Genomic DNA, 72,089 nt, shown 5'->3' with positions numbered 1-72,089 from the left:
CTCTCTTTTCCATTTTCCGACCACTGCCACCCCTACCCCCCTGTCGACGACCACACCCCAATTCCACGCAGCTGCTACCCCTCGAAACCACCCCAATTCCCTAAAACCCAAATCCCTAAAACACCGAAAACCTATACATCGATAAAGGAATCTGTTATTCGAGGGGGGTTAGTTGAGATTTCGGTGTCGAGAGAGGGTAGGCGACAGTCGAAAATTGAGAACGAAGAGAGAGAAATTGGCGGTGCGTGATCTTTCGTAGGTGGCTGGGTGGAGGGGATCGAAATTAATGGAGAATGAAGGGAAAGAGAAAGGAAGGAGGGAGGAAGGAAGGAAAGAGAAAGGAACGAAGGAGCTGCCGGGAATCATGGAGGAGAAGGAAGGAGGGACCGACTGTGGGTGGTCGGATTTTTGAGGGGAGGTGTGGTGGTGTCGTGCGTGGTTGTGGTCGGTTATTGGAGGGGAAAGAGTGGTGGTGACTGGTGATCAGATTTTGGAGGGGAGGGAGTGGTGGTGGTCGATTTTTGGAGGGGAAGCGATAGTGGTGGTGCTGTCATGGAGGTTTGAAGGGAAGAAGAAGAAGGAGGGGAAAAAAGGTTTTTTTTTATTTAAAATTTAATTTTTAAAAAAAAAATTAAAAATATTTATTGGACAAATGACAATCTGACACGTGGAAGGTGACTTGCACTTTTAGGTTAAGTGACCTGCTAGGCCCAATAATCTAAGACATCCCCCAAAGCTTGGATTATTATACAATAATCAAAAGGCTGGATTATTAAAAACAAATACGTCAAAGGTTGGATTATTTAAATCAAATTTTCCTAGAACATATGACTAAAAAATTTAGAACATACGAAGTATAAAGTTAAAATTTAGAACAAATAATTTAAGATTTAGAACATGTGAGTAATGATTTAAAACATTTGATTTAACTCATTTAAGATTTAGAACACTTATATTAAAATTTAGAACATCTGGTTTAAAATTTAGAACATACGAGTAAAAATTTAGAACATGAGAGTGTTCTCACATATGAAAGATTTCTCACATAAAGAGGAATTCTCATATGAGTCTTCCCCTATATAAATATATATATATATATATATATATATATATATATACAGAGGAAGGCTCATGTAAGAACCCTCCTCTATATAAGAACCAAATCTTATATAAGAACCAATCTCAGCCTTTTATTAGTTTGATCTAACCATCTAAAATGATCCTTTAGTAATGGCATTTCTGTAATTTTGACAATTTCGTATTTAGAACATTGAAAAAAAATTAGAACATAGAAAAAAATTTAGAACATAAGTTGAAAAAATTTAGAACATAAGCAGAAAATTTTAGAACATAAGAAAAATAATTTAAAAGATAGCAAAAGTTTAGAACATAAACAACTAAAATGTTAGAACATAAGAAAAGTAATTTAGAACATAAGTTGAAAAAATAATTTAGAACATAAATTGAAAAATAATTTAGAACATAAGTTGAAAAAATAATTAATAACATAATCTGAAAAAAAAAATTTAGAACATAGGAAATATTTAGAACATAAGCTGAAAAAATAATTTAGAACATAGGAACAAATTTAGAACATAATTTAAAAAACAATTCAGAACATTATTAAAAATAATTTGGAACATAAGTAGAAAAAACTTAGAAAATAGGAAAAACTTTAGAACATAAGCTGAAAAAATAATTTACATAGAAAAAAAAAATTTAGAACATAAACTGAAAAAAATAATTTGGAACATAATCTTAAAAAAAAAAATTTAGAAAATTATTGAAAAAAATTTGGAACATAAGTAAGAAAATTTTTAGAATATAGGAAAAACTTTAGAATATAAGTTGAAAAAAATTTAGAACATAGGAAAAAGTTTAGAACATAATTAGTGTTCTTACATAAGAAAGGGTTCTTATATAAGGTGGGGTTCTTACCGGATCCCTCCCCTATATATACATATATACATATATATACATAAATACATATATACATATATATATATATACATATATACATATATATATACATATATATATGTATATAGATGTTCTTTACAAAACAGCTATATGTACTTTACAAAACAGTTATATGTTTTTTAAAAAATAGTTACATGTTCTTTACTCCTTTTATGTAAACATTTATAAGAGGAAAGTAAAAAGGAGATAATGAGAATGGAGGAAAATGTGGCTTCCTTTATTTTGTGAAGGAAAATGTTTCCAATATTATGAATGTTATTTTCAACCATTGGGAAAACTATCTTCCACCCTTTCACAAATCAAACAAAGGATAATGGGCTATTACAGGAAAATCATTTTACATGAAAACATTTTACATCAAACCAAATAGTTTAGTGTAACCTTCCCGCCATATTTCCTTTTAAATTGTGTATAAAAAGCTCTTTCATAGTTCTATAATATCTATATCAATAACACAATATTGGGAGGAAGTATTGCCCGCTACCAGGTAGGGACAACATATGTCCATACCTACGTTGAAAAAAAAATTTCACTAAGTGTTGGAAAATCAAAATCCGCTATTTTTATACTGTTATTTTAAGTCTATGCGTGTTATAATAAAGTTAAATACTGTTATATGTTCCTTCAATATTGTTATCAAAGTGTCGGTTTGCTCTTTTCAGTAGTACTTTTATTTGCATACAGTTGCAAACAGTTATTGCCCAAGGAAAATCTGTTATTAAGGAAGACAATACTATTATTATAGGATTAGAAACTGTTTTACTAGTGCAACTGGGAAAATTTGGTATCAGAGCCATACGGTTAAATCTAAGTAAAATAGTTAATTAATTTAAATAAATAAGTAAAGCTGGAGAATACTAGACCATCTACTGAGTGCAAGAAGCCTGATTTTAAACACTACTATCATATTCTTGAAAATACTAATAATTTTGGCCCAATCCTTAATTATATTATAGATCAAATTGGTGAGCTTAAAGTATAAGTTGGTAGCATACATTGTCGTTGCATGAGTAGTGAACATAAACTATCAACAACGATATCAGAGATTAGTAAAAACATAAGTGAGCTAAAAGAACAAGTTAAATAAGTACAACTTGCTTTAACAAACGAAGTAAGACATCAGTTTAATAAAGAAGTATCACCCAATAAGGATAAGGTTATTCCTTATAAATATAAGTATCCTTTTCAAAATTTAGATAAAAATAAGAAATTTACTGTATCACTCCCTAAAAGACCTACTAGTAATCAAGAAAGGAACAAAGAAACTAAAAATGAGCCATCATCTTCAGGAGAAAACGATTGAAGAATTGCAAATCTTGTTTAATAAAGAAGAAAATCCTAATAAACTAAATGATATCATGAAAATAATATCTGAAAAAATGATTGTTGCTGGCGTAGTTAATGAGAATAACTATGCTACTTTAGAAGAAGACTTGTATCAACAAATGGGATTAATGAAACTAGATGAGTTGGACTTTCTATCTATAGAAGTGGTTAAGCAAAAAATTGAAAATAAATTAGGTAAAAGGGTAATGGATAGTAGTGATGTTGGAGAAGAAATTATTAATGAAAATAATAATGTAAACAATGTTATTCAAAGACCTAGGTATCAAGGAGAAGGAAGTTGCACATGACCAAGATACATACCAGGGAAGACTACCCAATTTAGTGTCAAGGTTATGCCAAATCAAATTCCTAAACATGAAGAGGTGACCCTTGAACCTATAAGTCAAACTGGCTATAAGCTTAAGTTAGATGGTGTAAGAGATAGACAAGATGTTTTAGATCAATGGAAAAAGAGCATGAGTAGTGTACTCAATTTAAACACTGAATGGACTTCTGAAAATTTCCTAAATTACATCGAACATAGTTTCTATGGCTGTGTAGAAGATTGGTACGATGGAATAGATGAAGAAGTCAAAGCTACACTAAGAGCTAGTGAATCTCTTACTAGAATGTTCAGACAGTTATGTCAATACATCGAGTTAGAATTCATTGGTCTTAGAGCTGATCCTAATGAAAAACGAATGGAATATCAAAGAAAATTAAGTAATTTGTCCATCTGTAATATGAAATATGTTGATGATTACATTATGGAATTTGAAACATATTATTATAAAATTAGTGAAAGTGAAACAAATCTTGGAATGTTCTACGATAAACTACCAAGTCCACTCAATGAAAAAATTAGTGAAAAATATCAAGAATGGAGAGATAAATTCTTAGCTAGGGATGCCCTAGGTAATAGAATTGCTTTTCTCAGAAAATGGATTGAAAAGAAATGTAGAGAGGTTGCTGGAACTCAACAAATGAAGAGACAATTCCTCACTTGTTGGGATTTCCCAAATAACTATGGATGTGAAAGGAAAAACTATAATAAGAGAAGATATTATAAAAGAAATAGGTTTGATAGATCAAGAGGAGAAACCTATAAGAAGAAGTATTATAAACATAAATATAGAAAACCAAGTAGGTTTTTCATAAAGGCAACATATTGTCCAGAGAAAAAGAAAACATGCAAATGTTGGTCTTGCGGAGAATTAGGGCATTATGCTAATGAATGTAAGAAAGCTAATCATAAATTAATGGAAGCCTTAGGAAGTTGGGATTACATAGAAATACCAGAAGATGAGGCTTTAGAATTAGCTTTAAGTAATAATAAAGGAATAGTAGAAATAATATAGGAGGAAAATGAGTATAATGAAGAACCTGAAAATAGTGATGAGTGTGAAGTTGAAAATTATGAAGAAATAAATAATATGATGGAATGAGAGGTATTAGAAAACTCTTAATCAGATGACGATGAGGATAAAAGTAAAATGACTATAGGTCAACTAAAAAGAGCTGAGTATTCTATTGATGATAAAGACCTAGACCAAATGAACAAAGAAAGTTAGAAAATTTCCCCAAATTACTAAAGATAAAATATTTAAAACTTCTTTCTTCAAAACTAGAACTAAATATGTATGTGAAGAAATGGAAGGAAGTATAGTAATTGAGGATTGTGAAAAGAAAGCAGCAGAAATTAATATCATAAACTGGAAAAGCATTAAAAACCATAAAGAAAAAGGAAATTATAGTTATATTTGTATTGGTGCAGTGCAAGTATACATAACTCCTTTACAAGATTTTGGTAAAAATGTTAAATGTTTAAGCTTTGTGTGTGATGTTAGACATAAAGAGTTTTATGATCAGATTATTAGTGGCATCACTTGTAGCTTAAGTCAAGGAACGGTAAGCTATATATGTGAACCAAGATATTATGTGAGCTTAGAAGATTCATATGCTCCAAAGTTTCTAGCGATCAAGTTATTAACTCTTGGAGTAAACATGCATAAAGGGACTCGGCCTATACAATTAAGATGGAAGGTAGTCTATAAGTTAATAAACACTATAGATTCATCTTTCAAAAAGCAAATAGTAGACGCTCAAAAATATGAGCAAGGAGGAGGTCCTAAAAAGAAAATAAGCCCTATAAAGGTAAATCCTAATGAGATAGAAATTGAAAAAACATGGGAAGAGTTCTTTATGAATCCTACGGTAAAAAATAGGTCAAGTAAGATGTTAATAGATGAATCAGGATTACTCCATATTGGAATAACTACGAATCCTAAAATGCAGAGAAGTATGAGTCTTAGAACACCAAGTCTAAGTAGACAAAATTCAACTATAATAAGAATGAAAAAACAAGTCAATGAGAAACCCGAAGAAGATGAAGAAGAAATATTAGCCTTAATTAAAAAGTTAAATGAAGAATATGAAGCTAAAAAGGCCCTAAAACAACCAGCAAGACATAGTATAGATATTGGTTCATGTTCTAATCTAGAAGTGCATGAAGATCCAAATAATTCTATTATTGATAAAAGAAAGGTTATTGGATATAAAACCAAAACCGTGAGTGAACCAGTATATGAAGATGAAGTCAATATGCAAATAGAAGCCTGTAATGAAATATCTAGTACTAATCCTAATAGCATTTATATTCCAATTGATATATGCATTAAAGATTATAATAAATATAAATTATGTGCATATATTGATAGTGGTTGTTCTACGTGTTTTGGAAAAAGGTCATTATTCCCAGAATTCTTATGGAAAAAGGCTAAAAATCCTATGCAAGTTAGACTTGCTAATTATAGTGTCATGATGCATACGGAAATAATTGAAGAATTACCAATAGAAATTGGAGGAGTTCAATGTGTTATTCCTATTTTATGGGCTACTGATCAACCTAGTCATGATATGATAATAGGAAATAACTTTCAAAGGTTATACTCTCCATGCACTCAAACCATTGATCAAATAATATTTACTATTAATGGTCATTCTGTTCCTATACAAAAAATAACAAAGGCCTATACTCATCAAACTATGGAATTTGCGCGCAGCCAACGTGGTGATAGGGTTACACCTACACAACGAGAGGTTGCACTTAGAATTTCTCAGTGTGATTTATCATTAATAGATCAGATTAATAAGCAACAAGAAAAATTATGTGAAAAACTATATTCAACAAATCCATTAGAACATTGGGAAAAGGATAAGGCATTTGCTAAGATAACTCTAACAAATCCTAATAAGATTATTAGAGTAAGACAAATGGTTTATACCTACCAAGATATATTAGAATTTGATGAACAAATAAAAGAATTGTTGAATAAGAAGTTAATTAGGAATAGCAAAAGTCCTCATAATAGTCCAGCGTTCATGGTTAGAAACAATGCAGAAGAAAAAAGAGGTAAAGCTAGAATGGTCATTAATTATAAACAACTAAATGACAATACTGTTTTTGATGGCTATTACATTCCTAATAAAACTGTGTTATTTAATAGAATTCAAGGAGCCACATGGTTTTCTAAGATGGATTGTAAGAGTGGCTATTGGCAAATTAAAATGGAAGAAGAAAGTATTCCATTAACTGCATTTAGTGCCCCTCAAGGGCATTATGAATGGTTAGTAATGCCTTTTGGATTAAAAAATGCTCCACAAATATTTCAGAGAAGAATGGATAATATTTTTAGAGAACTTAATCATTGTTGTTTGGTTTACATAGATGATATTTTAATCTTCTCAAAAGATTTAGAGCAGCATAAGAATGATCTTAAAGCAGTAACTCAAAAATGTGCTGAGCATGGTATAATCCCTGGAAAAGATAAATGTGTTTATGCTAAACAAGAAATTGAGTTTCTAGGATTAGAGATTAAAGCAGGACAAATAATATTGCAAAAACATATCCTAGAAAAGATTGAAAAATTCCCAGATAAGATTGAAGATAGAAAACAACTAGAAAGATTTCTAGGATGTTTAACTTATGCTTCTGATTTCATAGAAAATCTTGCTCTATTAAGAAAACCATTACAACACAAACTCAAGAAAGAAATCGCTTGGAACTGGAAAGAAGATGATTCCAAAATTGTTCAAAATTTAAAAGCTATGTGTAAACATCTTCCTATACTAACACTACCTACTAGTAAAGATGATTTGATTCTTGAAATAGATGCTAGTAATGAGCACTGGAGTGCTGAATTAAAAGTCAAAGAAGGAGAAAGACTTTGTAGATATAGCAGCGGAAGTTTTAATAAAGCTGAGTTAAATTATCCTACCATGCAAAAGGAAATCCTTGCAGTTATTAGAGAGATCGAGAAGTTCTTAATCTTCTTAGCCCCTAAACAGTTTTTAATAAGAACAGATTGCAAAGGCATACTTGGTTTTGTTAAAAAGAATTTGTCAAATATGCAAGCGCAAGGGAGACTCCTGCGTTGGCAATTATGGCTTAACCAATTTTCTTTTACTGTTGAACATATACAGGGATCAAAGAATTCTTTGGCAGATAGCTTGACCAGAGAGTTAACCAATGGCGAAGAAGCACAAGACATCAGAAAAACCTCCTGCCCATCAACTAGAAAAGATGGAGGCAAATAGAAAAACTCTTATTAAAGAAACAAATAAAGCAATGGAGCGGGTTTCACCCTCCACTTGGGCCTTGATGGAAGCCATGATTGTTTCATCAAAAAAGAGATCTCGAGATGGTTTGATTAAGAGTTGTCATGTAGCAGTTCGAAGGTTCCTAATGTACGAAGTAATGGTCATTATCCTACAACTCATTCCAGATATAATACTAAATAAAATAAAAGATAACGATTTCAAATTCTGGTACAATTTAGTTGTATCAAGGTCATACAAGTTGTATGATGTTTATGATCTATGGGGAAGTAGAATAGTGTTCAACACTAATTCCAGAGTGGGTACTGTGTCAATTCATCCACATTTTCCGAAATGGAGGACACCATATGTGGCGGAGCACTACAAAGCTTGGGATTATGGAATGGTTCATAGTATTGTCCCATTTCCTGATCACAATACTACATTCATTGAGAAGCTCACAAAATTTCAGAAGTATGTATTTAGGAGAATTCATGATGCAACAAGATACAAAGGAAGAGTTGAACAAGTCCTTGTACAAAGTGCAAACATTGAAATGGTGGAAGGAAAAGTTAGCTCTCCACATTTCCTGATCATGTTTGAAGATGTTCATCGCAAAGTCAAAGATCCAATCTGTATCCAGCAAAGGCGAGTAAGGGATCCACGGAGGCTAGAGCATATGGATTTTTCTATATTGCTCAGTATCTTAACCAATTTATGGCAATAAAGGAAGAGCCACCAATCATGATACATGTGGGAAATACTACAATAGTAGCACCAGAATGGTTAAAGAATTATTTAGAAGGAGTGTTACATGGTGAATCAGTGTATGACTATCTTGAACAAGTTGAAGCTGGAAGATATTTATCCTTAGAGGGAAAAGAGCACTTATTTGAGATCTTTGTCACATGGGATGAATCCTATGCTGCCAAATGTGTGATGGATCTCGGAATAGAAGAAGACAACCAAATGTATGTCCATTATGAAGAAAGTAAGGACAATGAAGGTGGTCTACAAAATATGATGGAGTCCTGAGCCCACACCAGAAATTATGTATTCTACTTTTTACTGTTGTAGAACGTTTTATTTGTTTTAAAGAATCTTTAGGAAAGCAGTGAACGATATTCACTTGCTGAGTCATGGTTTCTGTAAGCCATAGAAAGTGTCGGCGACCTTTGTAAGCCTTCTCCTATATAAAGGGCATTAGGCAAAGAAGTGAAGGCAGGCTTGAAGTGAGTTTGCTAGAGCATTTATGAAAACAAAAGAATTCTCTAGAGAAAATCCTCACCTTAAGAGATAGATTGGTTTTCCATCTCTCTTAAAGTAGAGAAAAACTCTATTTCTTGTCATGTATGTTTAGACTTTTTGTTTTTATTTCTGTGAGAAATGAGTGTTGTAATCTTTTCAAATTAAATAAAATTTTCCTTTCAGAAGGAAACGTTTATCCTCTCAAAACTTATGTCACAAATGAGTTAGTTTTATTTTTAAAAAGTACCATCACAAATACAATAAAGATTGTTTTGAGTAGAGATTACGATCTAAGGTATGAAATGAATCAGATCTGTGTTATGCCTGATCTAAGGAAGACGGGGTTGGGGTTAGCTACCTTGGTAAAGCCGGAAGCTCAGAACGCCAGAAGTTCCATTGTCGACTAGGTTCAGGTATTGGTCAAAACTCTCTACGTAAAACATTTTATATTGCGAAGCATGGTGGACTATTAAATGTAAAAGCTAATTTGTTTAAGATATAAGTAGTAAAGTAGTGAAAACTAGTACCAATAAAAGTCATATAAATTATCAAATTGAATTATAGTAATAATCTGTGTAAATCGTTATTTTAAATCAATGTACTGTTATTAGTTTATCAAGTACTGTTATTTATTTATTAAGTACTGTTATTTACCTTAAGCTAATTATATTTATAAAAAAAAAAAAAAAAAAAAAAAAAAAAAAAAAAAAAACTGACGTCACTTGGTATTGGGCGACGCGACCTATACCGGGTAGTGGTCCATCATTCCTCCAATATTGGTGCTTAGTAGAAGATAACGGCATATACTATCTCTGTTACAGGTTATGTACAACGATTTGACATAAAGCAGAGAGGGAAAATGTCTAATCGTTGCACATAACCTGTAACGGAGGTAGTATAACGCCGATGCTCCATTAAGATCGTTGCACTTGGAATTGTGCACTATTCTACAACTCCACTGGAATAGCTCAGAATTGGAATCTCAAATTTTCTTAGACCGTGGACGTATCTTGATAAACTTTGTTGGAATTTAAAATTTATTTATACAAAATACATTGTAATAACTTGATTATTGGTCAATGAAAGTTACATCAATTTTTGAATGTAATCCGAGCCCCTTTATATCAATAATCAATTTGTTTACAGGATAATTATTTAACCTTATGATTTAATAATTGATTCGTATGTATCCTATAGTGGATCACATAACATGGGATCAGGAGTTACAAACAAAAATTTTGTTCTTTGTTCGATATTATTCTTAAAATGCGATGAAACTTTTTACAACTCCTTTTTTTCCTCATAAGAATAATTATTATATATGTGCAATTCAAATATTAAAAAGTTATGCGATATTTTTTCTTGTAATTATTTGACGAATTATTCAAAATCTAAAATTTGTCTCTTCGAATTAAAATTTCTAGCTCCATTAATGTCTCACTGATAAAAACTACTTCGTATAATACAATATTCAGAGTATCGACTCGAAACAAACACCTGCAGGCTGCAACCTACCTAATCCACAAAACCAACTTGACCCACTCGCGACCCACCTAACTCACAAACCCAACTTGACCCATCTGCAACCCACCTAATCCACAAACCCAACCCTATTTTCTTCGACCTAGGTCTAGGTCACAGCCTAGCCCACCCTACCCAAAATCCGGGCCAATCCCGTCTCAAGCTACCCTGACCCTGCCCTATGGCCACCTCTACCCAAGATCAAATGTTATTAATGTTTTTTGGTCTTGAAATCACCCTTGAACCGAAGCGACCCAACCCGAACCTAGCCAAAGCGATGCAAATATTTTAAAAAAAAAGTTAAGTACCGACTAGGCCCAAGGCCCACTACTTTCGATTCTATTCCATTTTAATCTCACTGGCCACCATACAATAAGGGGCCATTTGGTTCACACAAGGTAAACGGAATGGAATAAACAAAGGGAATCAAAGAGAATGGAATGAAACCCTTTCCATATACTATCTTGTTTGTTTTTAAAAATCAAAGGCAACCACTACCACCATTGCACAACCCCTCTTTCCCACCTCTCCAACCACTCAACCGCCCAGCCACCACCATCGCTGCCCGTTGTCGCACCCTCCCCCACCATCACCGCCGTCGTCGCACCCTCCCCACCTCTCTTTGCCTTTCCATTCCCCCCGGAAAACCTTCCCCCGCCCACGAAAAACCCTAAAAACCCAGCCTCATCCCCTTAAACCGCCGGCCGTCGCTTCCCTTACCCTCGAAACTCTAGCGGCTAGGGTTTCGAGTGTAGGGGAAGCGATAGCCGGTGGTTATAAGGGGACGATAATGGTTTTTCGTGGGCAAGATAAGTTTTTCCGACAAGGGGAGAATTCTTCATAGGGAGGTGCGACGGGTTCCGATTTGGATTTGGGAAAGTGCGGCACCTTTCGACGAGGACTGGGCTATCTCCGGCAAGATCTGACGAGGACTAAGCGAGCTCCGACGAGGTGGTTGTGCAATGGGGGTGAGTGGGTAAGCTAGTGGCTGGTGTGTGTAGTGGTGGCCTAGGGAAGGGAATGGAAAAGTCTAGGGGGGTGGGGAATCAAGATAGAATGATTTTGGGTAAACTCAAAAATAAAAATTAAAGGGGTAAAGGGAATGAAAAAAATGGCAAACAAACAACAACAAAGGGAATGAGGCATGTTCATTCCCTTTCCCTTTGATTATTAACCCCAACCAAACGGCCCCTAACTCATTAAAAAAGCAATGACTAGCAAAAAATAGAGCTTTTATTTATAGGCAAAGGAAGTTTTACAGTGTAGTCATAAATCATAATAGCTGATTATGGTATTGATTTAAGATAATATGGAAAATTGAGCTATGAAGAACTGCATATGGTATTAAACGCCAGCAGCGACAGTACTTTGTACAGCAGCCAAGATGTGGTGAATGCATAATTGCTTCAAGATATATACCCCAACACAAGTAAAAGCATAAACAAGCGAGACATTAATATTAACTACATAGCCTCACAGGTTTACACAGAGAATCGACAGAATAGTCGGAATACAGTAAATAATGACCAATGCACCTAGATATAGGATGGATTACTGCGTTATTCAATAAAGAAATTTTCCTGAAGACCTACTATTACATATAAGGAGACCGCCTGAGTGGATTCTCTCCCGCTGTATCCATCTTTCCGAAAGAAACCCCTCATTGCTTGTAAGCTTTAAATAATCATCTATATCCACCTGAGATTTTTTGGGCACTCGAGATAAAAGTTGGCTTTTGTAGCTCTCAACCTCTCCAGATTTGCTAGTTTTTCCTACATCCAAAGAGAAGCTATTGGCAACTCCAGGACTCCAACTCCCACGGCTACTTTTGGAACTTGAACTTTGTTCTTGCTCGTCCCCAACAGTCATCTGCCAATCCAATGTAGAGAGTTAAAAAAATGTTGTTAAAGGCAACTTCAATATTGAAACTTAGGTTGGATCCCAACATAGTTTTCTACATGCCACTTTACAATCCCACATGAACTCTATTTTCCTATAATAAGACTCGTATGACCCACAATCTTTTCAACGTTTACTACAGTGTTGAAAAAAAAGTGTGAACATTACCATTACTTGAAACAACTATTTAATGGAAATGGTTTTTATTCAGAAGCCTGAGAGTCTAGAATCCACCAGTGACAAGCCACAAACCAAGAAAATTTCAAGACCCTCTTAAAGTCTCCATTGGAGATAACCAATTGGCAACAAGGTAATTTCTGAAAAAAATTCTACGAAAGCAATCCCCAAATGCGAGGAAAGGAAGGAAAATCTCCACTAAACCTGTTCCATTTTTGTTTAGCCACAGAAAACAGAGATGAAAAAACTGACTGTTAGCAATGATTAACAGCAGTTTTTTCTCATCTTTAAATTGTTAATTTAGTATAGCAACAAAATTCTTAGCCACATAGCCACATTGGGTGAGATGAAAAATTATACTCTCTAGTCTCTCAATCTCACCACGACTGTCCTAGAAGACAAAACATCCATACAAATACAATGAAATGACCCAACTATTACATGTATCTGAACAACCATTAAAGTTTAGCACTAATACATGCTTAAAGCTAACAGTTACAGAGTAGAATGTTGGAAATTTTTTGTAACACCCAACCAAATTGAAAGTAGTATGGTAAAGGGTATAAAGAAGGAAGTAATTTACTTTTCTCACTAGTAATTTAGCTTTCTATCTTTTGAGATAAACTGTCTACTATTACATTAATTCAGTCAATTAAGCTTTGCCTTCTATAATTCTGTTAACTATGACCACTTCAACACTTGAACAAACCTCTTTTATCCAACGATAGAAGAGTAAATGCTATAGGAGAGTAAGGAGACCATACATGTATTTTAATTTTATTATATTATTATGTATTGGTCTCCTTACTCTCTCCTATAGCATTAGCTCTTCTATGACCAGGTTTTGCTTCACATTGACTAAGATATTCCAATTCTTGAACAATCTTCCAAATGCCCCTCATCCTCGCAAAAATAAAGAAATTAAAATAATAAAAATAAAAAATATATATATATGACACCTAGTGTGGGCTGATCATTTATTCTCTTGCTATCTAAGTTTTCCATGAATACTACTGCAGTTGTGGTCCTTGTGGACTTACGATTCTTGACAGACAACATGCATAATTAAAATAATTAAAAAAAAACACACACACACAATAAGATGGGCATCGTGCCGTGCCGTGCTGTCGCGGGCCGTGCTTGGCCGTGCCGGGGTAGGGCTCGTGCCGTGCCGGCTTGGTAGCGGGCCGTGCCGTGCCAAGTTTTGGCACACCCTAGCCCACGGCACGGCACGGCCCCCGTGCTTGGCGGGCCGGGCCGTGCCACGGGCCACCACGGTTTTTAAATTTTTTTATTTTAAAAAATATATATTATACAAAATTGATGTATATATTATAAAAATAACGTGCCGGTGGGTCGTGCTGATGGGCCGTGCCAAATTTCAAAATTTGTGTTCACGGCACGGCCCACGGCCCACAAGTGGGCCGCTGTGCCGTGCCGTGCCGGGCTCGTGCCGCCCGCGTGCCGGCACGGCCCATGCCCACCTTTACACACACAAGGTGGTCATGCGCTTTTTGTGGTCTAGAAGAAGCAAACTTGATGAAGAGGCATACCCCTTGAGGCACGTGTCAATTTTTCCACATGTTTTTTATTGCTTATTATGTGTCTCACTTCAAAGCAGCGCACTGGGCATTAAATAAATTCACTTTTCTCTAAATCACTTAAAAAAACTTATAAATATTTCCTTCGTTCTTTTATAATCGCAATGTTGGGAATTTTGCACTATTCAAACAACCTCCTTTGACCGTGTTTTGTGATTCATTCGTTAATATAATCATATGAGTTCTTGTTACATTTGTCTTGATACAATTATAACTTAAGTATAATTAAAGATCACTCTTAAAAGGGATAGGGAAGGAATCCTAACCATTCATACAAAACAATCTAACGATTGGTATTAAAAGAAAAGGAGACACATAATAAGCTCTACAACATATCACTCTATTATGGAGCATTGGAGCTTTAACGTTGACCTCCTTAGCTCCCATTAATTTACACTCTTCCATTTAATTTACTTTCGTCCCAAAAAATATTCACACTGCTGCACTTTCAACCAACACTAATTTTCCTTTTCTCTCTCTTCCTTCCACAAGCTCTCTCTCTCTCTCTCTCTAAGAATTATGGGGTCTTTGTTTTATAAATTTTTTAATTCAATTAATTGAAGCATAATCAATTGAAATTGATTATTACAACACTTGGTTGCATAATTTTAGTGAATTATGAAGACATCATTGAATAAGATAGCTTCAGACAATTTTTGTTGAGGTTATTGCTTATTTTTAGTGCAGGTTCAGCTCAAATCGTTTATTAAGCTTTCATCAATCAATCACAATATATGCACATTCTATATAAACATAATGCACGTTTGATTTTAAAATTATGCATATTCAAAGTTAAATTTTTTTTGCAAAATCAGCCATGATAATATGCACATAGCTGGAAAAATATGAAATATCATTGCTAGACTAGTACTATTCTATTCTATAGCTTTATCATAGACATAAAATTGCGCTACATTAAGAATGATATGGAATATATATAATCTACGGCAAAAACAAATATTATGCACATGGAATTTGAGTTATTTTTTCTTTTACACATTTTCTTCAAAATATATGCGCATTCACAACAAAAATTATGCACAAGAAATCCTTCTCATCCTAAGGAACTTCTCATTTGACCCTCCACTCTCTCTCTCTCTCTCTCTCTCTCTCTCTTTATTAAACTAACTATAACATTAATGACAAATTTAATTTAACTATTTAACATTTGGTAGAGCTCCCCTCCCTTCCTGCCCACCGTCGACCCCTCTCCACCCTTAAATTCAATCCAATTCAATCAATCAATCAATCAATCAATCAATCAATCAAAGCCTTAATCCCAAAAGTGGGGTCGGCTAACATGAACCAAATTTGATTATTCCGTGTAGTCATCAACATAAATCTTTCTCCTCCATCCCTTACGATCCAAAACTTCATCCTCACGTAAATCCATGCACTTCATATCCTTCCTCACTCCTTCCAACCAAGTCATCTTTGGTCTCCCTCTTCCTCGTTTAATCCCTCCATGGTCCCACTCTTCCACTCTTCGCACCGGTGCACCCTCGGGTCTCCGTCTTACATGTCCAAACCAACGCAGACGATTTTCCCTTAATTTATCTACAATGCCCGCCACACCTACTTTCTTGCGAATAACCTCATTTCTGATTCTATCTCTTAAAGTGTTTCCACACATCCACCTTAACATGCGCATTTCCGTAAAAAGAAAAAAATGGTTTGTTAACCAATCAATACCAATCTTACCCAAACACCTCCACACCTCTATCGGTACCCCATCAGGGCCAACCGCCTTCTTAGGTTTCATCTTCCTCAGTGCAATCTCCACCTCTACTCTCCTAATCCTTCGCACATACTCCATGTTGATTTCTTCATCACTCATAGAGGTATCTCCTATCACAACTCCATTACTTCCATTAATTCAATTCTTTATAATTCCCTCTGAAAATCAAACCAATTACCTAGATATATCCAAAAAAAATCTTTCAATTCTCTCTCCTCCAATTCAAATTGTATAAGAAAGAAGTAAAAATGGGGTTGCCAATGCAACCAGTTGCAGGAGAATCGGTATCAATGGATACTTAAAGCTCTAAAACAACTTTAATGCGGGAATCACTTCAAAAGAGCCAAACAATCACTTATAATATTGTTTCAGTTTTGGGTTCTTTCGATCATTGTCTTTCCGCCCTCGAAATCGCGATGCATCTTACCCAGGTTCATCTTTTTTTCTATGAACTTTGAATTTTGTGAAAGGGGTTTTGATTTATGAGGTTGATCTTTTAATTTCCAATTGGCGACCTCGAAATTCTGTAAAAATGGTGGACGAATGGTGAGTAGTCGCCGGTGGAGGCCGGGCTAGGGTCGACCCAAAGGGGTGGTCAAAGAGCTTGCAGGGAAGGGTAGGCCGACGCCGACAGTGAAGGCTGGGGGAAGAGAGGTTATTATTTTTAAAAAAATATTAAATTATTATAAAACGAACCATAGTTGGTTATTTTAATTAAAAAAAGTTGTTCTCTTTGGTCACCAAAACTTCAAGTTTACCAAAGATAATAACTTTTTTTCTAATTTACCATTGAGAAAAATAAAAATTGAGTGTTACCATAGAGAATTTCCCAAGTTTTAAACATATAAGTAAAAATTTAGAACATGTGACTCAAAGTAAAATTTAAAACATATGAGTAAAAATTTAGAACGTATGTATGAGTAAAAATTTAAAACATCTGATTTAAGAATTAGAACTTCTGTATGAGCAATAAGTTAAAACATCTGATTTAAGAAATAGAACATGTGAGTAAAAATTAATAAAATCTACTTAATGAAATTTAGAAATTTGATTTAAGATTTAAAACATGTGAATAAAAATTTATAACGCGAGTAAAACTTTAAAAAGTGTTCTCACATAAGAAAGAGTTCTCGCCTAAAAGAGGGGTTCTAACGAGAAATGTGTGTGTGTGTGCGCGCGCGCGCGCTAAATTTGACTATGCCAATTATTTTGGTACACGTTAGAAAGCATAAAAACTCTAACGTTGTAACAACTTAAAAGTGAATTAGAAAACATAAAAACTTTAAGAACAAAGGAAGTACACATTATTAAGTTGTAACAACTTAAAATTATCAAGCTTTAAATTCCAGCATATGTTTCATATCTATATTGCAATATGCATTATTTGTACTATAAATAATTCATTTGTACATCCTTACTTTTCATCTTTTTAATGTTTGTAACAAGTTTTTTTAAAGAGTTACTATATATATCTCAAATTCACATATTGTCTTCCATTATAAATTATAAGCCCTTACTTTTTATCTTTTAATTGTTGTTTGTTACAAGTGTTTTAAGAGTTAAATGAAATCACTTGACATTATTACATTAAATGTAGCTCCACCTTTGTCATTCCCAATAATGCTTCAACTGCCTCATCCTTTTATGGTCGTTACCATATCAAATATCCTCAAACAAAACACTACATAATATTTATCATTTTATGTCCTTAGTTTTAATCTTGTAACTACTTGTAACAAGGTTTTTTTGTAAAGAGTCGTGCATTTCTCCGAATTCACATATTATCTTCTCATACCGAGTAATTCAATTGTAAATTTTTACTTTTCACCTTTTGATTGTTTGTAACAAGTTAATTTAAAAGAGTTACTCGTCTTTGTATGGTCGCCACCTTATCAAATATCTTCAAACAAAACACCACAAATTATCTATCATTGAAACTACACTTGTTAGTTATGGTTGATTTAAGTTCTTAAAAAGTTCACCCACACCACCTTTTGAAACTATTACTCATGAGATTGTCTACTCTAGTCTCAAGCAACTCGTCTTTAAATTATTGTTTGTCAGGCTTTAAATTATTGTTTGGTTCATTTTTTTGGAAACATAAGATCCACCAATTTCCCGCTTTTTTCTTGTACTTCCACTAGAAAGGGAACATGGGACATTCTGGCACACACCTATGGCCTTATGCCCAACAATCCCAACGACATTAAACTTCCACAAGCAAACTTCTGACTCATTACAAAGGTACTTAAAAAATATCAACATATACAAATGCAATTTTAATCCCTATTAAATCAGCATGTTATTTTTGCAGATCATTTTAAGCCAAAGGAGCTCATCAAACAAGACCTTGAAGGCTAGACAACTCTAGATATCAATCATTGATTCGGTAAATGGTTGTGACTCATAATTTAATGAGCTTCATGAAAAATTACTCATATTTAAGTTAAGCATCAGTACTCAATTTCCCTCCACTATTACCCCATCACCTCTTCTACTACTTGTTCCATATTATTAGTAAGTGCCATATTATTAACTATAAGGCTGCTGGATATAATCAAAAGAAAACCGTCAATACCGAAGGGTATGGTTACCAAGGCAAATGCCAATGGTGCCATGCTTATGGCCATTGTCTCTATATCTTCACGAAAATATTCCGCAAACCCATCCTACTCTCCCACCACCATCCAACCCACAACAATTACCAAAAGCCAACATGGCCATGGTAACTAACTCACCTCAGCCTCCTATTAGCTGTTACATATTAGAGCATCTCACCATGTCCCTTGTGGTCTAACTAGCTGGGGCCCTTCTTTTATTCTAGCCTTGTCTATTGTCAAAGCTCAGGCAATTAATTGGCATCATAGATTCATAAACTTGGCCATCCATCTTTAGCTAGTTTCAAAATTTTATTTTCACAATTTAAACTGAATGTCTCTAGTTCGTCAGTTTTAAATTTTAAATTGTGAATCTTGTCAATGTAATAAGAGTCATAAGCTTTTGTCGATCAATTTTAGTTTCTCATTTCTCTTGAGCTTGTTTACATTGATTTTATGGACATCTCCAAATTATTTGATAAATGGATTTAGATATCATGACTTTATAGTTGATCATTTCACGAATTACATATGGATTTTTCCACTCAAAATAATTTTGACACAAAGTCAGTGTTCATTAGGTTCAAAGCATTAGTTCAAAAAAAAAAAAATTGTAAGTCAAATATATATATCTAATTCTAATAACGGTGGAGAATCCAACAAATAGGAATTCAATATTCTATTGTATCATGTGGTTCATTAAATTTAAACATATTGATCGCAATTAGAAATCATTTTGACAAAATGTCTCAGATCTTGATTATAATTTTAAAGTAAAAGCAAAGTCAAACTCTTACTCTTTATATTGAACATACCCAGAAAATCCTTGGTATGTCAAAGGGGGGGTGTTTAACTGGTAACAACTTCTTGTTGAAGTAACACAGATCAATGCTTTGATCAAAATAAAATGTGAAAGCTTTTCATTTGGTACAGGGTTGTTATTATTGGTGAGATGAAATAGTAAAGCAAGTGATTCAATTATTTCTATGGCTTTTATATGGCGTTCAACACCAAATCATAATTGAAACCGGTAACTTGCAATTATGTGGGGCATCATTTGCAGATCATTCCATTATTATTGACCAATTATCATTAATCGATTATGGAAAATTAGAAGTAAGCAACTTTGACAAGATAATATGTCAACGATACCACAAACAAGATAAACAGTAATGCATGAACGTAGCATATTATAAGGTGCAAATATCAAACAGTACATTACCTCCTGTGAACCCTGTAGAACAGTTGTTGGAGTTGTAGGATGTTGCTTATTATCACTGCCCAGAAGAGCAGTACCATCATCGCCAGTCTCCCACTTCAACCAAGGAAGAACAACCCCATCCATTTCACCAGGAAGCAAATCAGATCTCATTGGACTTTTAAAAGATTCTGTATCTCCATATTGCAAGGTTGGCTTTACTGCACCTCCAAAAACAGAACTGGTATCACTCCTTTCACCATCAAATGACGAGATATCAGTTTCTTCAACACTGGAAATAAATTCGTCAATAATTTTATCAGCCTCTTCTACCAATTGCTTTGGCATTCTGATTGTGTCAGTACTTCTCTGAAATTCACAAATGGATAGTTTCAGAAACTGTCTAAATAAATGACAAGCTAAAGAAATTTTTCTAGAATGTGCACTTTCTTTGCTTCTAAAGCAGTGAGGATCCCTGGTTATAATACATACCTTTCTTCCTCTAGCAGCTCTTTTAACAGGAGTGCTCTTTGGATGAGGAAGCAGTTCTCCAACAATTTTTTTTAGCTCTTTACCACGCTCCTCCTCCAACATTATTTCAGCAAGGAGTTCTTGTTTACGCTTCTCTGACTGTGACAAGCAGAGGATTAGCATACGGTATTATGGTTACTGGACTATCAGATCAACAACAGTTGATAAACACTAAGCGGTTGAGACGAACCTTATTATCAAATGATTTCTGACTATAACAAATAATGAGCAAATGCATAACTTCATAATAAATAATTAAGCAATAAGGCACACAGTAAGACCTACCTCTTCCAGTTTTGACTTATAATTCCTTCTGACAGTTGAAACAGCCTTAAGAGCATCAGAGTCTGATGACTGAAGACCATTGTTACTAGCCAACCCTGACAGTTGGTTCTCAGCCTTAACCTGTACATACATGCTTGTCAGTTATTTTCTTAGGACAGCTCCCAAAAAGGAAAGCATAAGAAACAGATAGTGTTGAGCAAATATTAAATTTCCCCTCAAACACCGGAAAAGAAACCAAACCTGTCTGTAATCTAGCCTAATATCTTTGGCAGGATTCGTATAGTCTTTTTGCAATGATTTGGACCATTGCCCATGTCCACCTGCCTGTGGTTCCTGTAAGTCATGAAAAATAAAATGAAGGTTAGGTACATATAAGAGTAAAGATTCAGACACATAAAAGACTATTAATTTGGATAACAGCAAGCAAATCATTTACTGTACCCAACACCTCATTGATTCATATATTAGTTAAATATAAAAAAAATAAAATAACAGGGAAAAAAAAAAACACATACGCACTCCAGAACAAGTAAAGAGGATGGCACGAACATAACCTTATTTTGTTTGAAGGCAGTTTGCATGTCTTTTGTTCTCCAGTTAGCATTGTAACAAGCATCATTCCCTTCATCATCAGTTAGGGTGGAGGAATAGCTCTGAGAGTTATAACAAAAGTTTTAGAATACAATACTGCATAAGTAGGATCTAGATGCATAAAGATGAATATAACTGTATCAGTACAACACTGAACCACCGACAGAAACGCTCCAGTGAAACAGCTTCTTCAATCTAGGGGTTTGAGGTAAGCAATTTATAATGAAGCTAAAGTAGAAAGCATCAACAGGTTTGAAATGGAATAGAGATAGGGTGCACTTACAGAATAGCCATCATATGACCTTAAGAAATCTTTCTGGCTAGAGGACCTCCGCAATCCTCTCTGCTGATTAGAAGATGTTGGCTGCATTACAGGCTTTTGTTTGCTCCACAAGTTAAGATCTTTGGCTTTCACAAGACTCCTGTTTTTCTGAATGTGTTCATTCTGTAATTCCAAGAAATCAGAAGCCGTGTCATACAAATATCAAGAGAAAAGTTACTTGCTAGAAGGTGCTAACACAATCAGCAAAACTTGTTTGCAACATTATCAGCTAAGAAAGAAAAGGAAAGAAAACTAATTCAGCAAGATGTTTACTCAGGAAGTCTCTTAACTAATAGTCTACCTCTGATGACTGTATTCTCTTTCTCAAGTAATATCAATATGTCCTCCGTTTCTCAATACTTGCAACCATTTGACTTGCTTGACACATAGTTTTCATGATTAACATCTTAGTTATCTACGGATAAACTTATATTAGGATATAATTTCAAAGTATACACTAACAGTTACCCAACAACAATTTACAAATTAACATTATTCCTTTTTATACATCAATATATAAATGTGGTCAAAGTTAATAAGTAGATGGTTCAATAAATTAGCGTTGCATGTAATACCTCCTCTCTTTACTTTTTTTTTCCTTTTTTGTTCAACTCACTTATTATACTGAAGATAGTTTAAAAGTTGAGTGGGTGTAGGACATAGTAATTAGTAAGTTTGTAAAAAGGTGGGTGGGTGGAAGGTGAAGTAGTAGGGAGGATGTAAAAGATGGGTGGGACTAAGAAAAAAGTAAGAGAGAGAGTATGGAAAGGGGTAAATATCATGAGGTAAGAGGGGTAAGATGGTAGGGTATGCCAAAAATGGAATATAACTGAAGAGCAGCCGTCTATGGGAAAATGAGTAGGAAACGAAAAAAAAACCTAGAGGTAGTGTAAGTTAAGACAAAAAGAAAGAATATTTTTGGAACCTTTGAAGTAGGCGTTGGGCACTTTTATTGTTGACCATTCTGCTTGCCATGCTTGGCCAGAGAGAGGGGAAGACCAGGTCACTCACCACCATACTTCAAGGTTGTTTGAAGTTTGAACTGACCCAGTTTTACAAGATACACAGAGAGGTACTTATGGGAAAAAATGCACACTTTCTTATGACTGAAGGCTGAAATAATGCATTTATAGCATTGACGTCCAAATATTATCAAATTGGTACGCCTCGATGATACTTATTACTGTTATAAGAAGTAACAAATATATTTGTAAATTGTGACACTAACAAGTAGTTGTCTTCAATGATATGTTGTCTGCAGATTTCAATGTCTCCTTGCTCATAATATATACCAGTTATAATCTAAGAGCTAGCAGATCTATTATATAATTTAAGAGACACTTTTCCAACTTTTAACCACAACACTCCAAATTCTAAATCCTCAATTTCTGTTAACTTCTTTTTTTTTTTTTTTTTCAATTTTATTTTTTAACCTATCAGTTTTTGTTATAACTTCCTATGCTATAACTTCCACTAAACAAATTCAATAACTCCCCTAATAACATTGATACATATTATTAATATATTCCGTGCTTTAGCACGGGCGTACTCTAGTTCACATTAACACAACAGATAATTTCATAAATAACTCTTATCAAGGGTCAGAAAGACCACTGGAATCAGGATCCTTCGTAATGATTTCAATTGATATTTTCATCCCTTCACCAGATATCACCCTTTTTGCACAAAATACATACATGCACACACAATTGACTATAACATATTTGTACTCTACAAACAGACACCCAATCCCACAAGTGACTTAACAGATCCTCATTTTATCTGTCTTCCCTAAAGAATAAATAAAATAACTCATCATTTTCTACTTTCCTTTTCCTTCCCATTTTCTGGTTATCCAAAATATTACTTTCTCCAAAGTTTAGTTTTGAGTAATCCACCTCCACATATTCATACATAATATGCCTTCATGGGACTAGGTCATTGCAAACCACCTCAAAGCTTGGTGGCAAGCTGGTCATTTCACTCCCCACCTCCCACCCTTTCTCTCTTGTATATCACCCTCTCATAAAGATCAAATAAATAAGTAAAATTGTCACCCTACAAAAGTACCCTAAGAAGACAACCTAATCATAAATACAGCATAGACCAGTAGACAAAAAGATGTATTATTGATTTTGTATAATGGAATCCAACGAAGTGATCTAGCAAGGGACTTCCAGACTAAGAAAGAGGCACCCTCAGTAAGACTATTTGAGACAACACAACATACACAAGAGCTCACAGTTACAACATTTTGGTTGTAAGAACTATATTTGTCATTTTACTCATCAAATTAAACAAAAAATGAAATCATATAGGTAAAACCGCAAAATTTTGTAGCCGTTAATGTCAAATCTATATTAGTTCTTGTGACATGAAATATTGTGTCATATAGTATGCGTGAAAAATTCAAGCAATAATGGATATACATGCTCTCCAAAAATAGCCTAGGTAATACCTAACTAGGTAACTAATTCTTCATTTTTTATTAGTTGACACGTATTTCTTTTTGGGAAAGTTCTCTTTAGTTGACACATTTCTTTTTTTAGTAAGTTTTGTGATGTAAAACTCCTATATTTCCTTTATTTATGTAACAGTAATCTTAAAAAAAAATTCCTACTTTTCCTCTAACATTTGATTAGTTACACCATTTGCTTTTAACAACTCCCGTTACGTCTATGACCCACCCCACCCATCCAACATCACATTCATCTTCTGGCTTTTGATGAATACTCTATCTAATATTTTGCCTCATAATAATTGTCCACTAATACTTGCCTGCCATTGTATAGGGCTGAAAATTAATGAGGAATCTATGGCATTGTTTGGTTTAATGTAAAACATTTTCAATAAAAGATTAGTTTTCATTGAAAACATATTTTCAAAGAAAACCACAATTACATTCAATTTTCCATCATTTAATTCCTTACAAGAAAAGTTATACTACCTTCATTTCATGTTATGTGCAACATTTACCTAAATTGGAAACTACACATTATATGCAACAAATGTTTTATTTCCATTTTAAGTTGTCAAATCTCTCTATCCCTCTCGTCATCACATAAATCTCTATCTTTCTCTCTCCATCTAACACTAAAAAAAAATTTAAAATAGGAGAAGAAAATATGAGGATGGATGAGAGGAAAATGAAAAGAAATTAAGAAATAGGGCGGAAAATGTGGCTTCCCTAATTTTATCAAGAAAATGTTTTTCACCAAATCACCACTAAAGATGCAATTTTTCACCATTGGGAAAATTGTTTTCCACCCGTTCACAAACCAAACAAAGGAATATTGGATAAAATGGAAAATTTTGTTTTAATATCAAATCAAATGGGACCTATGATAAAATCACGTATTTTTGGGGTTTTTTTATAGTTGTGACAATTAAAGATAAACACTTATCTACAGAGCTTTAACTATTAATATCTTTACTTTTCTGTTAAAGAAAACTATAAAAAGTTGATTTTTAAAACTATACTAGTATAATGAGATTAACCTAACAACACTTTGCATAATATCTTATGTTTTAAAATTTAATAAAAAATTACAGTCAAATTTCGTACTTCCCTTTTTCGTTTTATTTGTTACATTTTGACTTTTATAATAGACTTATAAAAACTCTTAGTATAAACACATACAAATATAAATTATAAACATCAAAACCATATAATGTGGGGATTTGTGTTTGATTTGGCTTGAAATGTATTTTCAAAATATCGAATTCTTTTTATAATTCTTACTCAAATTCAATTGAGAGTATTCATGATTAAACATATGCATTATAGATTGTAACAATCACAATGTAACATATAAAAAGGACGGAGGGGCACATAATACTCCATAGTGTAAAAGTCCAATCCCTATGATCTTAAATAACGAAGGAAATATTAAATTACATTGACATGAAATTTCTCACCACAAACTCACAACTATTACCATTATTTATTACCATCTACCCAATTGGCATATAATCTATGGCATCAAGACCATTAAAAAGATAGCTTTACAAAAACAGTGCACATATACAAAATCGCAATCATACTAACAAAATCCATCAATGTCCAAAAGTTAATACACCCAACATAATGAGTACTTACTTTCTCTCAACATTGATTTATACTCCAATAGGAAAAAAAAAAAAAAAAAAAAAAAAAAAAAAAAAAAAAAAAACAAAACAAAAAAACAAACAAATTATTAATATGATAGGTCCAATTAATTAAACTAGCAATTTCAATCCACAAATTGACCCACATCCATATATCATCAAATCAACTTTAAATTCCGCCAAAAATTCAAAGCTTTTAACTAAATTGATCAATCAAAACCCCTAATTCTCCAAAAACCACACCAAAATTAAAAATCCTTAATTAAATTCCATACCTCAGAATCGCTAATTTGATAATTCCGAACAACAGAAAGCGACCGCCTCCTCCTAGAAGCAGCACCACCATCAAAATCGCCATTTTTCTCGCCAAAATTCTTACTCCTCAGCTCACCAACCCTAGCCCCACGCCTAGAAACCGACCTTCCTCTCCGATGCGACGCCGTTTTATCATCTCTACTCGCAGAAGAAACCTCATCAGAAGTAGTTCGCCCTCTTTCACCAATATCACTCGACGAAAACATCTCAATCGCAAGATCATCGAGACTAATCTCAGGAACACCAGAACCTCGTACTGTATTTACAAATTTACCCCTACGACTCGCCGACGGTGGTTCCTCCGGCGAGACCTCCGCCGGAATCCGGTGTGAAAAGCGGCTGACACTCCGTGAACGGCGGTGGTGTGACGACGATGTTGCGGAGTTCCGACTAGTACTGGAGTTGGAATTGGAGTCTCCTCCGATTGATGTTCGCCGAGTCGTCGACTTGAATGCTGCCGTCGCCATTGTTGATGAGGAGAGAGAAAGTGAGAGAGTTGAATTAGGGTTTAGTGGAGGACATTGTTGGAGGAGAGAGAAAATTTGAGCAAAAATGGCGCTGTGTTTGTTCACGGGAAGGAGCTGAATGGAGCTCTTCAAAGTAGTTTAATGGCGGAGAAGACGAAATTTGGGGGATTTTGAAATGGTGTCGTACTTTAATATTTATACGTCTTGAATATTTTATTTTTGGAGCGTTGTATTAATTTATTTATTAATGCTATTGATTTGAAATGGTATGAATTTGAATTATTATTGTTATTTACAACGAGTACAACCATTTAGGACTGGCAATTGGCAATAATTTTTTGTTCCCTTACTTCATTAACATAAGATTTGAATTTTGTTTTTTAAAAATGATTTGAAATGTTTTGAAACATTTTATGTATTTATGGAGTATGTTGTTGACTTGTTTCTAATATTTTTTAAAAATTAAAAAAAAAAAAAACCAAAACCAAAAACAAAAACAAAATAAAAAAAAAAAGTGTTTTAGGTGTAATAGTGTTGGACGGTTAGGTAGTGGTTGATGGTTAGTAAGCCTGAGCAACAAATGAAGTTAACAAATGTGTCGTGTCATACTCGTAATCGTGTTTGAAGTTTAATGGATTACCTATTTTTTTACCATGCTTAGTTTGTATCATGTTGTCGAGTTATTGTTATTTTTTTTTTTCTTAAGTGAGTTATGTAAATAAATGTCCCGTGTAGTATTAATCCATTTATTTAAACGTGTCATAAACCCTTAAAACTAATCAAAATTTCCGTGTCTAGTTTGTATTGTGTCAAGTTTTGTCATCTTAAATCAAACATTGGGTATAAGTTAAAATTCTATTGCTCTTAAAAAAAAACCCTAAAAGTTTCTCTATTCTCTCTCTTCAAACCTATCCTCCATATTAAAACCTAGGGGCTGCCATCGATTTTTATCGATGGTAAGCCCCCAAATTCTTCTTTAATTTAAGGAAATTTTGTCAAAAACTACCAATTAAAGTGCATGTTTTGAAAACAACTACCTATTAAAACTTTTTTTTAAAAGAACTACCACAAAGTTGTAAAAAGTTTAAGTAGTACTACCACTTTAATAATTCCAACTAGAATATTCGGCATGTAGCTTCTACTTTTTACCTTTACCTCATAAAATCATCATCTAAATTGACTAAATTACCCTTCATAAAGGTAAAAAGTGATAAAAAGTGAGACCTAAATACCGGAGATTTTAGCCAAAATTGTTAAAGTGGTAGTGCTAGTTAAAATTTTTACATCTTTGTGGTAGTTCTTTTAAAAAAAAAATTAATAGGTATTTCTTTTCAAAACACGTGCTTTAATTGGTAGTTTTTGACAAAATTTCCTTAATTTAATAGATTTAGCTAATAAAAGTAACTATTAGTATGGTGATTATAGTCAATATCTCCATGTACGATTTAGTATTGTTTGTTTGTTTGTATTTAGTGTGTGTAGGGATACAAATTTGAAAGATTCGTATTGCAAATTTGTGGAATTGCGGGTCTATTGGTATAGGGGTGCAGATTTAGAAGATTCGTCTTGCAAATTTGCAGATCTTGATGACCAATCAAGTTTTATCCCTTTTGCTACTATACATCAATGGAGCTCCGTTCAGAACGATCCAAAGACATCGAAAATCATTCAGGAGCAGTTCAGAAGTGATGTCATTAGTTTAAGGGTGTTTAATTCTTGTATTGAGAATTAAGATCTCTTAAGGGATAATTGTAAGTGTCGAATGGTTATTATTTAATGAAATCACTCCTTCCTATTCCACTCAAAAAAAAAATCAAACATTGGGTTAGATGAAAATAAAAGTTATGCTCAACCCCGCAAAATTGAGATGGGCTTTTCAATATAAAGCAAACTTTTACGAGTCAATTTGCAATTGAAAACCTATTGACAACCTATACCGTTTTTAAGTTGGGTCTGAAGGAGTTATGTCTTCGTCGTGTGCAATTACTAGATATATAAATGGATCAAATTATGGAGATAATTAAGTCCATATATTTGGGTCATCGTTATATCATATTTAGAGGTACTAACGACCTTTGGACTAGTAAAACAGGCCAAAGCCCAATTAGACGGATCCTATAAGGTCAGTGGTATAATGTTTGTTTTAATGATTGTTTGAATAAATGTATGAATATTTAAGTTAATGATTTTCATGATGAGTTAAAATATATGATTTTACGATTTAAAGGGTTTGATCTTGAAAAGGTGTTGTTTGATTTAATAAAAGTTGTCCAATTTATAAATCACTTGGTTTAATTAATTTGTAGCTCATTGTGAGCCCGAGTATTTGATATTTTAATTGTCCCTCTAGTGGTTAAGTAAGACCATGAGCTTTGTATGATATGGTCTTTCCTCGAGTATAGTATAACTTGCTTGGGGGTGTGCACACTTAGGTGAGTAAAATTGGTTTAGAAATATATTGAAAAAATTCAGAAGTTTATAAATTGGAAATCTATTGGTTTGGATTACTACCCTTGGAAGGTTTAATTATTTTTGGAAAGTTTAATTTGGAAAATGACTTGTGGCAGGTTTTAATTTAAATAATTATTTCGAAAGCATGTTTGCCTAATAAAAGTATTTACATGCATGTCTTTCACTTATACGTACTTAGCGTTTTTGCTAATTTGTTTTCCTCTTTCTTTTGGTTCGCCCTGTTTACCATTACTGGTAAGCAGTCTTGATTTCAGGTGTGGAGTTGTTCGTGCGCATGCTAGAGTCGGGGTTGGGATCACATAGTTCGGAATTAATTTTATTTATTATGGAGTTTTTTTATTGGATTGTTTTGAAATAGTTATTATGGTTATTCATATTATTAATAAAAGTTAGTTATTTTTCCGCTGCAATTTGAGTTATTAATTAAGCCTTACGTTTTCACGTGGCGATAATACGCCCAAGTCTATCTCTACGGTATCTGTATACGTATAAATAAAATATTTACGTAGAGGGAGATTTCACACACATAATCATACCTTTGAAGCGTGAATTCCACGTAGCTATTCGACAGGCAAATCAGGGAGAGAATAGAGCCTCAAGTGTTGCTCCTCTACTTAGTCCACGAGATTCGAACAAGCCATCCACCAATACTAGATTGGTCGAGCGATTGAGGAAAACCGCGATCACCACCTTTTCGGACAAACCACCACCACGAGACACCACCGGCGCCGAGGAGGAGGAGAGAACCGTGAGAGAGAGAAGTATGAGAGGGGTTGGGTTTCGTGTTTGCTAATTTGGGTTTGATCAAAAGATCAGTAAACTTCTTGCTTGCAAACCCAGACACCTAGTCTATTTATAATCTGATTATAATTAGACTAGGGCACAAAGCCCAAAACCTCTTTTAATCCTCCATATGGCCGGCCACCTAGAGTGATGAGGCCCATGATGGGCCTCATCCTCTAATGCTCGATCTAGCCCCTTTGTGCAAAACACGCATTCAAAATTTTATCAAGGACCTAGCTACCTATACGTACCTTGATCACGAGAACAATAAGGTACGGCTACTAAACTCAACCACAATCGAGGGACTCCTCCTACACAAATAAAATAACCTACAGGGTCATCCATTTATGATTAGCTCTAAAATTTATAATTACGCTATCGAGTTTATTAAGTGTTACAATTTGATTGAACCCACATTTTAAGACATGATTTTGGGTATTGAGTTTTCTAAGCCTCTATTAATAAAAGACAAAATTGACCGCAATAACACCAACAATAAGCAAGATGCACCCAACAACACAAAACCGATGTGCATCCAATATAAACTATAGAAATGAGTGCTTATGACAATATAAGCAATCCCATAATAATAAATCCTGATTACTTAAGTCATTTAATGTGTATATTTCTTTTTTGTCAAGGACACATCCTATTATTTTAATCTCTCACGTGCGAGTATTTAAAGGGGTGGATAAAAAAAGAAAGTAGACTAAACATTTAAAGACAGAAAGAAGGACTGAAAAATGTCAAACTATAACACTTAAAAAATGAAATGTCAACGCCTTTTGTCTACTAGGTATGATACCAACATATATATAGCTATCTTGAAATTTCAAGTCCACTAACTCAATACCCAACCATCCACCTTCATTGCATTATTTTTCTCTTATTTAATTTATACGCTCTCCGTTCCTTTTTAGAGTGAGGCCAATGGATGACCTGGTCATTGGTCATGAGGAGAGAGAGGGGAGTTTTAATATTAAAAAAATAAAACAAAGAAAAAATTGGATGAGAGAGAGTCATGACCTGGTCTTGAAGATGACCTAGCTCAAATTTTGGTCATAAAAATGTTAATGACAAGTGGCAGTCTATTATTGGAAGAAGAAAATGGCAACCATTGGGAGTATGGTAAAAAAGTAGGAGAGAGAAAATCATGACCAAAGTTATTTTGGTCAGCCATTGGGAGTTTTTGGTCATGTGACTTGGTTATGGATAAGTGGAAAGAGAAAATAATAATATAATAATCCATGACCAAATATTTTGGGTCATCCATTGGGTATACTCTTATTTGTTACGGTTTGATTTTTGACTTTATTTATAATATAAAAAAATATTTTAATTTAATCTCGATATATAAGACATAATATAGTCATATTGGGTCTTATTTGATTCGTCTCATCAAGTACTTTATTAAAATTCCATCATTATAATTTTTAAAAGTATGCAATGAAAAATATTAATGGTCAAACAAGTACATGCAAAAGTTACTAATGTACTTGTATGCAATGAAAAATATTAATTTTCAAACAAGTAAATAGGAATGGAAGGAGCACTTTCTTACAATCAAACATTTTTAAAAATCAGATGTACAATATAAAGTTACCTAAAAATAATCTAAAGTTATCCTGTAATGAATGAAGTTACCCAGTATATATAAGGTACCTGATATAAATAAAAGTTATTCACTTCCTCTGTTTTTTTACTTGACCTGAATCTTTTATCACATTTGTCAATGCATATGTTTTACACAGTATATATAAGGTACCTGATAAAAATCTCACATGAATATGTTTTTCCTTACACACTAATTGCAAAACACAGTCAAAGAAAAGGTGGTGAATAGTGTACGGTGTTGGAAAAATACCTATTGATTCCATGAATGATAATAGACAAATCAAGAACTTCCCTTGGAACAAATTCGATCGTCATACTCGAATCATAGACATTTCCTCCTTCGTTGTGTCGTGGTTTGATACCCACTTCCTTAGAAGCAAAATATGCCACCACCGATACAGGTTTTCTGTTGACGGACGCTCCCCAAGTTTTACACAACTACCTTTTGCAATTTGTGTACCCGAATCAAAGGCTGGAATTGCTCAAAAAATGCTCAGATCTCAAAAAGGTGGGTTTGAGTTTTAGTGTTTAGGTTTTTCTTTTTTCCTTGAAAAAGAACATATGTGAAAAGTACTAGTAGTAGTAGTAGTAGTAGTAGTAGTAGATTTATAAAACCTCCAAAAGAAACCTAATAAATATAAACTTCCTCTTTACTGCAGCCGTACACGATCGTGTAGGTGAGGGTACATGGTGATAGTGCAGTAAAAACTTGTCCGCGGAAGTACATAGTCGTGTAGGAAAGAACACACGGCCGTGTAGTCGGGTTTATATGCAAGAGCTACTACACGGTCGTGTAGGAAAGAGGACACGGTCGTTTAGTTAGGTTCATATGCAAGAGCTATCACACGATCGTGTAGTACTAGACACACGACCATGTATCAATTGTTGCGAAACGAGTCTATAACCAAATGAGAACAAATATCTCCGGTTGCATTACCAACTCCAACATAAGGGCATGTTCACATTTACTAAATTGAACTGAACTAAACTGATTGGAGCTGAACTGATTTATGAGAGAAGGAAATTAGGAATTGGATTGAACTGAATTAAATGGAACTGAATATTTTATGAGAGAAGGAATTTAGGAATTGAACTGATTGGAGCTGAACTGAACTAAGCTGAATTGAGATGAAGTTGAAGTGAACATGCCCTAAAAGTCAAAGAGGGTCAAGTAAAAATTACCTAAGGAAGTATGTTATATAAAAGTTACCTTAAAAAAGGTCTTAAAGTTACCCTAAATTAAATAAAAGTTATCTCAATGTACACTACTATCGGATGTATACAAAAGTTTATAACAGTAACTATTAATAAAATATTCCCTCTGTTTTACTTTAAATACATCAGTTTAATTTTTGCACTATTCACATACCATGGTTGACTTAATTTTTCCACCTCTATAAAGTAAATAAATGTTATAATATAATATATCATTAGATTAGTCATAATTGTCTAATTTCATAATACAATTTTGTTACAATTTTTACTACTCCCTTCGTTTTTTTTATTTTTTATTAGAAAAGTAATTTAATATTGTGAGTGGGTGAATAAATTAATATGGTGAAAGTAATGTTGGGGCATGAAAGTGAACGTATATGAGAGATAGTAGTAGAGGCCATGACAGAAAAAAGATACTCCCTCCGTCCCTAAATTACATTACTCCTTTCTATTTTTTGTATTCCAAAATTACATTTCTCATTTTTATTTTTGGTAAGTTTTTTAGTAAATCAACTCTCTTTTTCAGTTTTATATTTAATGCTTTCTCACTCATCCTTACCTAACCTCACTCATAATCCTTGTGCCAAATTACAATGAATGTGATTGGTTAAAAATTTTCAATTAAGAGCATGTGATTGGTCCTTATTTTTTGCAAAGGATTGATGACATGTCATGAACAATAACTAATCTATCTTTGTACTTCCCATTGCATTATCTAATTATTGTTATTTGTCTTATTCTTCCCTCCTTAATTCCGGTGTAAATTTTCAAAGAGGAATGTAATTTAGGACGGAGGGAGTAAATTAATTTGAGTGGGGTTTAAAATAAGAGAGAGAATTAATAAAATACTTTTTTTTAGTTGACACCTTTTTATTATCACGTTTGCCAACGCATGTTTTAAACGATTAATATCTCTAATTATTAACATTGTATAAATATAAAAAGTGGATATTAATAAAATATACATTGAAACAATTCAAATAAGATCGCACATAAATATGTTTTATCGTATCTATAAACCACACAAATGAGTCAAAGCGTGTTGTGCGAATAATGTAAAAGCCAAACGGTGTCAACTTAAAAAAACGGAGGAAATATAATTTATACTATATATAGAAATGACGCAAATAAAAATAAAAAAAAAAAACAAAAATGGGAAGTGATGCAAATAAAAAAAACGGAGGGAGTAATAAACAATTGAAGACATTAATGGTTAAATTTGCGTTTCGGTAAATGTGCCGGTTAAACTGATGCAAATAAAAAAAGACATAGAGTAATAATACGAGTATTACTTCATTGTGATTGGGGAGAATAACTCAACCATAAGACAGGTTCCCTATCCCGTACTTGTTTTGAATTAAAATCATGGGTTAAGTGTCTTCAAAAAAAAAAAAAAAAAAAAAAAAAATCATGGGTTAAGTGTTAGAGATGCTCGATGGATAATGAAGCGGTACTTTAACATCTTCAAAGGCAAAAACTAGATACAAGTAAGAGTGTGCGGGACCATTAACCCAAACGTGAATTCAAAAGTGACAAGTCAAGTCTGTAAAATGATCAAAAACCGAACTGAAATCAGTTCCTTAATCAGGTACAAAGTGTAAGTTTGATTTAGTCTCAGAATCAGTTGTAGTTGAAAGGAAGTTAATTCAATCAGTTGTGAGTTTCCAAATCAAGTTGGGTATACTTTGTGGAACCAATTCTTCTGTTAAATCACCATGGTGTATAACTAATCTCTATGTCCCACATTAGTTAAGGAGTTACAACTCCCACAAATATTTTAATTACATTTCACAACTCAGTTTATGCCCTCTAATCTATACTCTATACTTTAGTATTTAAAAACTCAAACCAAAAAGACATGTGTCCTCATCCTATTACACTTCTCCATCTTCTTTTCCAAGCCAATGTGCCACATATCATCTTATATATTAAAAAAAAAATTTTATTACAATATCTTTCTTCACTCTTTCATTAAATCCTTCATCTTCATCTCCCCTCTTCAATTCAACCTTTTTCTTTTCTTATTTAATTTTAGTTCCCCTCACCTTCTTTTTTACAAAGCTTCATTTTGAATCAAAGTCTAAAAAGATAAATTTCTTTAATCATGGTTTTTGTTACATATTACACCCATACTAATTTATTGATATTTCCTCACTCATCTCTCAATACAATTATCTATGAACAACCCGTGCATTGCACGGGACAAAAGGCTAGTTATTCTTAAACCATGTTCCCAATGAAACCTATCAATTATTGACACTTCCTTTGTATGATTAGCAGCCATCTAGACGTGACAGATAAGCAAACATTAAAACAAGATTAAAGTACTCAAAAAACTGAAGCTATTTATAAAGTGCAAGAAACGTTTGACAACGCCATTAATAGGCCACAAATTCATGGACAATAACTAAGGGATACAACCCAATTTGCCAAACCTATTAATAAAAAAACTAAACAAAGCTCTGAAAGTTCCCTTTCACAAAATTCCGCTTTATTCTCTAAATCAACCATCACTTGACAAATATCAAGGTAAACACTGCACCAATGCATACCATGCCTGAGCAACTCAACCAGCTTACTGGGTCTTTGACATGTGGCGGATCAAGTCAACAACACGGGAACTGCAAAACAATTACAGGAAACGGTTAACAAAACAGAACTTATCATACATTTGAAAGGGTAATCAATGAAGTACCAGTAGTGAGTTGAAAAGTTCACAGTACCTGTAACCCCATTCGTTGTCGTACCAGGAAACCAACTTCACGAAGTTACCGTTCAAAGCAATTCCGGCCTTGGCATCGAAAATGCTGGACCTGTGGACAGATGCACAACCGATTATTAGTTCATGGTAAACTAAAGCTATATTGGCAAAAAAGAAAAGACACATAGTAGATGGAATGGACATCCTACCTGTTGTCACCAACAAAGTCGGTTGAAACAACATCATCCTCGGTGTATCCGAGGATTCCCTTCATCTTGCCTTCAGATTCCTCCCTGATAACCAAAAAAGATGTGAGATTACATTCAGAATCAGACACTGCATAGTTTAACTGAACATGATATCATTTAAGGTGGTTAATTAATAGTAGCTTACTTGATGGCAGCCTTGATTTGCTCATAGGTAGCTTCCTTCTCAAGTCTGACAGTAAGGTCAACAACTGAGACATCAACAGTGGGGACACGGAAAGACATACCGGTCAACTTTCCGTTCAAAGCTGGCAACACCTTTCCAACAGCCTAAAGGAAAACACATCAATTGTCAGGTTCATTACAAGCAACATTCAAAGAAACAATACGTTCTACAATAATATACGAGTACTTCGTATAAAAAAACAGTGCAAATTGTTTGGACAAAAAATACCTTAGCTGCTCCGGTGCTGCTGGGAATGATGTTGAAGGAAGCAGCCCTTCCACCTCTCCAGTCCTTAGCTGATGGACCGTCAACGGTCTTTTGGGTGGCTGAACATAAATTAATCAATTAAATTAAGAAAATTATGCAAAATAATCAAATGGGACCATTATTCATCAGTCATCACAAGACTCACCAGTGATGGAGTGAACAGTTGTCATAAGACCCTCAACAATGCCGAACTTGTCGTTGATCACCTGAACCGTATAACAAGACAGAGTGTAAGACTTCTATATAATCAATCTCAAAGGAGTGATGCACCAAAATAAGACAAGGACAGACCTTAGCCAAGGGAGCAAGACAGTTAGTGGTACAACTGGCGTTGGAAACAATGTTGAGCTCTGACTTGTATTCATGCTCATTAACACCAACAACAAACATGGGAGCATCCTTGCTAGGAGCAGAGATAACGACCTTCTTGGCTCCACCCTATAATCAAATCAGAAATCAATTGTTAGCAGCAAAAATTAACAACTGTTTGATCACAATGATTCACAGTAATTAAAAAAGCTAAGAGTAATAGAAACGAACAATGAAGCATCTTCGTAAAGAAGAAACAACCTACAGACTTTTTATGATCACGCCTTAATGATTGCTATCTCAGGAAAAAATTACAAATGTAAAAGACATACATTACAAATGTAAAAGACATACATTAAAAAATTTCACCCCTCTTTGCATCATTGCTAACAAAATACAAGAGTGAAAACACCCTATCGACTATAAAACACAAGATAACAAAGGCATTTGGATCATGGAAAAAAACAACTTCCAAGTACCAATACAACAAATCGACAGCAAAATTACATTATTACAACCATTTTTGACTGGTTCACAAATAACAACTTAAAAAAGGGCCACATATTCAATTATTTTTTAATGCAACGATTGCAATATTACAAGGTCAACTAAGCAAACCAGCAAGTATCAGAAAAAAACGCATTAAGTTTCACACAAAAATCAAGTATTACCACAAGTCCAGACACCCATAGTGGAAGTCAAACAAATAACTTGACACAATTTCCTAAAAAACAAACAATTCAATCTAAGTGCTCAAGTATTTTCTAACAACAAGTAGTTTCTAACAACAAACAACTTACAATCAAGTAGTTTCTAACAACAAACTGCAGAATACATTTGTAACAAGACATAAAACAATCTAACTAAATAGAGTCCAAAGAACTAAGGTAGTATAATTACACACCTTCAAGTGAGCAGCAGCCTTGTCCTTGTCGGTGAAGACACCGGTGGACTCGACAACGTAGTCAGCTCCGGTCTGGCCCCATGGGATCTCCTCAGGGTTCCTAATCATCAAAAACAACACACATACACAAGTCAACAAATGTCATGTCAAACCAGGAAAAAACTTAAAATATTCTTCCTACTTTCGTCATGCCATAATAATTCATAATTGCTTAATTCACTACACTAACATCAAACTATCAAACAACAAGAAAAACATCATCAAAATTATACATATATCTTCTTTAATACAAATAGATACCAAATAAACATACAAATCGTAGATTATGAAGTGACATTTCATTATCTTACTATATACTCCAACGACTATGTTTCAAACATTGAAAGAACATAAAAATAAATGAAATAATCCGTACTACATTTAATTTCTAAAAGCTGCAAATAATCATTCTCAAGTTTTATAAATATAATTGCAATAATTGCCTACTTTACACTCAAATAATAATAAAATATTAATCACATAAATAATACTCTCAACTCCAGATTTAAAATTTTAAAAATTAATACGGAGTAATAATATTATTATACCTGTGACCGAAAACGGTGACGGCCCTCTCACCGAAGAGAAGAGTCTTCTCATCGTGAACCTTAAGCTCATGGTGCTTCCATTGACCGTGAACACTGTCGTACTTAAACATGTAGGTCTACAAACACAAAAACCAAATCAAATAAAAAAATTAATCATAAATCTAAATAATTAAATCAAAAGGCAGATCAATCGAATACAAATCTATATATAAATGGAAAAATGAATATTATACCATGTAATCGGTGGTGATGAAGGGATCGTTGATGGCAACAAGCTCACAGTCATCGCTCTGAAGCACAACTCTAGCGACCAAACGTCCGATTCTTCCGAATCCTGCAGATTTTTCCAGATTCATATATAATCATCAGTTTAAACTCGAAATTTGCAGATTTTTCCAGATCAAATCATAAACACAACCAAAAAATTTGAAAAAAATAATCAAAAACTAGATCTAGATGAAGAAGGATTATTACCGTTAATTCCGATCTTAACCTTGGCTGCAGATCAAAACAAAAACACAGAAAAAAAAATGAAAAAATTAGTTTACCAAATTACATCAAAAATCACAGAAAAATGAAAAAAAAAAAAAAAGATTACAAATTACATCAAAAAATTCAGAAAAATGAGAAAATTAGTAGATCGGAGGAGAGAGAAAATAGAGGAATATAGTCTGAAGAACATACCCATGGTGGAAAGAAGAGAAATGTTGATAAGAGGTTGAGAGTGAGTTTGTTGAAGATGAGAGTAGAGAGAGAAAGAGAGAGAGTGAGATAAAAAGGGGGTTTAGGGTTTTATTTAAAGGAGAGGAGAAGGGTGACCGGAAAACTCGGTTAATTATTCAGCAAGAAATGATTTTTAAAATAAAAAGAAAAAGAAATAGGAAATGTTAAGGTGGGGCGGAATTCTCGAAGGTTGTAGGAGTATGATAGAGTGTGGTGCGAGTGCATGGTAATTTGTGTAGCCGTTTGATTTTGAAAATGGGGGGTGATGATGTGGAAGGGACTTGGGAGATGCCGGTTGAAATGGGGTCACGTGTATGACGTGTGAGCATTTGTCATGTTAAAAGGACTCAAAAGGAGAAAAGTTGGCGTGGTATTTCACGGTGGTTGTAAAGTAGTGATACTTCTTGTCATGCCACCACCACAATAAATGAATTCCAAGACGATTTTTTTTTTAATTAATGTCTACTCAAATCGTATTATTTTGTTTTAATTAATGTACGGTGTATTTTTGTTCTAATTAAAAGAGAATGAGACTATGACAATTGACATATAGCTCAGTTTAATAGAGTTTTCGCCCAATTTTAGGAATCTTGAGATCAATTCTCAACAAGAATTTATAAACAGAAAAAGTTTAACATTGTAAAAAAGAATTTTAAAAAATTTGTTTTGAACTCTTTTTTTTTTTTTCTTTAGATGGTGCATACATTTCATTTGCATAATACTTCGTGTTGATTATATTATATACAACTATACAAGTATGTACTAGGTTCATATAACTAGAATAAGCTATACTCACTTCAGATAAGTTTATATATATTATTATGATGAGCTCAAATAAGATAACGGGCGTTTAGATAAGTAGAAATCAACTAAATGAAACAAATCCATATTTAGAAAATTATGTGATTAATTTATAAAAAGATAATAACATGGTCAAAATGTGTGTTAATGTAGCAAAATTGATAAGAGTACAGAATACTTCATAGTGCTTGTAGGCTAACTTAGATAATCCATCGTGACCCTTTTGTATTTAAACTTAAACCCATTACACAAACATAATTACTTCTTAAAGAGAGAGAAGGATAACTCAAGTGGTTAGAGCTTTCCTCTTAGTTTTAGGAGATCCTAGGATCTATCTCACCCCCCCCCCCCCTATGGCTCTCTTCAAAAAAAAAAAAAATTTACTTCTTAAATACAATTATCTTACAATTCACACTTCTCACTGGCTACCTCTTAAGGGCCTGTTCTCATTGACTGAGTTGAACTGAACTGAATATTTTATAAGAAAAGGAAATTAAGAGCTAAAATAAACTGAACTGAACTGAACTTATTAGAACTGAATTAAACTAAAAATAATCGAATCAAAACATGCCCTAAGAGTTTTTTAACATATTTCCAAAACAAAAAATGTACGTACTTGTAAAAGTTCAAAAGGACAAAAGTTTCACGGAAAATGAAAGAAAAGAAGATAGAAGTATACAAATAAAAATCTTAGTAGGTAGATTAACCTTTAGGAAGTGTGTGGTGGATATATTAGAGTGGACATATACTGACATGATATGGATGGTGAAGGGTAAAGTAGAGATTGGTGGTTAGTATGCATCTTCGGATCAACTAAAATATTGAAGTGTCATTTTATGTACACCAACAATAGTTGCATGGCTCATGACATTCTTCCATTTGAGAAAGAAAAGTTGTAGTTAAGCTTTATTTTGACCATTTGTAAAGTCGAATAGCCAATTATTCAAGCATCTTTTTTTATATTCTTTTTATTTGTTTTTATAGATTCTTTTTGTTGAATTTGTATATGTATTTCATTTTATATCCTTGTGTAACAAAAACCAAATTATTGAATTGTATAAATAGTTAGTTAGGTATTGTTTATTTTATTCATATTTCATATTATAATTTAGGCCGTGTTCTCTTTAGCTTAATTTCAGTTCAGTTTAATTCAATTCAGTTTAGCTCCAATCAGTTCAGTTCATTTCAGTTTAGTTCAGTTCAGTTCAGTTCAGCTCCAATCAGTTCAGTTCAGTTCAGTTCAATTCGGTAAATCAGAACATGTTCTTAGGGCCTGTTCACATTTACTAAACTGAACTGAACTGAACTCATTTGGGTTGAACACAATTGAACTGAATTAATTGGAGCTGAACTGAATAAAGCTGAACTGAATAGAGCTGAAATGAATATTTTATGAAAGAAGGAAATTAGGAGCTAAACTGAACTAAACTGATTGGAGCTGAACTAAAATGAATTAAATTGAAATTAAGCTGAAGTGAACAGACCCTTAGTCTAGTCAATTTACTTTCTTTCCATAGAATAAAGTTGTTGGTAATCAAATTATAGTTATCATTTGCAATATGTTGGATCTCATTAATTTTAACCTCTTACAAAAAAACACGAAATAATAACATATCCATAACACCCTCATGAAAAGTTGTATAAATTACAATCATATTTTATGAGATCCAATCATATCGGAAAATATATGTGTTATATATATTCTGTATTGATATTATTAGCAGAATAATATATTTAGGTTTAGGAAATTTTGACTTTTTCTACCTGTCAAACAGGTCGATTTCACTTTTACTACCTATGAAAACTTTTATTTTATTTTACTACCTATCAAATCAGAGTAGTGCATCTAGATCGACTTCGATCAACTAAGTGAATAATTTCCAATTGCAACATTCGTGTTAATGTCGTTACGATTGCGGGAGGGTGTTAGAGATATGAGATCAAATCATATCGAAAAATATATGTGTGATATATTTTCCATATTGATTTTATTAGCAGAATAATATATTTAGGTTTATTTATGTTAAGACAATATTTATTGAATTTATCGTTAGGATATATGGTATATTTTTAGGAAGATTATTGTTTCCTATCTTACGATCTTAGATTTTGTATAAATACTCTACCTATTGACGAAAACTTGGAATCACTTCAAATAAATCCTAGCATGTTTCTACACGCTTAATAAATTTTCGATATGCGTACGTACCTCAAATAAGCTCTTAATATAGTCGAGTACACTACAACAATTCCCGAACCAAATCTCTTACATAAAGGGACAATAATACTATATTAATCACCCTTGTACACACAATTTCCAGCAGCTTAAACTCACTTTAAACAACTTATAAAATTATGAAAATTATTTAAAAACCCCTAAATAATCCCCTCTTTAATAGGTAATTAAACCCTTTCATTAAAATCACAATTCTACTACTTTAAGTAAAATTCTAGTAACATTATTAGATTAAAACTCCCCTAAAAACTTTAATTTATTAAAACATACTTTTATGCCCAATTAATCAATAAAATCATAAGGTATACAAAAGTCCCAAATCAATTTGTATAAGAACCCTAAAAATCAAGTCTTAAATAAATTAGAAACCCTTACTTTAATCATATCAAATTCTAAAAATAATACTCATAATTATAATCTAAAAATATAAATTAAAACTTTAAAATATGGTTTTGATACTAATTAAACAAGTTTTAAACAATAAAACCAAAACCATAAAAATAATTATCAACACCCATTAAAAAAAGAGGAGAGAGAAGGAGTAGCCACAGTGGTGGAGGTGGTCGGCTGGTCGTCGGCGTGCCTGTGGAGGCGGCAGCAAAAGGGGTCGACAGTGGGTTTCCTTTGTGAAATCTCACGTAAGAAAGGAGGGAAGGAGAAAAAGAAAAAGAAAGGAAAAGAAAGAAAAAGGGAAAATAGCTTTCCTTGACCATTTAACCTTTTGGGTGGCAAAATTTTGGCCCATTTTTAACCTTCAAAGGTTCAGTGCGACAGGGCACATGGTTTGGCAGGAATTACTTGTATTATGGGGTTACTTGTAAGTGTTACTAGTAGGGTGTTACTTGTATTCTAAGTAACCCCTACAAGTAACCCCAAACCAAAACTCCAAACAAAACCAGTAACACACTATAAGTAAACCTCGATCAAAACCAATAACACCCATACAAATAACCCCAGAATATAAGTAACACTTACAAGTGACCCCTGACAAAACCAATAACACCCTACAAGTAACCTCTGCCGCACCATGTGGTCAGCCGCATACAAAATTTGTGTTTAACCTTTTGGGAGGCAAAATTTGAGTGGCAAAAAAGAAAGAAAAAGAGATGATTATTTACAGTGTAGGGTTGTTTAGGGTAGGTTTGGGCTTTATAAAAATTGTGGACTTGAATAATAGAATAGGTAGCCCAAATGTAAAAATAGAATGATTGGGTTTATTATGAAGATGGACTATATTCGGAGTGAATACTTATTAACCCAAAAATTAAACCTTTTATTATTTAAATCCCATAATAAAATAATTTGACCCATAATTATATTTTACAAATAAATAAATAATTTATAAAATACATAAAAAATACGGGGTATTACATTGGTGTTGCTAGCATGCCTAGCAATGCACGGCTGGCCTTGCTAGCCTTGCCTTGCACGCAAGGCTTGCTCGGCCATGCAATGCAGGCTGAGCTTGCAGCCGAGCCTTGCCTTGCCTTGCGGCAATGGCTTTGGTAGTTTGGTAGCAATGCTAACCTTCCTAGCCCTTGATTGACTAGGCCATTTTGAGGCTAGGATTTTTCCGCATGATGACTTGTTGTTTGGTTGATTTTTTTGTCTCGTCAGTTTCTAAATTCAACTCGACTTACAACGCTCTAAGCTCGAAATCTGGCGTTTTTGTTCATAAAAACTCTATTGACTCATTTAATCCTTCGGATTAATTCGTCACTTCGGTTTGGTTACACGATTGGATGTGACCTGAAGGGTTCAGTCAAGATTAAGTTGAATATTAATTATTCATTAATATTAAGCAGCATAAATTTTATTTATTATTGTGTATCAAAAAGGCATGAATTTTATAGGTAAGACTTATATTTATTAAAAGGACCTGAAGTTAGAATTTTTTAGCATGATTCAGGATTATTTCTCACCCATACAATTTAATGGCGTTGAATCAAGTAGTAGTTATCTAGTATTTATACTCTCATTTTTATGAGATTGAGTGAAGGAAGATTTATTGTGCATTGTATATAGTAATAGTGCAATGTTGTGTACAAAACTAGACAAGGAAGATTAATAAAAATAAGGTAAAATTGAATCTTACCTTTGAGAAATCTAGACAAATTCCACCTTGGACCCTAATTTTCTCAAAACGATCCATTGACTAGTTTATTAAGTTGGTAACCGGTTGAAGAAGTTGACTTGCCACATGTCACCTTTCAATTGGTTCTCTTTTTAATAACTAAATCAACATCACCTTCTCATCCTTAATGATAAGATGGGATTGCTTTGAGCAAAAGTGGGATTATTCTTTTCAACTATTCCATTAAATTTATTCTCTTATTAGACTATTGTAGTGTAATAAGCCAAGACGGGTACTAAGGTAATTTTACGAGGGACACCACATTCTCTTGGCTTATGTAATAGAGATTCCATATTAATTTTAATCACCGGTCAAATACAATGTTAAATGGATAGAAATAGTTAGCGAAATAAATGCTCCCACTTACATAATACGGAGTATTTTAATAATTTTAAAATAACCGCATAATATTATGTACTGGTCAAAGTGTTGCATTTAATAAAACCTAAGCCGAGGGAGCATTAATCTCAAATTTTATCTACCTAATTTTAATTTGTAAATTATAATCATTACAAAATCAGTATATTCAAAATATGTACAATAATCGAGACAGTACTTGGACAGCCGAACAAATAACTAGTTTATATTTTAAAATCTAAAGCAATATTTTAATACTCTTACGAAGTATGTATTACCTTTAGTTGACACGTTTTGAATTTAGCACTACTCGTACACTTCCCTTTGGTCGTGTTCTATGAGTTATACGTAATGGAAAACATAATAATGTGGGTTTTGTTGGATTCACCACGATATATATTATCAAAATATCATTTTTCTTTTAATAATTTTTGTTTGTAAGTAATTAAAGATATTAATAGTTGAATCTGTAAATTGATAAAAACGTGACTAAAATAACGTGTCAACTAAAAACAAACGCAATAAGTATATTTTAGTGCAATTAGGTATACCGTGTTATCGTGCATCATTTTATTTTTAATTTTTATATGTTAAGAAGAAGAAGAAGAAGAATGATGCAATAAGGGATTAAGGGAAGATCATTTGGGCACATTCAAAATTAATTTTAACGCATCTTTATGTGAGAAGATCATTAAAAATTGTGCTCCTTATATTGAGTGTGCCAAAATTATTTTCTAGTGTGTTTAAATTAGTTTCGTGCAACCAGGCCTGGTATCTACACTCTCCTTTAAATCTGGCCAACGAGTTATAAGGGATCAGGTCTTAATCAGAATTCAGGAAGCTAAGCAGTGAACACATGCTATATCTCGCTTTGTTCTCATTATTACATCAGAATATTCCTTTTGTAAATCTTGTGATTTAAAATAGGAGTATTTTATTCAGATCATTACTAGTTTCTTCTGTCCAATTATTAGTAAGATTTAAGAATATGTAGTTCTATGAGTAGTTTACTCGTATTAGCTAAGGCACAAAATTTAAGTTTTAGAAGATCATATTTCCATATGATGGAGTAAGGCCCTATTCTTTTGAGCTTCTGGCAAAGGAGAAAAAGCATAACAGGACAGTGCAGAGTAGAGCAGAGCAAGGCTAAGAGCCTGTTCTCATTGACTGAACTCAACTGAACTGAGCAGAGCTGAACTGAACTGAGCTGAGCTTAACTGAACTGTACAGAATTGAATATTTTATAAGAGAAGGAAATTAGGAGCTGAACTGAGCTAAACTGAACTGAGCTGAACTGAACTGAATTTCAACGTATGAGAACAGGCCCTAAGCTTCCACACACGGCGGAGCAAAGTAGAGCAGGGCAGGGCAGGGCAGATTTCAGCAGAGCAGAGTAGGGCAGAGCATAGCACAGCAGGAAAGAGTAAAGAAGAGCAGGACAGAGCAGAGCAGCTCTAAAGAACAGGGCCTAAGGGGTGTCAAACTAAATAATCGAATAGAGTTGGGTTAACCCACGATGGGTCAAGTCTATTCAAGTTGGGCATGTTTGGGTTAAGATTATCCTTTTAACCAGCCTCGATTCGAGATCAATTTATATTTTATTCGGATAAATTTGTATCGGGTTAATTAATTTTTGGTCCGGGCAATGCCCCTGGTCATTATATGTATATTATAAATGAGATTTTTATTATAAAAATTATGTGATAAAATACAAATATTGATTAAATTAGTTACATTATCACCTTAAACATCCTCTTAAATGGTGGGTTATGAGACTTATATATCAAGAGAATAATGGTGGTGATTAATCACCTTAAACATTCTCTTAAATTGGGGGTTAAAAAAAATACTCAAGAAATGACATGGCGTCACATCATCTACCTAGTCATGATAACACGTGGTGAGTTCTGCCTTCCCATTGAGTTTAAAATATATTATAGATTATAGATGTCTTCCTGCATTGTTAGGATTTAATACGTGTCATTAAGTTAGTAAAAATGAGCAAGTATTAGAAAGATATACGGTTTTAAATAACTAAATACCTTTTCAAATCTTTATTTTATTTAAGAAAGTGCAAAATTGTATTTATATATTTTATTTCACCCAATTTATCATCCGATCCACCAAATTCATCCATGAGAATGATTCAAATGTGGATGAAGGTAAATTAGGTGATGGATGGATTGGGTGATAGATGGATCGTTGGTGGTTGAAGGCGGATAAAGCATCACCCGACCCACCTATGATCCATCGCCATCCCATTAGAGAAGACTTGATTTTCTCTGTTGAATTTACTTTTCATTTCATGTGTAAATTAAATTTTTTACTTTTTGTGTTTTGTTTTTGGTACTTTTGGCTTTTTTTTTTTTTTTTTTTTTTTTTTTTTTTTTTTGAGATAGGAAACCATCAGCTATTTTTGAAACATTCCCTTAAGAGAGCGAGACCATTAACAGTTGTTGGTAATTTTCTTCAAAAAATGTTAAGAGAGATAACTTTGAACTATATTGTCACAAAATTCATATCGCATCTCAAAAAGAACAAAAATAAATTGAACAAATACACGTAATTGGATGTACTCTGTGATAGTAACATCATCCGAAGTATCATACTATTTCAACTGAGTGAGCTCACCTGAGATGTTAACAATCTTTCTGCATACACTACATCTTCAATTAGCAACCCTTCCACAATTTGTTTGACATCAAAAACATGAATAAAAAAGCATACACTATCTTTTTATGTACAGAGTACATCGTCAATGGAAAAGAAAGTCTGGTATATCATTTTATAAATAAAAAAAAAATAAAAATAAAAAAATTCAACTTTTTACATGTAACTTATCAGAAAAAGGATGTTCAGTCTCAGCACTGGAACTGGAGGTTGCAGATTTCTTCAACTGAACCAAAATAATGGTCATATTATCACAGCCTTCACCACCAACAGAAGGTGCCAAGCATTTGTCCAACACTCGTTCACTTATGACAGAAAGTTTAGTTTGCTGCAGTGTTACAAGCACTTGCAGTTAAGGACTAGAACAAGACAGACATTATTGCAAGAGAGTAAATTAAGAGTTACCGATTTCAATTGTTGATGTACAAAGTCTACTACTTCTTGGCTTGACATGCAGTCCCTGAGCAATAAAATAAGACAATAAATGTAAATCCACAAAAACAAAAACAAAAAAAAAACAAAAAAAAAGGGAGAGAGAGGGAGAGGGAGAGAGAAGCAGCAGCAAAACCATGAAATAATAAACTAGGAATAATAAAATTTATCTATGATATCATTAAAAGTCATCATAGCTGCTGTTTTAAAGAGAAATTTTGCTACAAACCAATATATCCACATAGACATTTGACAAAATATACACCATTTGCATGTGCATCCAAGAAGATACAAAGAAAGAAGATTATTATAAGCTACCCTAATTGTGGCTACTTTAAGTAAAAACTTATTTTTCAAAAAAATAAATAAATAAATAAATAATAAAAAAAATCTATTATATGAGCATTAAACAGATAATCAAGTTTCAGAATTTCATTTGCATGGGTAACTTTTCAAAGTTATCAAAACAGCAATATATATAGTTAAATCAACTAATAAAAGAACCAATTATTCCAACTTTTGCAAAGAGTAATAGTTAAGGCCTGCAAGAAATCATGCACAAGGAATACCAAATTCCATAACATGTGAGCAGTTGAGCACAATAAACTCTATAATTGTAAGCTACTCACAATTGTTGGTTACTTTAGGATCACAATTATTCAAAAAATAATAATTCTATCAACTGAGCACTGAACAGAATATCACGTTTAAGAATTTCATGAGCATGGATAACTTTTCAAATTTATCAAAACAAGAATTTATCAAGTTCAATTAACTAAAAAAGAACCAATAGAGCTAACTTCTGCAAAAAGTGATTGTTAAGTTCTGCAATAGATCAAGCAAAGGCATACCAAATTCCATCACATGCGAGCACAATGAACTCTATATCTTCTGAAAGATCAACCTGAAGAGGCATAACAATGTACGTAAGTGTAACAATTGATAAATTGTCATTTTACAGTAGGTGAAACATAGCAGGTCACAAAAAGTGGGACACAAACCCACTATTGCAATAAAAAATTGTCCATGGCAACAGAACTCTAGATTCCTCTGCTGCAAAACTACATGCAACATCTATATTATATACAATCTAATAGATGTATCCATGCAATATTGTACATACAGTGTTTACGTCAGGATTTGCAGTAACTATTTGCTCTTCGGCTGGCAATACATCATTACGCTTGAACTCCATGTCTCCTGCACACAATAGGTTTTACTTTGAATGCCCCAAGAGGCGAGGAAAGCAACAAAAACACTGACAGCTTTCTAATGGACAAATAGCTCCAACAGGTATATCACCAATGGCTCTTGTCAAGTTTAAGGACCCATTTATCCGTCCACCATGGATAAATCCACCAGCTTTCAGGATTCTATCTTGCTCAGCCTCAAGTTCAGGTTTGTGATCCTTGGATAATTCATAAGCCTGTACCAAAAGATCAGCATCGTAGATGCAGGAAAAACTAGTTACAGGGATAATTATCTTACATCCTTAGTGGAGCATATAAGTAATGATGGACATTCAATCAATCAGTCAATCAAAGCCTTAATCCCATAAGTGGGGTCGGAATGATGGACATTCCTATTTAAAAAACGGATAACAAGAAGCATCAATCATTTCTTAAATATGCGACACATTTTATGCAATGAACCTAGTATACCCTGTCATTTCCCTAATCTTTTCCCTGAGAAAATTAAATGCTTTGTCAAAAATTAGAAGAGGTTATCAGACAGAGTTGTCAAATAGAAAACGGGTCGGGCGCAGGCCACATATTAAGGGTTTTCACCCTTCTACTCTTTGTTAAATAGAGGCAAAATAGGGTCATTATAGGGTTTTAGTGACAACCCATTAATATTATATATTGTGGTGGACATGTCAATAAACTCAAATAGGGTCAAAGACACTCTTTACTTCTCTCTCCTCTCTTTTATGGTAGCATACATTTGTGCCTCTTCACAGTACTGTTTCTCTTTCCTCCGCACTTATAATTTTCCCTAGGCAATTCACTGAAGACAGTTATGAGGTAATATTGGATTCCATCTACTTTGATTATTGGATGATCTAATTTTAAGCTTACCATATAGAAGCAGTTCCAAAGTCTGCCTTTGGTTTATCTCTCCCCTTTCTTCACCTTCCTTGAGAGAAACATCTGGGTTACATCTTCTTTGTTATAAAATGGAACCTAAAGTAGTCACTAGAATTTACTAAACTACACTAAAATTCAGATTTCTTGTATTAATCATACTGTAAGTAAATTTAATTGATACTTCGTATATGCTGTACATAAATAGAGTTTTTAACATAATTTTCTTATCAAAGTAAACAATTCTTCATTGTTTAGCGTGACCTGCTAATGACCTTTTTACAATTGGCATAGACCCAGACCCAGACCCAGACCTTATCTCGACCCACTAACAATATTGAGTGGTGACCTTCTGACTTGCCCTTCTAGCAACCTGCTCCATAACCAGGCTTACCAACAATGAGGTTTTCTTTGTTTTTTTTGAAAGGCATGTGAATATCACAAATACAGCATGCATTGAAAAGAAACATACATACTCCTTTTATTTACTGCTACAGTGGGGTGTGGGGTAAAGAGAGGAAGGACATAGAAAGAGGAAGGGGAGGGGAAGAAAGAGGATTACTTGACCACACTTGGACATCACACAACGAGAGTCACCAGCATTAGCAACGACTAACTTGTCATCTTGAATTATTAAAGCACATGCCGTGCAACCTGATGTTGGTTCCTCCAAATCAGAATCAGACTCCTGGTTGGTGTGTCAATAAACAAAATGGGAGTCAAAACCAAAATCATATTCATAAAATTTGGCAAATAGATGAGGTGGTAACTTGAGAGATATAACAACATCTAAAATAGGTCATCAGCGTGATCAATGAAGGTTCTTCATAAAGGTTTTTAGGATAAGCTTAAAAGAAATAACTATTTAAAACAAATAGTTGGTGATCATCACAGAGAAGCAAGCTTTACCTTTATAAGAAACATCGATGGCATTTAAAGTTTTACTAGCCACAGAAAAGAAGCTATCAATCCACCAATAAGCAACAGTCGACAAGCAAAAATATGTGCCAACTCATAGCATCATTATTTGGTCAAGTTAAATCTGATAGAAAAAAGGCCATGTTCTAGTTTGTCCGAAACAATGTACTAACCTCATTTGAAACTGCATCAGTTTCAGCTTCATTTTCACCACTAATGAGAAATAATTCATCATCAATCCCATCATTTTTTTCTCTATCATCCCAAATTAATTCTCTCCATTTTTTGTTTGTACGAATCATTTCATCCATTCTGCAAAGATGAGTAAATAGACACAAAAAATGAGCTGGATTTGTTTATATCAAACCTCCCCTTGTTCTTTTATGTTCTACATTGCAGGCAATTTTAGAAAATATTGAACTATACGAGCGTGTAAGATAAAGAAGGGTAAAGTAAAGAGAGAGTGTAAAAAGGTGGGTTTGTGTAAGAAAAAGGTGAATAAAGTAAGAAAGAGTGTGAGGATACTATTGTGGGGTTATACAGGTAACATCATTGAATGCCGTGAAAGATGACCTTGGACAATATCTCTGGGAGGCTCCCAGATGGCAATCAATGTTGCCTAATCAACAATGTTTGGGAGGAGAAATTTAATACATCGAAAAATATATGGGTTCAATAAATACAATAGAAATGATTTAGAAGCACGTCTTTTTCGAACAAATCGCTAACCCATTTAACTCATGTTAATGCCAAAAATTCAGATTCACTTTGAAAAAGAATTGCAAGGGAAAATCAGATGTTTCAAATCTGCTTCCAAAATCCTATTTAGAATACCAGAGTTGCTAAAGGAGCTCAATTGAGATCCTAAACCTATACCCACAAGAACTTTGCTACAAAGACTGATGGTTTTTGACAATAATACTACAAACACAAAAAGGAGTATACATCTACTCCATGTTTCCCTGTGTTTTCTTTTAATACTCCCTCCATTCTTGAATAATTGACATAGTCAAATTTGGCACACACTTATGCACTAGTTTGTCCTTGGTTATATATGATTAAATATTAGTTAAAAAAAACTTAAAAACTTGATATAATGAAGTTTTATATTAATACCTATTTAACAATAAATTTCATGATAAAATTTGTTTTTTATATGTTACTTAAAAACGATGGTCAAATTTAGTACTAGTATATAAATAGTGAAAAAAAAAAAAGTCAAACATGTCAACTATTTAGGAACGGAGGGAGTATATACCATAATACAAACTATGGTTTCAAATAGTTGAGTGGGAGCAAAAAATTGCGGGTCAAGTAAGAGAGACGTAATATAAGGTCGGAATGTCTAAAATAAAGAAAATAGGCAAAATAAGAGAGAGTTAGTGAGTGAAAATGGGCAAAGAATTGTGTAAGTTTGTAGAGCCTTTCTTTGGGATGGTGCAGTTGTTCTCTCTAAATCCCCTCCCATTGCTTGGGATTGGGTGTGCAAACCTAAGAATCAGGGTAGTGTAGGCATAAGAGACTGTATTAACTATTAAGTGGAATAAGGCTGCTTTTGGTGGTTATGTGTGGAAAATTGGGGGTTCAGTGAGTTCACAGTGTCTATATTAAGGATCAAGGTTTCTAGGATCTTGTTCCTATAAGGAGGGATAGTTGGGGATGGAAGATGCTCTGTAAAGTGAGAGATGAGCTGAAGCAAGGGTTCAGTGAAAATAGGTGGATGAATAGCAAGTATAAAATCGCTAACTATTATAAGAAATAAACAGCCTTGGACTAGCTGGGTTTGGAATAGATTTAATATTCCAAAACATTCTATGATTTGCTAGTTAGCAATTCAGAAACACTTGAGAACTCAGACTAAGCTGTATAGTTATGGTGTGTGTGACAGTGATCTATGCTTACTTTGTGGGGAGGAGCCTGAAACTGAAGAGCATCTGTTTTATGCTTGTCCTTGCAGCTTAAAGTGCATTAGAGAGATCTGTCCTTGGCTTGGATTTCAGATAGCTCAGGCTGGAATAAAGGTGACTTGGAAGAAATGGAGACGGGATATGACTTCTAAAGTGCAGCAACAAGCGAGCCTTGCAGTGCTTGCTGCTGTTAGTAAAAAAATGAATTTTTGTTCAAGAATGACATTTGGATGACTAGGAATCATGCACTTTGGCAGAGAGCTATTATGCAGCCTAGTATAGTGGTGCATTCTATCAAGCAGGAAATTTGTGGTAGATTACAGCTATTAATCTCTCATAAATGGTCGAGGAGTGACTGTAAATGGTTGCATAACCTTAAGTGTACAGTGTAGTGTTTGTTTTGTTGTTTGTTTGGCCCTTTTTTGGGTTATTGTAGCTTGTAGTTGGTGTTTGTTTGGTCGGTATGGCTCTCTGTAGTGCTAGTGTGTTGTTTGAGGGCTTGCCCTCCCCCTTTTTGGTAATAAAATTTCTTACTTACCAAAAAAAAAAAAAAAAGAAAAAAAAAAAAAGAGTATTATACTAAGGTAAGGGGGTATAAGATAGAGAGTGTTTGCCAAGAATAAAATAAAGTAGGAGTGCCTAGATCAAAAATGTACTTTGTGACAATATAATTTTGAAAATAAGACCCCAAAATTTTTGTAAGTCCAATTGTCCATTGATCAGTCAATTTTTCTCTTACCAATTAGGTAGCACAAATCAAAGACAAAAATGGAAAGAGGCAATTCTAGAAACTATGAAGCAAGGTAACTTTAGAGTTGGAAAACAAAGACATAATCATAAGTCCAAAATCCATTTAAAGACAGATGGAAAAAAAGGCAATTATAAGCAAAAAAACTGTAAAAAAAAAAAAAACTGTTACAGAGTAGTACTCTAGCACAACCTACAAAGTGAAATTCATAAACAGCGGGGGTCACTGGTCACAAATTAGTATGTGGTTGGAATTATGAATGAAATCATGATGATATGGGTTTGGAATTTGATTCTTAATAGCACATAATTGGTAAAATTTTGGAATGAAGTTTTTGATACAGAGAGAGTACTGGTATGAGCCAACCCTACCTTCGCCCTAGGATTCTGAACCCCATATCTTAGGGGTTTGAGGTATACGTTAAAAATTCAATAAATTATCAACCAAACACAAGGTATAAAGTTTGATGTATAGGTTTAAAATTTGTAAATTCATCAACCAAACACATGGTATGGGTTTAGACTTTAGACTGTCTAAAACTCATACCTCATTCCTAAAATCCGTGAAACAAACACCCCCTCCTAATAGGAAGAGAGAATTGATGAGGATCTGGAATCACTTGACAACCATGAGAACAAAGAGAATGAATATTGAAGGATTTGATGAGAGTGACTGAGCAGATTCAATAGAAGCAAACTTTACTCAGCTTTGTCAGCTATAACAATGATATAGGACAGGCGGTTTCACTACCAAGATAACATATTCCTTTGAGATGAGATTACTCTAGATGTAATAGACACAGTTTTCAGGTAAAAGGCCTTTATGAAAATCTACAACTATGAAATGTTCCAGTCCACTTTCAAGTTCTAAACTGACACACATCAAAGTCTAAAACCATCTTTATAGTACATGAAATCTCTAATGAACTGAATATAATGCAGCACTGTTTGAAAAAGAAAATAACCTGAGAAAAGCTCTACGGAGTGCTTTTACCAAATCACCTGCCATGTACGCTTCATCAGTAAGTAACTCCTTGTGGAGAAGCTTTGCACAAAACTTAGCAACTGCTTTCCCTGTCAAATGATGATAAACCCAGACTTTAGAATTATATTGCAATCCATTGTGAAAAATGCTATCTATCAGTACTTGACAGTGGTTCAAGCACATGCTGAAAGAATACAAATATATGTTTAAATTAAAAATGGGAAGAAAAGAGAAAACATAGGTTAGGGAAAATCCAAAGAGAACATTTAATATGCCCAAAAGCTATCACAAGAAAGCTTTGTTCTTAGTCGGAAAATGCGTTTATTGTCATTGGCCTTTGAAATAGATTGGAAAATCAAGGAGGAGAAATGAAGAAATTGAGAAGATGAGAATTTAGGAAATTCAAATTATTGATATAAGGTTGTATAAGCAATGCAATAAAATCATCACATATGAGAGCAGAATCCCAGAGCTTCAAGTTGCTGGACAGTGGACAATATCATAAACAAAAGATAAAATAAAATAATTTTTTTTTTTTTTTTGTTATTGCTTCCCCTCTACAACTTTTGTAGTACAGCTGTTCCCTCTTGTCCCTCTAACTAACTCAGCCTTCTTTTCAAGCTAATCCTAACAACAAACTTATTAAGTTATTATGCACCTACCAATAAAACCACTTTCCCTAAACCCAAAGCATTGCAGCATCTAAGTCTTTCCCTTATCATCTTCTTGTATGTCTTGGGCTAACTCTAATGTTAATTTTCACTGGTAACATGCTAATATCTATAAATTTCATCCATCTTCAACAAATGTGGTCGTTTTTTTCTAGAAGAAACAAGGTGAGAAGAAAAAAAGGCATAGAAACAAATTCCAGATGCCTTTGAACGATTTCTCCACCCCACCATACACCCCCCCCCCCCCCCCCCGCCCCCCGCCCTCACACTTAGCACTCTTTGCAACAAGCACCTACAAGAAAGCAGAACCTCCCTAGAATTATTGTTTTTCTAGTTCCCCGTTCCTATAAAACGACTACTATGAGAATAAAGAAGCACTAACAAATCTCTAAATAAACAGCTGAACCAGCAAGTTGCTCTTCCAAATTGAAGTTCCATTGAAAAGAAAAAACTTCAAAAGCTTTCAACCAAAAAAAAAAAACAAACGAAATAAGAGAGAGAAAAAAAGAGAGCACAAAAGTGAAGAAAGTAAAACTCCGCCACGCGTAATGAGTTGTCATTGCATATATGAGGAGAAAGCAGGCCTACAAGCTCCTCAGTATATGAAGCAGACCATATCGCTTATGGAGGAAGAAAGGTAGGGAAGCAAAGAAGAAATGGAGCACCACAATTTATTATGGAAGGAGATATATCAGCTTCCTCCAAGTTGTAGAATCTAGAGAGGATTTTTTTCTTTTTTTCTTGAAGACGAAAGATGAGTAAAATAAGAGGACAAGACATCCTCACAATTCATAACAGGTAAACTCAAACTGAGAAAATCTTCTTTAGACCACCTCCATCATAATTATTAGTCAGCTCCAACCTTTATAATCTCTACTCTAATTTCTTACCCAGAGTAAACCTGTGACACAGGTTTTGACTTAGTTCTCATCAGTCATCACACGCCAAAGTCACTATCATCTTCTAAAGAATGGCCAGCTCATGGTGATCAACCTATTTAATACAAAGTCACACCACCCAGCCTATCTATTGGAGGAACTAAGATGTCATGCTGTGCAATTATCGGTAGGAACAGAATTTTCCAATCCATTGCTGATTGCTCTAGTCTTTATCAATAACAAAGCTCATATTTGATACATAAACAGAGGAACTAAAAATATTAGGTATTGTGCAAGCCCACTCACTGTCTGGATACTCTGGAACACAGGACATACAAATATTATAAAATTCTCCTTAACCTGGACATCAATAAAAAAAAACTCATGACTCATGTAAAGAGTAGTCACGTATCTCTCTACTAGTATCTGACCCTTGAACCTCCACCAAAACACAAGGTGGGGTCTTCTTCACTAAACACATTTTCCCAATTTCACATACACTCCTCAAGTTCACAGTAGACAGAACAGAACGAGCTCATAGGTAGGGATTTTCTTCACAAAATCAAATACAAATTCTAGCACTTCAATAGACAGAAAATATGATTTTGTTGACCATCAAAAGATATTCTCACTTCCCAATCCACGCATATCCTCCAAACCTGAGCTGTCACTGTCTCTAAAGACTTAAACAACTTAATTTGTTCACATTCTCAAGCATAAGCATTGACAACTAACTTGTGAAATGGAATCAGAATAATCAAATTAATAAGTAAATTTGTCAGCACCTCAGTTCCAAAAATCCTTAGGAAGCAACAATAACTAGCCTAAATTACTATTCCTTTTTTCAAAATAATTGATCACTAAAAATCTAGAATATAGAGTATATTAAACAAAAATAAAATTTAAAAAGGAAAAAAAATTCTAACCCATAGATAAGGCATACACAATATGCATAAATCATTGTGAAGCACGGAAATTTTCTCCCTTTCAAATATCCCTGCTCCAGAAACGCAAGAAACATTACGTAACATCTGGAAACAGATGGGAAACAGTCAAACACCCCAAGAAGATTAAGCTGGCAATCAAATGTCTCAGACTAGCAGAATAACTAAGCATGCCATGGTCGAAACTATGTAAAACTTAAGTAAGTTTTGCAAGCCCATAAAACTTAAGTTTAAAATTCGATCACCTGCCATAACTCATAATCAACTCGATTATATACCAGTCAAACTAGTTTTCTTATTCCATTCACTCTTAATTCTCTGTGAAAAACTGATAAGCATATCAGTGTGTTTGCCATAATTTGTAGTCTCCAGCAAAGCACGTTGTAAATTGCAAGCTCAAAATGAAAGAGTCTCAACTTTAGTCCACAGTTTCACCAAATCAATATGTAGAAGGTGAAGATAAGAGGAGATGGAGGGTTGAAGATATTGACTTGAGTACAACCAATGATTTTCAGAGGTGCATCCATTCATAGACACATAGTAGGATTACAGAGAGAGAGTAAATCGAATATCAACCAGTAAGAATGTAGGGTTTACCATATACCCTCCCCATTTCTTCCAGACTCGTCACACAAGGAGACACTCCATACCCCCCTTCTATTAGTCAAATAAAAAAAAAAAAAATTGTTCAGCAATGCTAAGAAGTAGAATGGAAAAACAAAGAAGAGCATTCATGAGAGATTAAAAACCATGATGAAAGAATTTTTTAATACCAAGGTACACTACTCCTTACAACTCTGTTTCAGAGTACGTTAAAATTTTAGAAGATTCCCCGAAACAGCAAATCATAAATGTGAAGAAAGGTGTGAAATGCTTGAAGCAGAAAATTGGTTGAAAATTTTCAGAAATTTGTGTATCTAAGAACAATTCATATGCCTCTCAATAATCATCCAAGTCAGTTTAGGCCTTTAATCTTATTGTGTCATACAACTAATATGAACCACCATCAACCTACAAACAAGTATGACTATCAATGCAAAGTAAATATTTCTACATTGCCTGATTAAACCAAGACCATTGTCAAACCAGATCTTTTCAGCCATCTTGTCCAAAACATTCCAGGGTCCCATTTTGTAGACATCCAATAACCCACTTCCCCGTAACAAAGAGTGATTAAAATGGAAACTAGCAACCAAATACAGTACTAATTAAAAGGCAAGATATATGTGAAGGCTCAGCTGCAATGACAAGTATTTTGTCATTAGATCAGTAGAATTGAGAAAGAAGAAGACAACTTAGAGGAAAAATGATAGCACATTGCTATCTGATGTGATTAAATAATCAAGTGGATTTATAATCACAGAGCTTCAAGTGGATGGACATTCCAACTACAGAATAATGCAAAGTAAAATAAACCCACCTCAGTATACTACCTCCATTAACAGTTATTTGCAACAAATGGGGGTAGCATGGACTCCTAGGCAAAAGTTTTAAAACATGATTATTGAAATATAAGGGTAGTATTTAAGTATTAATCTAATTAAAAAAAAATAAAAACCACAATTAACCCATCGAAAACCACCACCACCAAAAACCACCGCCAACAAACTGACTGAAACCACCACCACCGAAAACCCAGAACCCACCGAAAACCACAAACCACCACCAAAACCCATTAAAAACCACCAAAATCACAAAAAACCACCACTAAAACCTATCAAAAACAACCACCAAAACCCACCGAAAACAACCATCAAAACCACAAAAGCCCCAATCGAACCACCCCCTTCCCCCCACGAATTGAATTAATCCCAACCACCACCACAAAACCCAACACCACCTAGACCACCCTAAACACCCACGAAACCTAGAACACCACCTAGACTCCGAAACCCACAAAAACCGTAAAACCTTGACCATCATATCCACGAAACCCGTGCCGCCCAAAACCACCACACTCTTGAAAGTTGAAACCCACATGCGACCACCTCCACCTCTAGATCTAGATAGAAGATGGGGAAGATGAAGGAGGATTGAGATTTTGATGGTGGAGGAGAGAGATAGATTTTGATGATGAATGAGGAGAGAGAAATTTTGATGATGAACCACCAAGGGGAGTGAGAATTTGATGATGAACGAGGAGTGAGAAATTTGATGAACTAGAAGAATGTTGAGAAATTTGGTTTTTTTACAGATTTGATTTTTTTTTTTTTCTCTTTGAAGATTAGATTAGTTAAGTTAGGGTTATAATAGAGTATGGTTAGTGAAATAATTAAAGGAGTAAGTTGGTTAAGTGAGAGCAGTTTGGTCATTTCTAACAAAAAAAACTTACCAAAAGAGGGAAAAAAAACATTTGTTGCACATAATAAATAGCACCCGTTTTTGGCAAATGTTGCAAATAACTGTTAACGGAGGTAGTATATCGGAAATCACTTCCTTTCCCTCTCTCACCTCAACAAACTCACTGTCTTCCTCTCCAAGCTAATTTGCATGACCGAAAGTGCTCTTCCCCTAGCCTAGTCTAATACATTATTCACTGATGAGTGCGTGTGTGTAATGGGAAAAGTACATATATGTTTACCTCCATGGCCATCATATACAGCAAAGAAAGATGTAGAACTGTCCAAATCTGGAAGAGCAGCATGCTGTAGACAAGTAAAACAAATTATTCATACCCAGGATTTAAAAAAAATAAAATAAAAAATAGTAGCGGTAATTCTTCAGAGCAATTTTTTCATTTTTTGAGTTGATGGTGAGAATTCAACTACATACTTTCTCAGCACTTTAAAAATTTAGAGACAGCAAGTTCTTAAATATCTTGCAGAATGAACAATGCCATCTACAGTACCAACTCTCCCAGCCATATATACTCGATCCAGGGTGCACCAATTTAGAATTAGACCAAAGGTGATGTGGGCCAAAGTAAAGTTTAGCAAGGCTTATCAAAAACCAACTCAATAAGTCATTAGCCCCCTTTAACCTTACAAGCTTGCAGACTTTGTCCTTGGTAAACCAATCATTGAATAGTAGAAAGAGAGTGAAAGATAAACAACACCCACCAACATCTTCATGCGCCTATGCGCCTGCTAGATGATTTCAATACATATTTCAGATTTCACCCGCCCTAAATAATAAAATTTCAAGCTAATTCCTGTGAAACTGATCTTCTTTTATTAAAAAGCACAAATATTTAGTCAAATTGCAGCCTTTCTCAGAAAGGTATATCATCTTCAGCAGCTTATATCCATTAGGAATCCTACCAGCAATTCTCAAGAAATATCTCTTCTTAATGCAACTAAGCACGATTTGTAGAGCTATACTTGTATTGTGGACAAATGAAATAAAACAAAGTGCATTTTGGTCCTTAAGAGAGGATCCAAGTCGTGATTAAATCTAGCTTTTCGATGAAAGCAGAGATAACAGCCAGCATTCAACTTGTTCCCTACCCCCACTTCTGGCATCCATTAATTTGCTCGGCGAAAAAATACTACTCAAAATTTTTTTTTTCCAATCAATTTAAGATTTTAAGGTTAAAGGTTTCACTTTCTCATTCTCGTCCGTACACCTTAAATATGTATTTTTCCTATACCTAACCATGATCAAAAATAATAAAAGAACCAAGTATTCTCATATTAATATACAGACCATAAAAGAAAAAAAAATTTACTACCACCATTTCAAATTATTTGCAACGATTAGACATTTTCTACTCACACTTTATGTCAAATTGCTGCAAAAATTTAAGTGTTCTCATATAATATATAGTCCATAGATAACAACCTCCGTTTCAAATTATTTGCAACAATTAAACATTTTCTACTCACATTTCATGCCAAATAAAATCGTTGCAAATAATTTTTAACGGAGACGGTGGTAATAGGTAATTTTGATAGTTTAAAGGTCATAATTTGAACTCACCGCATCTTCCATAGATGAACGCCACCCTTGCATGGACGACAATCCATATTTGACTCTATGATTTTCACCATCTTCAGATACCTTCTCAGTTTTAGGTTTACTAAGATATGTTCCCATTTTCAAGCTGCAAAAATCATGTATTTTTAGTTCAATAATCCATCTATGAACCCTAATTAGACTATACTAACAATTGAATTGATATTAATAACTTAGACTATCAAACTGATAATCGATGATTAAAGAAGAAAAAAAACACATCTTACTTCAGAAGCTGCTTCGATAATGGAGATAAAACTCAGTAACCGCTTCAGTAGAGAAATCAGAGTTTACTTCAATGGAGGAGAGAGAGAAGTGCAGCTTTAAAAGTTAATTTCTCAAAGCTCTTTAAGTAAGAAGATATACTACGTAATTGATAACATTAATATGGAAAATTAATGACCCAATTTTAAAACCAGGGGCGTTTTAAACACAAATACTAAATGCAGTATAAAATAACGCGGAATAAATTACAATTAAAAACTCAAATGATCAAATTGTCCTATTTAATTATTATATAGATATAACCTCCAATTTTCTAAAAAAAAAAAATATAACCCTTAGTAATTCATTCCCTCTTACAATTCGTCCTATTTTCCTCAAACCAAGACTTCGGAAGTCCATCAAATTAAACCAACAAGCTCTTTCTCCATTGTCTTTTAATAACGTAGATTAAGGTCTAATTTTATGTTTTGTGTTGTAGATCTCTATATTGATTTCTTTCTCTTGCTTTTCTTACATAGACATTGTTTTATTAGTAGATGCTCAAAAATAAAATAAAAAATTGAGGGTCTCGGCTTCTCTAGCCAGTAAATAGCTTCAACAACCTGCAGCCCAAGTCAACTACCTGCCACAAGAGCAGATACCTTTGACCATGTAATAGCTCTTACACCCAGTAGTTCCTATCAGCCACCGGATATGTGTACCGGTAGTCGAAGCCAACTACCATACCTATTATATGTTACTGAATGTATAATAACAATATGTTTGGTCTTCTTATGAATTTGAGGTAGCTACTTTCACAATTATATTGATGAATTGGAATAGTGATCTGTATCATGAATTGATTCTAATATGATGAAAGGTAAAGATTTCTTGAGATATTCGAAATATTATATATTGAAATAATTATAGATTTATTAGTGATTTTTTTTATAGGTTAGATTTATGAGTGATTATGATTTATTAAACTAGGGGCAATTTAGGAAGTCTAAAGTTAAATTAAATTTAATTTATCCTGCATTTAGGTAAAATTAATCTGTATTTAGTACCACCCGTATTAAATCAAAATTAACCATCAGATCTAAATAAAATTAAGGATTTTTTGACTTTTACTACCTATCAAACACATCAGTTTCATTTTTGCTACCTATGAAAACTTTTACTAGTATTATATTTTATTACCTAGCATATGCCCTAAATTATTTTTTTTTTTTAATATTAGGAAGGCTCATTTCGAATTTAGGTTGGGCTGAAGGTTTCTTAGGGGATTTTTTTTTCAATATAAGTTAAATGAGTTTGAGTTAGTTGGGTGTTTTTTATCGGGTTATGTGGTTCATTTTCGGTTGAGATTTTCAACCTTAACCTAACTCATTTAATTTTAGGTTGGATTCGTGTAGATGCATTTAAGTTTTTGGATCAAAAACCTCAACCCTAAGGGCCTGTTCTCATTGACTGAACTGAACATACTAAAGCTGAACTGAAATGAAATGAATTTATAAGAGAAGGAAATTAGGAGCTAAAGTGAATTGAACTGAACATTATCGAATGAGAACAGGCCCTAAACCGCTATTTGGAGCGGGTTTTTGGGTCGGGTTTTCGGGTCCCACTAACCTGTACTCAGCTCCATGCCTCCATGCATATTTGCACACGGGAAGAAAAACCAGTTTTGTGCAAAACATTGGGCTCATTCCAACTTCCAAACCGACAAAACCACTCTAGGAAGTTTTTTTTTTTTTTTTTTTTTTGAATAGCCCACTCTAGGAAGTTGATAAAACCAATGATGTAAAAAAGTACCCTATCCAAACAATTTAATCTTCAACTTTTAAACACGTGGCATTATGTCATCCGTGGTAGACTGACACGTTCAAAACAGATCATTATCAAATATTATAATCCAAAAAAATAACAAAACAAGCTAAAAAACATTTTAAAAAATAAAATAAAATAATTTTATTACACGGATAAGATCATTGGCAGATCCTTATTTAGCACCACGAGAGAGACTCAGTCCTTTTTCCACAATCCACGTCTTTACACGTCATCCTTGTTTCCCTTTTTTTTTCTCTATATATACCACTTTACCAACCCTTTTTTTCCCTACAATTATTCATTCTATATTTCTATCCAAATCCTTTATTTCTCAAATTTATCCAAAATTATTTATTTTGCAAGAATTATCTAAATTTGCTTTGAATTAGAGCTTTAATGGCGGCAGCAGTGAAAGGCTTCTCTTCTTCGATTTCATCTTTTTCTCCATTGACGAAGAAGAGGAAGAACAAAACGAGCAGAAATCGTGTTGCGGTTGTTTCTGCTTCGGCTGCTACTACTTACGCTGATCCTTACCAGACTCTTAGCGTTCATCGCGGAGCATCTGAATCTGAAGTTAAGAAGGCTTTCCGACGCCTTGCTTTGCAGGTAATTCCTTTGATTTCTATGCTTTACTCTGATTTTTCATTGATTTTTTTTAAATAAATTTGAACTTTTATTTTACTGTTATTCTTATTGTAGATTTGTATTTTGTGAAAATTAATCGTTTTTTCGTCTAATTTGAACTGTATTTCATCTGCTGAATTATAACGTTTTTTGTGCCGGTTTTTTTATTATTATTTTTATTTTGATTTATGTATCTATATTTTTTTTGTAATTCTATGCCTCTATGGTGCGATTTTTGCTTTAAATTGTGGTTTGCCGATGAATGTTTTTTTTTTTGTTTTTTTTTTGTTTTTTCCTGTTAAGTTTCGTGAAATTTGATTTTTGGTTTAATTGTTTACTGTATCTGGGTGATTTCCCAATATAATGTAATAATATAAACTAATTCCTTATATACATTGGTTTAAAAACTATTTCCCACAATACCGTACACGTATGCTCAGTTTCAAGGTTCGGTATTTGCAAGCATAAAACCGCTAACATTATTGGCGGTTTTAACTATTATAGAACCTCTAATGGTATTAGCGGTTCTATGCATAGAACCTCTCTATTGGTATTAGCGGTTCTTTGTAAAACTTCTAATACCATTAGCGGTTCTATATAAAGAGTTGCTAGTGAGCTAAAGTAGAATAGAACCTCAAATGGTATTAGCGGTTCTATACGTTTAAATTTCAAACCTAGGAACCGATCCTACATGGACGGTAGTGTGGAAAATAGTTTTAAAACCAACTTATTTAGGGAATTAATTTGTATTTTAGCATTATTCAGAAAAATCACTCTATCTTATTAGAGAAGTCTGGTTTTGTGAAATTTCATCAATTTGATCTAATTTGAGACATTTCAGCTGTAATTTACTGATTATCTTGATTTGTGTGGAATTTGAAGTGTTTCTATGGTATCTAATTGGATATGTAAAATGTGGTGGTTACAGTATCATCCAGATGTATGCAGAGGAGATAATTGCATAATCAATTTTCACCAAATCAACGAAGCTTACGATGTAAGCAATACTGATTCTTTTCTTTATATATTATCAATCAATATTCAAATATTCAAAGTTTCACACCTCAATAATCTCAAACAAACATAGGTTAATTGATTTTGAATTTGGTGTTAATGTAGATGTTAATGAGTAATTTTCGAGGCGAAACGAAGGAGGAAGAAGCAGTGGAGGCATATTATGATCCAGATGAAGGATTTAGAGGAACAGACAATGATTCAGAATGGGAATTATGGGAGGAGTGGATGGGTTGGGAAGGTGCTGGCATTAGAGATTATTCTTCTCATGTTAATCCTTATATTTAATTTAATTTTTCTAGAAATAGGTGATGTTATGTTGATTTATTAATCTGATCAAGTGTACATATCCGTCTTTGATTAAACGAAAATGGTTGATTATTGTAAATCAAATAAATTCTTGCTGGCTCTCCAAAGGAAGGGAATGGTTATTGGGATCTCAAGGAAGGTTCTTTGACATCCTAAAGAAGCAAAACTAAAATTAGACCTTTATTCAAAGGGATTAGAAAATTTTTTGGACTTATATCGTCACTACGAACTACGAAGTATATATTTTAATTCAAACTTTCATTATCATTAATATTGTCATTATTTTTGAGAAAAGGCAAGAATTTTATTAATCACAAAAATGTAACATGCAAGTACACGGAGGCAATGCCTTTTAACCAACTAATTAAGCATATTCTTTGATAAACATTTATACAAATCCTATTTACTACTCCCTCCGTCCCCTATTGATGGTTACTTTTGCTAAAAAAATCACGGGAATTAAGGAGAAATAAAGAAAGTACATTGAAAAAGTAAATTTACATTGGGTATGCAAAAAAGTAGAGAGAGAAAGTAATTAAAGTATATGGGAAAGTAAAATTTACATGGGAAAGTTAAATTTGCACAAATATTTTTGCAAATGTAAGAGAATTTTGGTAAAAAAAATAATATTAATGGTACTTGAAAAAAGCAAATGTGACTAACATTTTGAGTCACCAAAAATGGCAAAAGTGACCATCAATAGGGGACGGAGGGAGTACAATTTCAGGTTTAAAAATCTGAGCTTCCCAAACAGCAAGATTTCTTTAGTGCCAAATGTTGTAGACTAAGGCAGAACGTAAGCTCTGGTACACCATTTTCTGGAATCTATTCCTAGCACCCTAACTGATATGAAATAACCAAGAAAAGAGGGGGAAAAAATCAAGTAACAACAATTTCAAATTAACAAAATAAGATAAACCTATGTCAACAATCACTAAGATATATAAAATAGGGGTTCTTAATTAAAGATAACGCAAAGTAAAGTTAGGATTAAGGTGTAACTACAAAGATTACAAAGTAGCAATCACAAAGAAAGAAAATAATCAAAAAGATTATGGGTAGAGAAAGAAAATCTCATTGATTTCAAAATTAAGCAAAAAGTTTTTTTCCAAAAGAAAGTTTAGCCCTGTTTAAAGGCTTTACAAATAACCCTAAAGTTCTTAAATTACACCCCTTGGATTACAAATGAAAGGCCAAGATTAAAATATAGTAAAAAGAAGTACAAAAGAAAGGAAGTCGTTCGCTCGAAATGGGGCATTCGGAAGCGGCTGCTCTAAAGGGTAGGAGCGGGCGCTCCTCCGGGGGGAGCGGGCACTCCTTGTAAGTGGAGCAGCTGCTCCTTGCGACTGTCTGGATAGCTCAACAACGTTGATAACTTCTTCATTTCTTGTTCAAATTTGGCATATGACGTATTGTTGGAAAGTTCTTAAACTCTACTTTCACCTCCAACTTGAATCACCTAAAAATTCCTTGTAACAAAAGAGATATGTCTAAATGAAGTAGTTGCATCATATATTGATAAGCTTTATCCCTCTCATCCTTGTTCTCATTCTTTATCTTCAACCACCAATTGTAAAATCAAGACACAAGGATTACTTTTATTCACCTAAGTCACGTCATAACATAGAGAATTTATCCAAAAATTAGATTGGAGCCATAAATGCCACCAAATGGATCATATAGTCACACAACTCGTAGTTTTCAAGGATGCTCCCGCATCACCAACACCAATCATTACAAGATTGCATGCTGTAAAATTCATCACACAACCCAAGTTGATCTGCATCAAAGTAATCAGTTTCTCATTGTACTTATAGTCAAACATCAACTGCCGATTTGTTTCAACAACATCAAAACATAGAGTAGGGGCAAAGCCAGGATTTTCAAGTCCTGGGGCTGGACTTGTTAAACAACATATTGATGGAAAAAATTGAAATGTACTAGTATTTTATTGTTACAAAATTTTTTTTAGTTGAATCGTACTCTACGATTAAACAACTCATCACAATCATAGTAAGTGATGGGATTCAAACCCAGCCTTCTTGGGAAAAAGGATCATTACCCAACCAACATGACAAGCTTTTTTGTTGTGCTATATATGTCTTTAATACTATATATAAGAATTTTAAGGGGGGGCAATAGTTATGAAACAAGGGCCGCAAATTTGGGCCGGGGAGGCCAGGCCTCCACCAGCGCACCCGCTGCCACCCCCCCCCCTCGCCGCCCCGTCCCTTCGCCCTTGATAGTTGATAGAGAAGGCAAGTATCATCATTCACCATACCAAATTGTTTCAGCTTTTCCTTTGTTTTGAGCCTTCCCCAAGCAGCCATCCAAGTAACAAATCGATGCTTAGGGATATTATATTTGTTCCAATTTCAATTGTACCAAGGAACCTCAATGTGACTAGTCTTAGTAATAATATTGTCATTGTACTGTCAAAAAAAATTAATATTGTCATTATTAGGAAATTTTCACTTCTGTTACCACTCAAAGTCTCAAACACCCTTATTTCACTTTTGCTATCCATTTAAAATTTTATTTTATTTGCTATTAGCTAAAATCACATAATTTAAATTTCACTACCACTTAACACTTTTAGTTATTGTGAGATCCAACCACCCTCATTGTCACCTTCTGGCCACCCTCCCTCCTCAGCCACCTTAACTACTTCCTCGTCAGCCACCAAAAAAAATTAAAAAATCTGCCCCCCTGCCGGCGGCCAACACCTAAAGCTTTGGCCGGCACCGGCGGCCCCACCCTCCCTATCCCCACCTATGCAGACCACCCCTCCCTATATTTTCCTTTCTCTCTCCTCCTCGATTTCTCACATCTCTCTTTCTTTCTCTATCTTTCTCCTTCACGCCTCTCTAGCTTTCCCTTGCTCTCTTTCTCCTTCTCATGCTATCTTTCATGCAAATTAATGGTTTTAAGGTTAAATTTGACTATGAAATCTCTAGATCTAGAGATTTCATGGTCGAATTTGGTTTAATTCGACATGAAATTTGAAGCCAATTTCAGTTCTAAAGGTATGTTTTCTTCTTTTAGTTTTCTTTCTTTAGTTTTTGATTATTTTTTTTAAAAAAGTTTTGGGTTGTGATGGTGGGTTTGGCCATTTTGTGGTGGTTGGTTTTAGGTGGGTGGGTTCGGAATGTATTCGGTCGGATTGGTGGGTGGTTTTATGTGGGTTAAGGTGGTAGATATAGGTTTGAGTGTGTGGGTGTGGAGAAGAAGCGAGGGGAAAGGGGGAGGGGTGGTCGATTCCGGTGGGGGAATGGGGAGGGGGCCGATTTCAGTGGGGCGAATGGGGAAGGGGTGGTTTTCGGTTCGGAGTGGTCGTTCGGGGATCGGGGCAACAAGATGGGGAAAAGGGAGGGGGTGGTTGCGTAGGTGGGGGAAAGGGAGTAGGGTGGGATCGCTGGCACCGGCCGAAGCTTTGGGCGCCGGCCGCCGGAATGGGAGAGGGTGGTTGACGGGAGGGGCTAGGCAGTTGAGGGTGGTTTGGTTTTTTATTTTATTTTTTAATATTTTTTTATTTATTTTTTGAATAAACTTAACGAAACCCTAATAGATTCCGTTAAGTGGTAGTGAAATTTAAATTATGTGATTTCAGGGTCTAATTGACTATATTGGTAAATAAAAAAGACCGCAGCGACAATTGGTAAAAAAAACTTATTCCGGCGACAATTTGGTAAAAAAAAGTTAACCCCGTGCGACAACTTAGTAAAACCAATAAACTCCGGCGACATTTAGACCAAATAATCAATTTTTTCCGACAAACTCTTTAAAAATCATAAATTAATTTGTTTTTGTGTTTTTAAATTTATTTTTCCTTTAATTGTGAATAACTATGTCATCTCCTTTTTATTTTGCTGAATCCCAATACCAAATTTATTTCCGACCTCCTTTTTAAAAACATTTCGTTAATAGGGGGTATGAAACTTAAGTGAAAATTGAAACTTAACATGCTTTTTTTTTTTTTATTATTAAAATTGTTATTTCCATAAACCACGAAAAACGAACTAAATTAAGTATTTGGAGTATTTTGTTGCAAATTTTTATATTTTTTGGGGTTAAATGTCTCCTGAGATAATTTTATTTACCAAATTGTCACTTAGGGTTAATTTTTCTACCAAACTATCGCCGGAGTTTTTTTTTTTAACTAAATTGTCGCTAAGGGTCTTTTTTATTTATCAATTTGGTCATTTGGCCGATGTTAGGTGGTAGTAAAATAAAATAAAATTTTAGATGGGTAATAAAAAGGAATTAGGAGTGTTTAAGTGGTAGCAAAAGTGGAAATTACTAATATTACTCTATCTATTCCACATATGGTTTTCACTTTTATGCATTACAAAAAATATTAAAAAAAAAACATGTGTTGTCACTTTCCTTTTTCACTGTCCCAAATTAGTTTGTGCTGAATAAATTGCAAAACTAAAAAAAAAAGTTAAAGTGATAAAAAGAAGAACGCTTATAGTATCATTATTAAAGTTGATTAATGGAGAGGATATTGAGCATTTTTACACAAGTTATAGGCCCATTCACTTCACCTTGTATTGACTGAATTGAAATTATTTTTGCTGAACTTAAATTATTGTTGCTAAATTTAAATTATTTGTACTGAAATGAAATTAATATTACTGAACTGAAATTATTTGTGCTGAATTGAAATTATTTTTACTGAAATGGAATTAATATTTATGAACTGAAATTATTTTTGCTAAAACTGAAATTATTTTTATTGATTTTCAATTATATTTCTTCTTTAGGTTTACTGATTTTTACTACACTGAAATTGTTTTTACTCAACTGAAATTAATTTTACTGAACTAGAATTATTTTTACTGAATATTATTTTTTTAGGTGAAGTGAACAGGGCATAACATTATTTGAGTATGGTTTGTTTCATGGAAAAACACATTCACAAAAGTTATAAATACAAGGACAATTTATTTATGGTAATGAGCGAGAAAACAACTTTGAAGATAATTGTTCACTGTATCAAATGTTAATTATAATTATTGTAAACTTCTTGATTAACTCGCGATAAACATTTATTAAAAGTGTTTTTACTAACAATTTTTGCTAGCACACGTGTACCCACAACTAATACTTTAAAAAGAATTAAAAATTGCGGGAAACTCACTTTTACTTTAACTTGATCATTTTTGTTTTAACTTTCATGTTTTTTTGAAAACTAAAAACCAAAAAGAGGAAACAAGAAAAAGGTGTTTATACTTTTCTGTTGTCAGTTTTTAAAATTATCATGATTTTAATAAGTCTAGATAATTTTTGATTCATTATTGTGACATATATAATATACTTTTATAAAACAAAAAACAAAAAAAACTGAAAACCACAGCGATGCCAAACGAACTCTAAATTTTCGAAAATAATTTTTTTAAAAAGGGAAAAAAATAAAAAAACCTTAGAACTTGTTATACCGTTCTCCATCCATAGGGGTGTAAATGAGCCGAGCCGAGTACTGCCTTGTTCATGTTCAAGCTCAAGTTCAAGTTCAAGTTCATTTAACTTAGGCAAGCCCGAAACGATCCCGAGCTTTCAAGTGAGCTTAAAAATCTATTCAAACTTAGCTCTTTTAGTACACTATATGTTCACGAACGGCTTGTTTAACGAGCATTTCTAATAAAGAGCTTCGTACTTTTGACAGTTGAAAATCTCAATATTAGCAAAATAATTAAATCTTAATTATTAAAAAACTTAAGAATTAACATTTGTGAATAAATCAATAATTCATAAATATAAATATACGAGTAGTTCGCAAATATAAATAAACGAGTTGTTCATTAACTTATCTAAACGAGCATATCTATATTCGTGTTCAAGCTTATTTATTACACGAGCTTCAAATTTGTTCATACTCGGCTCATTTATCAAATAAATGAACATAAACGAGCTTCAACTAAGCTCGAATTGAACTCGAATAGTTTATTGATCAGCTTGGTTCATTTATACCTCTATCCATCAATCACTCAATTCTCTCTCTCTTCTCTACTCATTATTGCATGATCTAGCTCCTGGCCGATTTTGCTTCACCTTAGGCTCAAGCATTTTTCCCCGTTCTTTCTATTCTCTACTCAAGTAGAAAATCTATGGTAATTTCCTTCTCTCTTTTAGATATGAAATTTAATCTTACTCTATAACTAGGAAGCATGTCAAAACGTGTGTAGGACACGATATGATCTAGTTTTATCTTCTATTTTTTGGGATACATAGACACGGACAATGTCTAATGCTGACACGACTCGTTTCTTAGATTGACATGTCAGCTCACTAATTTCAACCCAAAATGTGGGGGAGCCCTAATCAAACTTTTGAATAAACATAATATGTTTATTTAATGACATACACTTTTATAAATATTACAGTGGCTAATGTGCACGATGCACGTGCATAACTAGTCATGTCCGAGAATTTATTTCAGTTTGGTTTTATGTCACAATTTTAGTTATTATTGGTAACATCACTGACGGAAAATATAAACAAAAAATTTTAGGGTATAAATATCCGGATTTTTTTTACTTTTACCACAAAAAAAAAACAGGAAATTGTTTTTTACTTCCAAAACTTTAAAGACTTTTATTTTACCACCAAAAAAAGTTCTAAAAATTGTGTTTTATCACCTACCATCAGGAAAACCGTTAAATCTAACCGTTATAAAAAAAATTCTTTGATTATTGTGCATAAAACATTGTCTTTATAGGTTAAGTGGGGCATTTAAGCTCTATGGGTCCAATTTGATGTCCGATTTGACAAAAAATAATCGAAAATGCCTCATTTTACATGTTTCATGCAAATCGAGGTATTTCTAATCAGTTTTTGTTGACTTTAAATTGAACCTCAAATCGAAGTATTTTCTCATATTTTATTAGTATTAAGTTTTTTAATTTTTTACCATTTAAAAAAAGAGTTTTTTTTTTTTTAATTTTTTTTTTATATATAAAAGTGAAATTATAAATGTTTTTTTTTTTTTTAAACAGAAATTATAAATGTTTTAAAACGATTGTGAAAAGTGAAATGGGCCAACTCTCAAACCCAATTCTCCCTCAGAGCTGCGACCACCTACTATCATCCGGCGGCGAACCTGCACATACATCAATTTAAAATTAGTTTGAAAGTTTTGAACAGCATAACTTCATAAATACACTCAATTTTGGGATTTCGCATTTTCTCTCACTACCTTTCTCTCTCTACAATGGCGGCGCGTAGGAAGGGAACTGTGACATCACTATCTTCAATATTTCCTGCTGAGGAAGCTCAGAAAGCCGCCAACCTCGTCAACGACACCATTTCGGAAAAGCTCAAAGAACTCGACAACCTCCGTGGCTTTGTCGCTGATAATACTAACCTCATCAACCTTGTACAACGTCTTCCCGATGAACTTCATCACGATATTCAGGTATTTTTCTTTTTGGTCTCGTTCGGGTTTAGGGTGTGTTCTATTCAACTTATTTTATCGTCCTATGACCTTTTTATTTGTACGGGTTTAGGGTGTGTTTTATTCAATTTAAGTTACTCCGTATCGTAGTGGTGAATTGAATTTACCCGAACTATATTGTAACATCAGTTGAATAGAACATGCCCTTAGTTATTGTTGTTTATTTGGGGTGAATTTACAGGTTCCATTTGGGAAGGCAGCATTTTTTCCGGGTCGTTTGGTTCATACTAATGAATTTCTGGTAATTTGATCTTTTATTTTTAAATTTGTTGTGTATTTTGGAAATTGAGTAATTATGTTGATGGCTAGTTGATCTGTTGTGGGTGTATGTGAATTGGTGAAGATTGAGCTTAGTTTGATGACATTTTTTTATATCAGAATTCTGTTTATTATGAATGGGTTTGCAATAATTATGTGATTTGTGCAAAGGA

General features: G+C 33.7%; 5 protein-coding genes across 5 annotated transcripts in view; 2 read left to right on the top strand and 3 right to left on the bottom strand.

Annotated features, from left to right (window-relative positions):
- Positions 1-11,988: 11,988 nt before the first annotated feature.
- LOC145598564 (uncharacterized) lies at positions 11,989-26,631 on the bottom strand. Its single transcript, XM_081654939.1, has 8 exons — positions 25,993-26,631; positions 21,572-21,733; positions 21,252-21,350; positions 20,938-21,030; positions 20,698-20,817; positions 20,374-20,511; positions 19,906-20,250; positions 11,989-12,540 (listed from the first exon to the last, which is right to left on the bottom strand). The coding sequence occupies exons 1-8, from the start codon at positions 26,497-26,499 to the stop codon at positions 12,235-12,237; spliced, it is 1,770 nt and encodes a 589-aa protein (XP_081511065.1). The 5' UTR covers positions 26,500-26,631; the 3' UTR covers positions 11,989-12,234.
- An 8,277-nt stretch (positions 26,632-34,908) lies between these two features.
- Positions 34,909-38,600, bottom strand: LOC145599021 (glyceraldehyde-3-phosphate dehydrogenase). Its single transcript, XM_081655432.1, has 12 exons — positions 38,468-38,600; positions 38,258-38,281; positions 38,017-38,117; positions 37,784-37,899; positions 37,197-37,296; positions 36,275-36,421; positions 36,129-36,189; positions 35,945-36,042; positions 35,678-35,820; positions 35,494-35,577; positions 35,307-35,396; positions 34,909-35,204 (listed from the first exon to the last, which is right to left on the bottom strand). The coding sequence occupies exons 1-12, from the start codon at positions 38,469-38,471 to the stop codon at positions 35,159-35,161; spliced, it is 1,014 nt and encodes a 337-aa protein (XP_081511558.1). The 5' UTR covers positions 38,472-38,600; the 3' UTR covers positions 34,909-35,158.
- An 8,193-nt stretch (positions 38,601-46,793) lies between these two features.
- LOC145597456 (putative protein phosphatase 2C 21) lies at positions 46,794-60,603 on the bottom strand. Its single transcript, XM_081653632.1, has 11 exons — positions 60,452-60,603; positions 60,189-60,312; positions 58,852-58,915; positions 53,758-53,866; positions 50,312-50,450; positions 49,783-49,908; positions 48,439-48,562; positions 48,260-48,336; positions 47,988-48,040; positions 47,110-47,164; positions 46,794-47,032 (listed from the first exon to the last, which is right to left on the bottom strand). Exons 2-11 carry the CDS (start codon positions 60,303-60,305, stop codon positions 46,853-46,855), a joined length of 1,044 nt encoding a protein of 347 aa, XP_081509758.1. The 5' UTR covers positions 60,306-60,312; positions 60,452-60,603; the 3' UTR covers positions 46,794-46,852.
- Positions 60,604-62,537: 1,934 nt separating this feature from the next.
- LOC145598346 (chaperone protein dnaJ 8, chloroplastic-like) lies at positions 62,538-64,313 on the top strand. Its single transcript, XM_081654688.1, has 3 exons — positions 62,538-62,861; positions 63,808-63,876; positions 63,999-64,313. The coding sequence occupies exons 1-3, from the start codon at positions 62,652-62,654 to the stop codon at positions 64,179-64,181; spliced, it is 462 nt and encodes a 153-aa protein (XP_081510814.1). The 5' UTR covers positions 62,538-62,651; the 3' UTR covers positions 64,182-64,313.
- A 6,988-nt stretch (positions 64,314-71,301) lies between these two features.
- The window catches only part of LOC145598217 (uncharacterized), a 6,193-nt gene continuing 5,405 nt past the window's right edge, over positions 71,302-72,089 (top strand). The window contains exons 1-2 of the mRNA XM_081654542.1: positions 71,302-71,619; positions 71,840-71,899. Of these exons, the coding sequence (XP_081510668.1) occupies positions 71,416-71,619; positions 71,840-71,899 (264 nt within the window). The 5' untranslated portion in view covers positions 71,302-71,415. The remainder of the gene's footprint in view (positions 71,620-71,839; positions 71,900-72,089) is intronic.

Source organism: Chenopodium album, chromosome 20, assembly GCF_948465745.1.
Source record: "Chenopodium album chromosome 20, dcCheAlbu1.1, whole genome shotgun sequence".
In the NCBI taxonomy this organism is placed as follows: Eukaryota; Viridiplantae; Streptophyta; class Magnoliopsida; order Caryophyllales; family Amaranthaceae; genus Chenopodium; species Chenopodium album.
The sequence above is the reverse complement of the archived record's forward strand: the minus strand, read 5'-3'. Positions and strand labels throughout refer to the sequence as shown.

Excerpts from the sequence above, each read along its gene's own strand:
- LOC145598564 (XM_081654939.1), bottom strand. The coding sequence starts at position 26,499 with ATGGCGACGGCAGCATTCAAGTCGACGACTCGGCGAACATCAATCGGA. Across the intron at positions 21,734-25,992 it reads ATCAAATTAGCGATTCTGAG|AATGAACACATTCAGAAAAA; the intron begins GTATGGAATTTA and ends TTGGAATTACAG. Across the intron at positions 20,251-20,373 it reads GAGCTGCTAGAGGAAGAAAG|AGAAGTACTGACACAATCAG; the intron begins GTATGTATTATA and ends TGTGAATTTCAG.
- LOC145599021 (XM_081655432.1), bottom strand. Across the intron at positions 38,118-38,257 it reads GGTTAAGATCGGAATTAACG|GATTCGGAAGAATCGGACGT; the intron begins GTAATAATCCTT and ends AAAAATCTGCAG. Across the intron at positions 36,043-36,128 it reads AACTGTTCACTCCATCACTG|CCACCCAAAAGACCGTTGAC; the intron begins GTGAGTCTTGTG and ends ATTTATGTTCAG.
- LOC145597456 (XM_081653632.1), bottom strand. The coding sequence starts at position 60,305 with ATGGGAACATATCTTAGTAAACCTAAAACTGAGAAGGTATCTGAAGAT. Across the intron at positions 53,867-58,851 it reads TGTATATGATGGCCATGGAG|GGAAAGCAGTTGCTAAGTTT; the intron begins GTAAACATATAT and ends ATCATTTGACAG. Across the intron at positions 47,165-47,987 it reads CTCGCATGTGATGGAATTTG|GGACTGCATGTCAAGCCAAG; the intron begins GTATGCCTTTGC and ends TTTATTGCTCAG.
- LOC145598346 (XM_081654688.1), top strand. The coding sequence starts at position 62,652 with ATGGCGGCAGCAGTGAAAGGCTTCTCTTCTTCGATTTCATCTTTTTCT. Across the intron at positions 62,862-63,807 it reads TCCGACGCCTTGCTTTGCAG|TATCATCCAGATGTATGCAG; the intron begins GTAATTCCTTTG and ends TGGTGGTTACAG. Across the intron at positions 63,877-63,998 it reads AAATCAACGAAGCTTACGAT|ATGTTAATGAGTAATTTTCG; the intron begins GTAAGCAATACT and ends GTGTTAATGTAG.